This window comes from Chiloscyllium plagiosum, unplaced genomic scaffold (assembly GCF_037043375.1).
Source record: "Chiloscyllium plagiosum isolate Xiang-an unplaced genomic scaffold, Cpla_swu_hap1 HiC_scaffold_30, whole genome shotgun sequence".
Lineage (NCBI taxonomy): Eukaryota > Metazoa > Chordata > Chondrichthyes > Orectolobiformes > Hemiscylliidae > Chiloscyllium > Chiloscyllium plagiosum.
This window is the reverse complement of record NW_028270168.1, coordinates 30,070,361-30,142,449: the sequence shown is the minus strand read 5'-3', so window position 1 is coordinate 30,142,449 and position 72,089 is coordinate 30,070,361. Positions and strand designations below refer to the sequence as shown.

At 40.6% G+C, this 72,089-nt stretch overlaps 1 protein-coding gene across 1 annotated transcript; it reads right to left on the bottom strand.

The window, feature by feature from the left end:
* Positions 1–59,954: 59,954 nt before the first annotated feature.
* LOC122563384 (uncharacterized) lies at positions 59,955–71,691 on the bottom strand. Its single transcript, XM_087977016.1, has 6 exons — positions 71,682–71,691; positions 71,237–71,336; positions 69,926–70,032; positions 64,769–64,855; positions 63,359–63,509; positions 59,955–61,251 (listed from the first exon to the last, which is right to left on the bottom strand). Exons 1-6 carry the CDS (start codon positions 71,682–71,684, stop codon positions 61,082–61,084), a joined length of 618 nt encoding a protein of 205 aa, XP_087833142.1. The 5' UTR covers positions 71,685–71,691; the 3' UTR covers positions 59,955–61,081.
* Between the last annotated feature and the right edge of the window lie 398 nt (positions 71,692–72,089).

Genomic DNA, 72,089 nt, shown 5'->3' with positions numbered 1-72,089 from the left:
AGAGTGGTGGGGGCATGGAATGCGCTGCCCGTGGGAGTGGTAGAGTCGGAATCATTGGCGACCTTTAAGCGGCATTTGGATAGGTACATGGATGGGTACTTAATCTAGGTTAGAAGTTCGGCACAACATCGTGGGCCGAAGGGCCTGTTCTGTGCTGTATTGTTCTATGTTCAATAGCAGTATGACAGGATAAGTAATAGGGAAACTATTTGCTTTCAATTAGGAACTCATTAAGCCCCTGGAGACAATTGTTAATGTGCTGGGGAGGGCCAGAACACAATCCTCAAATTGGAAATCACCAAACCTGTACAATCTGATATACATTAGTGAGATATTTTTAAACTGGAAATATTTTTGCTCCAACGATTTTGCCTTGAAAGTAGACATGGTGACATTTATTATTTAGTCAATAATCTGAGCTAAGAAGCTTCAAAACCTGCAGAATTCCCGTCTCCCCTATTAGAAAGGCAGCAGCAGGGCCGGATATGGCTGCCTTTTGCCTTCAATAGGCAATTTGCCTCTTCCAATGAGTACCTTCTAGCTCCTTGTCATATGGTGCTACCAAAGAGCATTGAGCTTGCCTCCTGCCCAAGACTGCATCACATGAGCAACACAGATACCGCATGGGGTTGGGATATTTAATTACGTCAGTGAAATTTGAAACAACTCACCCACATCACCAGTAGGCAGCAAATATTTGAGATAATAGTGTTGCTTCTTTCCAGTTTCATCAACAATGTGCAGCTGGTCCAATGCATACTTTGCCTGAAATTTAAAACAAAATGGTTAGTATTTCATTAATACTGTGTCACACTTGTTATGGACCAGGCCAGACCCCCTCAAAACATTTTAAGAAGGTAGCGCAGACGCTAACTTTTTAATTTTGTTTCGGCTGATGTCCAGTGGATATTCCATGAGTGATGCAACTAGTCAAACCACTCAGCTTTAAATAAAACAGAATATTCTTAAATATTACGGATGAAATATGAACAAAAGAAAACAGAATTTAGAATAACTTATTTGATAAGCTAACTGCAACTTAACGAAGGAACTGTTCCAATCTCCCCAGCATTGCATAAACACAGTGCTTGGCAAAAGGTAAATTCAAACACAGGTTCTTACAGGCAGGAGTGATTTCTGAGAGAACGTTCAGGCAAGACCTCTGTTGAAGCATGGAACCTCTTTTCATTGTAGCCGTTTCTCTGCTGCCAACAGTTTACTGACTGCTTGCTAAAACAGACCAAACTAGAGAAAATCTGAACTGGGAGAACTGGTGACTCCCCTGCTATTTTTCTTTGTAAATATTTTTATTGGAAAGAAAAAGATTTTTGAGTTTTTTTACAAAATCAATACAAAAATAGTGTATCCACTTTACAGTATAATAACAGCACCAATATAAAATTAAGAAAACTAACTACTAATCTACTCTACAAACTACGAAAACACAAAATAAGATATAAAAAAGAAGACTCTACTTGTAAAAAAGACCACAGTATTGTACATTATTAACAACAAAAAAGGGGAAAAAAGGTAAATAAATAAATATGCATTCAAAATAAAATTATATCGAGTCATACTAAAAACCGTATTTATACAGGATTCTTCTTCTCATGGGCCCCCAAGCCAACAAACATCATCTTCATGGCTAAACAAAGGCCCTAAACATATGGCCAATACATTTGCATCGGTGTAGTTCAAAAAGATCCATCATGTTCTATTTTCTGGTGCATCATATTTCTAAGGAAGTCCAGGGGAATATATTTCATAACCATCCTATGCCAATTCGAAAGTCCTGTGGACTATCTGATACCCAACTTATTAAAATGTTTTTCCTCGCACAAAAGGAAAGGATAGTAAATAGTTTCTTCCTATATGCATCTAGAGAAGGAAAACTTGGAAAGCCCAAAAGGAGAGACACTGGTGCAACCCATCTTCGTTTCCAAACTCGTTGCCAAGGCATTCACTACATTGTCCCAAAATCTACGAATTTTATGGCATGTCCACAAACAATAAGTGAGAGTACCAACTTCTATTTTACATTTAGGGCACATTGGGGATGCTCCTGCCTTGAACTGTGCAAGCCGCTCTGATGCCATATGAGCCCTATGAAGTATTTTCAATTGAATAGCTTGAGTTCTATTACAGACAGAGATCTTCCTGGCATTTCCCCAGATATCGTCCTGCATCTCTAAGGAGATTTCTATCCCTAATTCTTGATTCCAGGTTTTATATAAGCGGTCCATGTCCTTCAATACCTTATTACCTAGCGAATGGTAGAGAATACTGACTGAGGGTGCAGCCATCGGCCAAACCACTCTCCTTTCCATATCTGATTTGTACAGATCAGTCATCAATGTGGTCTTTTTTTGTATGAAGCCTCGTACTTGAAAATATCGAAAGAAGTCCTTGCTCGGCAACCCAAACTTCTGACGCAACTGTTCGAAGGACATCATGACCTCCCCATTGAACAGATCTCCCAAAGAGGATATGCTTCTGGACTCCCAAATTTTAAATCCAGCGTCAGTCAAGCCTGACTGAAATCCCAACATTCCCACTATAGGAGTAGAAGGGGAGGTTTTTTGTAAATCACCCTCATTCTGTTGCATCATCTTCCAAGCTTTGATTGTATTTAATACAATTGAGTTTTTACAATGATCCAAAATAACTCTCATCTTATCCATAAATAATAGATTGTTGAGGGGGCATTTTGCTTGGGAAGCCTCAATATCCAACAAAATTGATTGTGGGTCACAAGAGACCCAATCAGTTGGTACCTCCTGAAATCCAGAAAATCTAGACCTCCCCTTACTTGTGGGAGCTGCAATTTATTTAATTTAATAAGGGGTTGTCTATGATTCCAAATAAAGGAGCCAAGCCAGCCATAAAGCTTACACAACGCCTGTTGTGACAATATCAAAGGAAGCATTCTCATGGGGTATAATAGACGAGGTAGAATATTCATCTTGACCAAAGCTATTCTTCCTAGCCAGGATATCGGGAGGTCTTCCCAGCATTTGGGTCCTGTCTTATTTTCTCTAACAAATGCATATAATTAGCTTTATATACCTGACCAAATACCGGGGTAATAAAAATACCTAAATAGAGAAACCCTCCCAGAGACCACCGAAAGGAGAAGCGGGATCCATCTGCAAAATTGGATATGCTGGTAAGACCTCCTAGCGGCATGGCCTCCGATTTCATAAAGTTAATTTTGTAGCCTGAGAACATACCAAATAAGTTAACCACTTGAATTAAGTGGGGTACAGATATCGATGGATCATTTAAGAAAAGGACATTGTCTGCATAAAGAGTAATTTTATGCTTACCTGATCCTACCTCCGGGTCAGTTTGGATAGCTTCCGCCAGCGATTCAATCACTAGTGTAAATAGTAGTGGTGAGAGAGGGCATCCTTGAGACAACCTCTCCCAACACTAAAACTATCCAATCTTATGCCGTTGGTAATCACTGCTGCTTTAGGGTCGTTATATAATACAGCGACCTACTTGGTAAAGACCTCTCCAATGCCAAACCGTTACATAGTATAAAAAAGATATGGTTAACATCAACTAGGAGAAAGTCCTGAAGAAGGGCTTAAGCCCGATACGTCGATTCTCCTGCTCCTTGGATGCTGCCTGACCTGCTGCGCTTTTCCAGCAACACATTTTTCAGCTCTAAAAAAGATATGGCCATTCTACCCGATTGAATGCCTTCTCTGCATCTAGGGAAATGACTAATCCTGGTATCACTTCCTGCTGGCAGACTTGTACCATGTTTAATATTCTTCTAATATTATTAGTAGATCTGAGACCCTTAATAAACCTTGTCGGATCCTCTTTTATAATAAATGGTAAAACCCTCTCCAGTCTTAATGCTAACATTTTTGAGAGAATTTTAAAGTCCACATTCAATAAGCATATAGGTCTGTATGAAGTACAGTCATCTGGGGCTTTTCCTTTCTTAAGAATGAAAGAGATATTTGCTTCTTTCAGGGAGGGCGGGAGGCGATCCTGACTATATGAATAATTATACATATCTATGAGTGTTCCGGCCAATTCGTCTATATATTCTTTATAGAACTCAGTCTGAAATCCATCTGGTCCAGGCGCTTTACTGCCTGGACTTCACCACCTCCTGGACTTCCTGTGTTGTCAGGGGGGCATTCAAAAGCGACACCTGCTCTGAGGTTAAGCCGAGATGACCAGTTTTTTAAACAAACTCATCTTCCTCACTCTATCCTCGCAGCTCTCTGACTTATACAACTTGAAGAAGAACTTTCTAAAGGCTGCACTGATCTTTTTAGGATCACAAGTCAGGGTACCAGCACCTTCACTAATAAACGTAATGGATTGGGGAGCCTTCTTCTTTCTAGCAAGGTATGCTAGATACCTGCCCAGCTTATCACCGTGTTCAAATAATCTCTGCTTCGCAAATAGTATCTCCCTCTTTGCTTGAGTAAGTGCGGTATTCAAAGTAGCCCTGAAGACTGTAATCCGCTGTGATTTAGTAACGGATGGCCTGTCAACATACGCTGTCTCAGCTGCCTTCAGGCGAGCCTCAAGCAGATGCTGTTGTTCTCCTTTTTGTTTTTTCTGAGTCGCAGAATATGAGATAACCAAGCCGCATGCATATGCCTTAGCAGTCTCCCACATCACCGATGGGTTACTGGACATACCTGAATTGATAACCCAGAAAGTTTTAAATTCCTGCAAGAAATATTCTGTGAACTTACTATCCCTCAATAGGAAAGGGTCCATACGCAAATGTCAGGAACCTATCTTGTCATCACTAGTCTTGACCTCCATATACACTGCTGCGTGGTCGGAAAAATTATATTCCCTATTTTACAAGACAATATTGAATTCAGAGAGGTCGAGGGGACAAAAAATCATATCGATTCTGGTATGACACTTGTGTGGGTTGGAATAAAAAGTAAAATCTCTACCCTCAGGATGAAAACACCTCCATACATCTACCAGTCCTAACTCCCTATTCAGATCAGCCAAATGCCTAGATCTCAGAGATATACCCACAGAGCTCCTAGGTATCCTGTCCATCTCAGGGTCAATAATACAATTAAAATCTCCTCCTATAATTATGTGACGCACCCCAATAGCCATCAACTTGGAGAGAGCATCTGTTACAAATTTAAAAGGATGTGTCGGAGGCAATATACATTCAAAATCCCATACTCCTCTCTATATATTAGGGCTTTAAGTAAAATATACCGTCTGGACTCATCTTTTATCTGGTTTAGCATTTGGAAGGGAAGATTCTTCCGGATAAGAATGGCCACCCCCCTACTTTTTGAACTGACCAAATTCTCCTTGCTGCAGTTTCGAATGCTCCTTATCAAGTAGATGTGCCTCCTGTAAAAGGGCTACATCAACACTCTCTTTTTTAAGACTTGATAATATCTTTATCCTTTTAATTGGCGTGTGGCTCCCTTTGATATTCCAGGTGCACCATTTAAACAAATGTCTAGTCATGATCGTTCAAGAAGTCCGAGAACCCCCAGAAGGAAGAACCCCCCTCAAAAAGCATTGAGTAGAGACCGTAAACAATTCACATAAATTTAAAAATACAACCTTTAAAACTAAATCAAAACAACTAAAAACTACTCTTAAAAAGACATAATTAAAAGGAGACTTTCCCCCTTATCCACAGGGGCATTCCTACCTTCCAATAATCCCACCATAATACCTCCCAGCTCAGCCATGTCCTCGGCCCAGACATTACAAAGGAAGATAAACAAATGCTAATGTCTTACAATACAAGAATTAGAAGTGGGCAACCAACCCACCCCTCCATATTATTATCTAGGCAGCAATATAAAATACAATATATAAAATTACAATCCCAGCAAATATTAAGAAAAAAAAACTCAGAAACATCTCCCAACAACCAGATAAACCAAGCAAATTATAGATAAGAGTTGAAAGAAAGAACCCCCCCTCAAGGAAGGAATATAAAATACAATATATAAAATTACAATCCCAGCAAATATTAAGAAAAAAAAACTCAGAAACATCTCCCAACAACCAGATAAACCAAGCAAATTATAGATAAGAGTTGAAAGAAAGAACCCCCCCTCAAGGAAGGATGGAAAAGAGAAAGGGGGAGAGAGGAGGAAAAAAAAGGGGGGTAAAATAAAGTCATTGTCCATATAGTTCAAGTCCATCAGTTTTTTTTGACAGCATCCAAAAATTCTTTTACTTTTTCTGGTGATCCAAAGTTATACACAGACCCTCCATGACTGAAGTGCAACGTTGCCAGGTATCACATGGAATACTGAATTTTTAAATCCCTCATCAAATGCCTTCCTCTTGCGTACCACAACCGAAGAAAATTCCTGGAACAGCATTATTTTGGATCCCTTGTATACCATAGCTTGGGGATCCTTCCCCAAAACTGTCGAGGCCTCCAGCAACATTTGTTTTTCCCTGTAGTGCTGGAGTCGTACTAGGACCGGGCAGGGGCGCTATCCGACCCGGGCCTGCGTACAGCAACCCAGTGGGCCCGCTCAACCCGCACCCAGCCTAACTCAGATTACAGCTTCAGCAGTTGTGGGAGCCATTGCTCCAAAAAGTCAACAAGCTCGCCTTCCTCCTCCCATTCGGGAAGGCTCAGCAACTGAATATTCTTCTGATGACCTCGATTTTCGTCGTTCCAGAGCCCAGACCTGACCCATGGAGGATTCAGCAGCAGTCTCAGAGGCCATGGCCCATTGCTCTGCCCCTCCAACATGCTGCCCGAGTTTCTCGATCTCTCAGTCATACTTCTGCAGCTTAACAAACTCCGAGATCAGGCTTGCCTCTGCAGGCAAGTCCCCCAGTGTGCCCGCTGATGCATCTATTGCTGTGGGGGGGGGAGGGGGTGGTCCCTGCCTGTTGCAAACTCTGTGGTCCTTTAAAAATGTATCAAACTACTGAAGTTCAATGCAGAATGACTGTAGCTGCTGGGAAAACTGAGGTGAGGGTAGGTACACCACTTTGCCCGGGTCCTGGGCAGAGCTCAGCAGACTCAGACCTACTGGGTCGCCGCCATCTTGAATCTCCCCGCCATTCTTTTTAAGTAGCCATTTCCAGACATATCAGAATCACTGCCTTTATGACCCCTCCTAAAAAAACCAGGGACAATATCACCTTGTTAAAGGGCAGCATCGTCACACCTCCTCCCTTAAAAAAAGGACTATCAATACACAAAGATGGCTGCATTTTAAAACCCCTTCGTCTTACACTGTTCGTACACTACAATACATGTACACTCCATTGACTATGACCATGCAAACATGCCCTACTACATTCTATTTCAATCTGTTTACTCCTGCCACTGAATGCCACTGTTTCTTACGCAACTCTCAACAATGCATCAGCAATCACGTTTTCTCGCCCTGCCACATGTACAATTTTCAAATAATGAGCGCCATCTAGCCAGTCTGGAATTTTTGTCCTTAAATTTCTCCAAAACTTTTAATGGGTTATGATTGGTATATATGATTGTCTCAGACTCATTACTGGCAACATAAATGTTGAACTGTTGTAACCCCAGCACCAAGCCCAAAGTCTCCTTCTCAACCATTGAATATTTCTGCTGATGAATGTTCAGTTTCATGGAGAAATATCCGATTGGTCTTTCTATCTTCTCGTCATCTTCCTGTGAGACAGACACATCACTGTCATCTATAGCCACGTTGAATGGCTTTGCATAATTAAGTGTGGCTAATACTGGGGCAATGGTTAACATAATCTTCAGGCTGTCAAATGTCATTTGACAGTCAGCCATCCACTGGAACTTCCTGTTTTTCTTTAAGAATTCAGTGAGTGGAGCAGCCACACTTCTGAAATTCGATATGAATTTCCGTTAAAACTCACTCAATCCCAGGAATCGTAGTACTGCTCTCTTTGTCAATGGTACGAGAAACTCCCAATAACCTTGGTTTTTACATTCCATTTTTACATTCCATCTGTCCATGTTTGATAACATGGTCCAGGAAGGTGACTTGGGATTTGGTAAATTCACTCTTAGCCAGGTTTATCGCCAAACCTGCCTCCCGAAGTCGATTGAATAATTCTGATAAATGTTGTAAACGTTCCTTCCATGTATGACTAAGTATCACCAGGTCATCAATATAAACTACATAATTGGGTAATCTGGAAATGACATTATTGATTAGTCTTTGAAATGTGGTTGGTGCATTTTTCATACCAAATGGCGTGACTTTTAATTGATACAGTCCATTCTGCGTGACAAAAGCTGAAATTGACTTCACTCTTTTGGACAAAAGTACCTGCCAGTATCCTCTGAGCAAGTTCAACTTAGAAATGCAAGTTGCTTGTCCCACCTTTACAATATAGTCTTCCCAATGTGGAATCACATATGCACCAACCTCTGTAACTGCACTGACACATATTGTGTACCATCTGGTTTTGGCACCAGTGCTATGGGTGAACTCCAGTCACTGTAACTCACTGATTATGTTGTCTTGGAGTATGCATTCAATCTCCTGTTGTGCCAACTTTAGAGGGTAATGCCTATAAGGATATTGCTTAATCAGAACAGCATCGCCTATATCTACATCATGCATAATTAGCTTGTTTTCTTGTGTGAAAGTAATAACCCTTTCAGGTCATTTCCGTTTTCCTCTGGAAGGTAACTCAATAATTTATTCAAATTTTTGACAACTTCTTCATTGTTCAATTTAATTTGAGGAATGTCAAATTCAGAATCCTCTGAACTTGGTTCTTCACTCTCCTTTCGCGTTCCTTCCCTGTCAAAATATCTTTTGAGCATATTCACATGACACACTCTGTGAGATTTCTTTCTGTCTGGAGTCCTTATCAAATAGGTCACCTCACTCAATCTCCTTTCGATTTGATAAGATCCACTAACCCTTGCTTTTAAAGGTCTACCTACCGCTGGAAGTAGCACTAACACCCTATCTCTGATAGCGAAATTGCAAGTTTTTGATTTCTTGTCTGTTTCCTGTTTCATTGTATGCTGTGATACTTTTAAATGATGCCTAGCCAACTCCCTCACTTTATTTAACTATTCCCTAAAATTTGACACATAGTCCAAATATGTGGTCTCTGAATTCTGACTTACCAATTTCTTCTTAATCAATTTTCATGTTCTTCTCACTTCATGCCCAAAAACTAATTCAAATGGGCTGAATTTGGTCAATTCATTTGCTACATTTCTGATGGCAAAATGTACAAACTGAACTCCTTTATCCCAATCATCTGGATAGTCTTGATTATAAGCCCTCAACATGGTTTTTAATGCCTGATGCCACCTTTCTAGCACTCCCTGCAATTCTGAATGGTATGCAATAGATTTGAATAGTTTTATACCAAGGCTGTCCATAACTTTCTTGAATAATTTTGACGTGAAGTTTGACCCTTGATCTGATTGTATCTCTGTGTGTAGTTCATACCTAGTCAATAATTTGAGTAACTCCTCTACAATCCTTTTAGCTGTGATATTGCATAATGGAATGGCCTCTGGAAATCTGATTCCCACTTTTTGTTTTAGGTAGGGGTCCTATACAATCAGTTAAGACTCTTGTAAAAGGTTAATCAAATGCAGGAATAGGCATTAAAGGAACGGATTTTATTACTGCCTGTGGATTTCCAATTACCTGTCATGTATGACATGTCTGGCAAAATTCAACTACATCCTTGTGCAGTCCAGGCCAGTAAAAATGATTTTGTATTTTAGCTTGAGTTTTTCTTACTCTAAAAGACCTCCTACTTATAGTTCATGTACTACCCGCAACAGCTCCTTGCTATAACCCATTGGCAATACGACTTGATGAACTTTTGCCGTCCACCTGCATGTGTGATGGTCTCCATTTCCTCAATAAGACATCATTTTTAAGATAGTCACATTCAGGGATACATTCGGACTCTTTTTCTGTGTATGCCTTTTGATACAATTGCTTTAGTTCCTCATCTTTCTGCTGTAACTCAGTCATTTCTCTGAATTAAAGATTTCTACTTTGTTATCTATTTGCTCCTGTTTTGTCTCAACCATTTGATCACCAGGGTCTCTGATAATTCCACTTCAACTTTCTTATCTGTACTCTTTGATCTCTCCTGTTTCAAGTGGTGACTTTGTGACCTCATTATCGCACAGTCAGGAAAAGTCCCACAATATATTTCCTGTAATACCCCAGTTGCTGGATTATCCACTGACTTTTTAACCATAGTAAGCAGCACTCTTAACTATGAGGCCAGCTACACCGTTAGCAAGGACAAATTGTATTCCTGGAGCTGAGAATTTGTCCAGTACTCCTACCATGACATCTCCACTCTTCACTGGACACTCTAACCTCACTTCATATAATTGAGCATTTCTTGGTTCACCATGAATTCCTGTTACTAGCATGTTTTCTGGCAATAGTCCTCCAGACGTACATATCTCCTCATCTTTCAACATCAAAGATTGAGAGGGCCCTGTATCTCTTAATAATGTAACCTCTTTACCTGCTGCTCCTGGCAAGTAAACTTTACCTTCGCAAGTATATAGTCGAAGAAGATCTGGCACTTTCTCCTTTACCAACTTCCAACCAGGTTGTACATTCTAGTGCAGCCTTTTAGCCTCCCCTGTGCATTCCGTTACCACTCCAACAAAATTCACTGGCTTATCCTGTTTTCCGACATCGGGCTTCCCAGTTCTTTTTCTAACCCACAAACACTGATTTCATAGAACATTACAGCGCAGTAGAGGCTCTTCGGCCTTCAATGTTGCGTCGCCCTGTGAAACCAATCTGAAGGCCATCTAACCTACACTATTCTATTCTCATCCATATGCCTATCCAGTAACCATTTAAATGCCCTAAAGTTGGCGAGTCTACTACTGTTGCAGGCAGTGCATTCCATGCCCCTACTACTCTCTTGAGTAAAGAAACTACCTCTGACATCTGTCCTATATCTATCACCTCTCAATTTGAAGCTATACCCCCTCGGGCTAGCCATCACGATCCTAGGGAAAAGGCTCTCATTGTCCACCTGATCTAACCCTCTAATTATCTTACATGTCTCAATTAAGTCACCTCTCAAACTTCGTCTCTCGAATGAAAGCTGCCTCAAGTCCCTCAGCTTTTCCTCGTAAGACCTTCCCTCCATACAAGGCAACAATTACTTTGTTTGATCCTTTCAAACTCAATGTATATTTGACCAGGGTCCCTCCTTAGATTGGAGGTAAAAACAATGACTGCAGATGCTGGAAACCAGATTCTGGATTAGTGGTGCTGGAAGAGCACAGCAGTTCAGGCAGCATCCACGAGCTTTTGCCCGAAACGTCGATTTCGCTGCTCCTTGGATGCTGCCTGAACTGCTGTGCTCTTCCAGTACCACTAATCCAGAATCTCTCCTTAGATTCCTTAAACATTGTCTGTAGGCTTCAGGCACAAGCTCATATGCACTTAAAATGGCTTTCTTCACCTCCTCATACGCCCCAGATATCTCCGCTGATAGTGATGCAAGTACTTCAGTAGCTCTACCTACAAGTTTTGTTTAGATCAACAAAACCCACACAGTCAATGGCCAATGCATTTGTTCAGCCACCTTCTCAAATGAGATGAAAAAGGCTTCTACATCCTTCTTACCAAATTTAGGCAATGCTTGAATATATTTAAGCAGATCCTCACCAGGCCTTTGGTGAGGTATGCTCATCCTCACGCTCTTCCTCACTAAGCTTACTTTCAGCCTTCATCTCCATCCTTTTCAGCTGACTTTCCTGATGAACGGCTTGTGCCCGAAACGTCGACTTTCCTGTTCCTCAGATGCTGCCTGACCTACTGTGCTTTTCCAGCACCACACTTTTTGACTCTGATCTCTAGCACCTGCAGTCCTCATTTTTTCCCGTCCAAGTGCCAATTTCTGAAGTTCAAACATTTCAAGAAGGTAGCCTAGACCCTAACTTTCCTAGTTGTTTTAAGCAGGTATAGAGTGGATAACCGATGAGTGATGCAGCTAACCCAACCACTCAGTTTTAAACAAAACAGAAGTTATTTATACATGAACAAAAGAAAACTGAATTTAGAATAACATAACTATTTGAAAACCCAACCAACATGAAAACACAACTTAATGATGCTGTTCCAAATACTTGCAACATCTCCATAAATATCCCCTTAGCAAAAAAAGGTAAAATCAAACAAGTTCTTACGGGAGAGATGTCAGAGGGAGAAAAGATCAGCATGGAGCTATTTCTTTTGCCAGCAGCTGTTTCTCTAGCTCCCCAGCTGAAACTAAACCAAATCAAAACCCTGAACTGGGAGAACTCCCATTTCATTAAAAAAAACTTAGAAGCTTTCTCAAGTAGATATTTCCAGTTATATTGGAACCTCTGCCGTTTAGAAGACTTTTTGGACAAAACCAAGGACAATACAATCCTGTTAAAAAAGCAGCATCATTACATATTATGTCATGGAATGGCCTCTGGAAATCTAGCCGACACATCCATTATTGTTAACAAATACTGATTCATACTTTTTGTTTTAGGTAGGAGTCTTACGCAATCAATTAAGACTCTTGTAAAAGGTTCCTCAAATACAGGAATCAGTATTAAAGATGCGTGTTTATATTACTGCCTACGGTTTTCAATTACTTGACATGTCTGGCAAAATTCAACTATATCCTTATGCAGTCCAGTACAGTAAAAATATTACTGTATTTTGACTTGAGTTTTTCTTTCCCCTAAATAACCTCCTATTGGTAGTTCATGTGCTACCCGCAACACTTCCTTTCTATAACCCATTGGTAACACAACCTGATGAATGTCTGCCCATTTCTCATTTGCCTGATTAGGTGATGGTCTCCATTTCCTCATGAAGACATCATTTTTAAGACAGTATCACTCAAGGATACACTCAGATTCTCCTTTCTTGAATGCCTTTTGATACAATTTCTTCAGTTTTTCATCATTGTGTTGTAATTCAGTTAACTTCTCTGAGCTAAAGATATCGACGTTGTCCTCCATCTGTTCCTGTCTTGTCGCAACCATTTGATCAAACATGGTCTCTGATAATTCTACTTCAACTTCCTTATCTGTATTCTTTGATTTCCCCTTCTGTTTCAGCTGGTGACTTTGTGACCTCTTTACCACACAGTTAGGAAAACTCCCAGGACATGCTTCCTATAATACCTTAGTTGTCTGATTATCCACCAGCTATTCAACCACAGTAGGCAGCACTCTCACCTATGACACAGCTATAGTGTTAGCAAGGACAAATTGTATTCCTGGAGCTGAGAGTTTCTCCAGTACTCTTACCACCATCTCTCCATCTTTCACTGGACACTCTAACCTCACTCTACATTGTTGAGCATTTCTTATCTCACTTCTTGATTTCATCTGGCCTACTTTATTGCAGTAATAACACTGGAACCTTTTTCTTCTCTTTCCTCTTCATGGGTTTCCTTTTTATCCTATGATGTTATCCTTATGATCTTCACCGAGATCTACCTTTCCCTTACCATATGAGGATTACTTTTTCCCCAATTTCTAAATCAATATTGGAAATCAAACTTTCATCAGCCATTTCAGCTACTAATCATGCCATTTTAACTCTATGCAGTTCTACATGTGTTCTCACCACTTCAAGAAGTGAAATTTTGAATTCCTCCAAAATAATTGTCTAACAGCATCATATGTTTGCCCTATTTTTAATGCCCATATCCACCTATCAAAAGTTTCTTTGTTTGATCCTTTCAAACTCAATGTATGATTGACCAGGGTCCCTTCTTAGATTCCTGAAATGTTGTTTGTAGGCTTAAAATGGTTTTCTTCACCTCCTCTTATGCCCCACATACCTCCTCTAACAGTGATGCAAATACCTCATGAGCTCTACCTACCAGCTTTGTTTGGATCAACAAAGCCCATCTTCTCAAATGAGATGAAAAAGACTTCCACATCTTTCTCACCAAATTTAAGCAATGCTTGGATATACTTAAAACAGGTCCCCACCAGTCTTTTGGCTACAATGGGTTTGCTCATCCTCACTAAGCTTACCTTCAGCCTTCACCTCCATCCTTTTAAGCCAACTTTCCTACCTAAGTGCCAATTTCTGAAGCTCAAACTTTCTCTCTTTCTCCCTTTCTTCTTTCTCCTTTACCTTTTGTGCTGCTAAAGCGATTCTGTCCTTTTCTTTTTGCACTGTTTTTAAATGTAATTCAAACTGTTTCATTTCTTTTTCTCTTTCTTTTGCCTCTAACTCAAGCGGCTTCATTTTCAATTGAATTTTAGCCATTTCCAAAGATCTTGATGGTGTTTCCAGCAAATTTATATGCCGAGCAATTGCTATAATTATCTTTCCTTTTCTAATGGATGAAGGTAACTCCAACTCTAGCTTGTCTGCCAATCCCCAGCCGCTTTGCCTTGTCCATCTTTGGTAAAGCTCCCCAAGTCATTCCTTCCACCCTCAGAAAACTCTTAGTGACTGAAAGCGCCATTACTACACCAAGCACTGCTTAAACCAACTGAATTCAAAACCTGGAACAAAAGACACTAACACCTACAACTCGTCACCTTCAGGTCCAACAACTCTAATCCCAAATTGGAACTATAGAATAAATTGGGTCAAGAGCCTCCAATCTGTTATGGACCAGGGTAGACAACTTCAAACCATTTTAAGAAGGTAGCTCAGACGCTAGCTTTTTTATTTTTTATTAGGCAGATGTAACATGCATATTCCAGGTGCGATGCAGCTGGTCAAACCACTCAGCTTTAAACAAAACAGAATTTATTTAAACATATGGATGAAATATGAACAAAAGAAAACAGAATTTAGAACAACTTAACTTATTTAATATCCCAACCAATTCTATCGCAACTTAACGATGGAACTGTTCCAAACCCCAACATCCCATAAACACACCCCTTGGCAAAAGGTAAATTCAAACACAGTTCTTACAGGCAGGAAAGGTTTCAGAGGGAACGTTCAGCCAAGACCTTTGTTAAAGCATGGAACCTCTTTTCATGTAGCTGCTTCTCTGCTACCAGCAGTTTTCTGACTGCTTGCTAAAACAGATCAAACTAGAAAAAAACCTGAACTGGGAGAACTGGCCACTCCCCTGCCATTCTTTTTAAGTAGCCATTTCCAGACATATCAGAACTTCTGCCTTTACGACCCCTCTTGAGAAAAAACAAGGACAACATAACCTTGTTAAAAGGGCAGCATCGTCACACAATGCTTTATAAATAAAATTTGTGTAGGTTAGCATTAGTAGTTACACTAATTTAATTCTATACATTGATTATGCTTTCCTCCAAAAAGCTTGGTTAAAAAAAAATTCCCTATGTGAAAGCTTTTAGCTTCTTCACTTTGGATCAGTTAGAAGTGGCCGCTCAGTCATAGCAGAGCGGAATACGGGAAAACAATGATTAGTTCAACACAATTCTGACTTGGAATATGGATGAAATTGGTGCAGATCAGTAAAAGGTACTCTTTCGAGAAACAATAGGCTGTTCTGAAGAACAACCACTAAACTTGAAATGTTAACTCTACCTTCTTCCCATAAATGCTGCCAAACCTACTGAGTGTCTCCAGCAATTGGTGTATTTGTTGTTGCAGGTTGATCTGCTAGTGAGATTCCTACTTATAGGGAAAGATGGAAAATCCAAGAGACCTTACTGTGCTCTATTACTGGGAATAATACTTTGTGATGCCAGATAAAGCAGCCAATCGAAAATTTCTTAAACCACAGCAATTGACAAGGCAGCCAGGCAAGTTATTAAATGGATGGATGGCAAAGTAGGCAAGTCAGCAATGCAGGATAAATACAGGAGATTCTAGAAGATTCTAAAAGCTCATGTAATCCAGGGTAACTTGGCAAGATGGATCCAAGTTGCCTTCGTGATTGGAGACAAAGGCTGGTAGTAGAAGGCTGCTTGTGTGACAAGAGCACAATGTGCAGTAGCATACCAGAGGGATCTGGTTTCTTTATTGTTTATGATATTCATAAATTATCATAGAATCCCTGCAGTGTGGAAACAGGCCATTTGGCCCAACAAGTCCACACCAACTCTCCAAAGAGTATCCCATCAGACCCATTCCCCTATTACTTTACATTTCTTCTAACTAATGCAGTTAACCTACACATCCCTGAACATTATGGGCAATTTAGTATGGTCAATTCACCTAACCTGCACATTCTTGGATGAAAAAAAATCATCTAAAAGAATTCACCTAACCTGCACATCTTTGGACTGTGGGAGGAAACAAGAACAATTCCACGCAGACACAGGGAGAATGTGCAAAGTCCACACAGACAGTCGCCCTAGGCTGAAATCAAGCCTGGGTCCCCGTCACTGTGAGGCAGCAGTGCTAACCACAGAACCACCTTGCCACCCTATAGGTGAGAATTATATAGAAGAGAAGCTGGGAGGGATGATAAATAAACTTGTGGATGGCACAAAGATTGGCCAGGTGGTTGGTCGTGAGGAGGAAAATGTTCGGTTATAGGAGGATATAAATGGTTTGGTCAGATGGGCAAATCTATAACAGATGAAATTTAACATGATAAATGTGAGGTAACGCACTTCAAAAAAAGAAACAGAGCAGGGGAATATTCATGAATTGCAAGACAGTAGGAAGCTCAGAGAAACAGAAGGTTCTTGGGTTGCTTGTTCATAGATCCCTGAATGTGGTTGAAATAACTCCACAAATGCTAGTATCTCATCACAAATCATCCTTTATTTATACATAGAGAGTCCTTGACATTGATCCAAGTCCCTCAGAGTCAGCTCTCAGGGTGAACAGGTTGTCTGACACTCCTGTTTTTATGTCAGCCAGGTCTCTCTTATAGCAGCTGTAAAGTTGGTCCAATCAGAGAACTCACATTCTATGAGGACCACCTGACTGATCTTGTTACAATCTCCTCCCTCACTATGTCCAAGGACATGGACCTTTTTTTTGTAGCTCCTCCTGGGGCATTTTAGCACCAGGTCAGGTTCCTCCAACTCTGCCTCTGATATGGGCGGTGCGGAATGCACAGTAGCTCGCCTCTTGCACCTGGAGCATCTCCGAATAAATTAATTCTTTTCTTCATGCTGCAATGGCATTGAGACGGCAACATTCACCATGTCCATCTCAGATTCCGAAATATTTTCAACACCTGACAGGGAGAACCCAAGGGTTTCGGAATAGTCAGAAAGGCTGTCAAGGAGCTGTTTTGCTCCCACGCCAATTGCAGGTTTGCAGCTTTCATACAGCCCATCTACCCAAATTTTATACGTCACTGAAAATGACCTGACATCAGTCATAAAAAAAACAGAAGTAGTGCAAAAGCTCAGCAGGTCTGGCTGCGTCTGTGAAGATAAATAAAAGTTAATATTTTGGGTCCGGTGACCTTTACTCAGAAGTGATAGTAGCTCGGAAGATGTCTGCTTATATGCAGAAGATAGGTTGGGGGGAGAGGTAAGGAGTAAACGGTGGGTGGGAATAGAGCCCAAAGAGAGAGAAGAACAGTTGAACAAAGGAACCGATAATAATCTGGCAGTAAGGGTGAATAGATTAGATTAGATTACATTAGTGTGGAAACGGGCCCTTTGGCCCAACCGACCCGCTGAAGCGCAACCCACCCATACCCCTACATTTACCCCTTACCTAACACTACGGGCAATTTAGCATGGCCAATTCACCTGACCTGCACATCTTTGGACTGTGGGAGGAAATCGGAGCACCCGGAGGAAACCCACGCAGACACGGGGAGAACATGCAAACTCCACATAGTCAGTCGCCTGAGGCGGGAAATGAACCCGGGTCTCCGGCGCTGTGAGGCAGCAGTGCTAACCACTGTGCCACCGTGCTGCCCATTAGCTGTTAATGGAGACTGTTAGTGGCTGACAATATGTTGTGTATAATGGCAGACTATGTGATAACAAGGCTTGGTGCATAGAGTTGTGAGTTAGAACATACAGTCATAGACTCATAGAGATGTACAGCACAGAAACAGACTCTTTCGTTCAACTTGTCCATGCCGACCAGATATCCTAAACTAATCTAGTGCCATTGCCACATTGTGAGCAGTGAGTGTGGTAGACTAGATTGTGAGAAGTACAGACAAAGCGCTGCTTCACCTGAAAGGTATGTGTGGCAGGTGTTACACCTTCGGCAGTTGCAAGGGAAAGTATTGTGCGGTTTGAAGGAGGAGGGTATTGGAAGTGAAGGAAGAGTGGACCGGGGAGTTCTGGAGGGAATGGTCACTGCAGAAGGCGGACAATGGAGGGGAGGGGAACATGTGTCTGATGGTGGCATTTTGCTAGAGGTGGAGAAATGGTGGCTGATGATCTTCTGGATGTGGATGCTGATGGGTGGTAGGTAAGGACAAGGGAACCCTATTGCTGTTGTGGGAGGGCAAAGGTGCGGGAGATGGGTCGGACCCAGTTGAGTGCCCTGTTGACAACAGTGCTGGGGAATCCTCAGTTGAGAAGAACGTGGACATTTCAGAGGCTCCCTTATTGAATTTTGCCTCATTGGAACATATGTGATGAAAATGGAGGAATTGGGAGAGTGGAATGGAGTCTTTACAGAAAACAGGGAGCAAGTATGTATAATCCAGGTAGCTGTGAGAGTCAGTGGGTTTATAGTGGATATTAGTGGCCAGTCTAACCACAGAAACAGAGACAGAGATGTTGAGGAAGGGAAGGGAGGATCAGAGATAAACCAGGTGAATGTGAGGGTAGGGTGGAAATTGGAAACAAAATCGATGAGCTTTTTATAATTCCACACGAGAGAGGGAAGCAGCACTGATGATATCATCGATATATCAGAGGATGAGTTTTGGTTGGGGGCCAGAATAGGACTGGAAGAAGGAATGTTCCATGTCCCCACAATAAGACCGGCATTACTGGGGCCCATGCAAGTACCCATGGCTACCCCTCTGACCTGAAGAAAACGAGAGGAGTTAAAAGAGAAATTGTTGAGGATAAGGATGTGATTAGCCAAGTGAAAAAGAGTGGTGGTGGGTGGGGATGGTTCAGGCCTTTGCAACAGGAAGAAGCAGAGAGCCCTGAGACCATCGGGGTGGGGGGATAAATATGTAAAGGGATTGCACATCCATGATAATGCTGGAGCCTAGAAATTCCAAAGCTGGAATAAAGCATTAGAGGATTCACGGATGTACATGGGCAGGGACTGGACCAGGGGAGAAAAGACTGAGTCAAGGTAGAAAAAGATGCGTTCTGTGGGACAGGAGCAGGCAGAAACAATGGGTCTGCCTGGGCAGTCCTGCTTGTGGATTTTCAGAAGGAGAAATTCCGTCAACCATGCCTCTTACCCATGCAGGGCCATTGCTGTGGCTCCTACACCAAGCTTCATCCCCTGAAGTAAACTGTCTCTCTCGCTTAAAGGAGTCTTGCGTCCAGCATTGGCATCCCTCATGCTGTTTCAAACTCTGTACCCCCACCAAGGTCTGGGAAGATCACATTTTTAAAAAAATATGTATTTTTATTGCAAAAATAGATTTTTAAATACTACAACAAATACCAGCAATACAATTCAAAACAATACAAAACAAAACAAGAAACAAAGTAAAAACCCAACCCACCCTTATGTAAAAATGTATAAATATATATAGAAAAATATAGAATTAAAAATCCTCAACTAACTATTAAACTTAAATAAATAATAACCAATAACAAACTAATAAATAGTAATAACTCAGCTCAGCCAAACAAGACACTCATGCGTTCACAGTTCCTCCTCCCTGGATACTGGACTCGTAAAACACAATCATTACGGCTGTACAAAAGCCCTTGTTAGTGTGGCAGATACATCGGTGTCCAGATATTCCAAAAAGGGCTACCATGTCTTATAAAAATTCTCAGTTTTGTGGTGTACCATACTTGCGAGAAAATCCAAGGAAATATGCTCCACAACAATCTTCCATCAACCCGACAGCCTTGGGGGTTTTCAGATACCGAACCTAGCAAGCTATTCTTTCTTGCACAAAAAGTGAGGATATTAAAAAGTTTTTTCTTATGCGCATCTACAGGGAATATAGTGGGCAGGCCTAGAAGAAGAGAAATTGGGTCCTTTTCCATCCTTACACCCAAAATCCTCTCCATTGCACCCGCCACAGCACTCCAGTATGTTTGAAGCCTACCATAAGACCAGAGACAATGGGTAAGAGTACCCGTTCAGACCTTGCACTTGGGACATGTTAAATTTTGACAAACTGTCTGGAGCCAAGTGGACCCTGTGAAGATTCTTTAATTGTAAAGCATGGGTCCTATTGCAAATTTATATTGCAAACATAAAGCACAGAAGGATCGGGTCACGACTTTCCCTTGTGTCCATGCCACCGGCACTCATAAATTACCGCTTGTCTGCATTGGGTGATATGCTAATCCCCGTTGCTTTAAGAACTGTGACAAGAGCTCGTCTCCCATGAGGTACAAAGCACATAATAAGGCATGGATGACATATCCACTTTTCTCATCCTGGTTCCATGAAGATTTTGTACCTGTCATCAGGTCACATTTGGCAAGCAAAGGACTCGAGCAACGTGCCCTTCTGCTTGTTGACAATGCGGGGGCACACACTGTGAAAGGCCGCCAGTTACAATCAGCAGACGGACCTATCAAGTGTTTGTTTTTACCACCCAACACCACTTCAAGGTTACAGCCGCTTGATCAGGGAATCATTGCAATTATGAAAAAATATTACCACCGTGACATGTTGCGTGCCGTCCTGGGTGAAAACAATTCTGACAAAGGACTGCAGGAAATCATTCAGGCAATCACAGTCAAGGACGCTCTATTCATGATTACTGAATCTTGGGACCGCATCAAGCCATCAACAATTGCAGACTGTTGGTACAATAGCTTGTGTATTGGGAGCCGTGCCAGTGAAGTGGACACCCATCCATAACAAAGCATTACCACTGACATCATCGAAAACTGCAGACAGCTGGGTTTAGGAGATGTTGCAGAGACAGAGATTGATGATTGGGTGAACTGTGACAACGAAATTGGAACAGAGACACTCACCGATGGTCAAACTGTCAAAGTAGTCACAGAGGAACAGCAGGAATGTACGAATGGTGTGAATAGAAAGGAAAATCTGATACCAGCACCACCTCCAGTCCCCGTTATTGAAGCTATTGACAGTTTGCGACTCTTCATGGAGTGGTACGAAGCACAAGATGAAGTTGATGCCATTAAATTGATGTATCTTCATCAAAGGTTACTGTTCGCAAAAGAAAGGTGACAGCACTTCCTCAAGCAACAGTGGCTGGATAATTTCTTCAGAAGTAATAACCAACCTCCACCTCAATGAATTCTCTTTATTGTACAGTTACAGAAAAAATGATCTGAGTTTTAAAATGTCATGAACTTTTAAGCGATATGCAGGGTTTGTACAGATTTTAGTGATCAAATGAAATAAAACTCTGTTAGCATGCTTTTTAACGCAATTATGGGCAGTGCAGCTTCCTTTTGTTTAACATCAAATAATCCGTTATCTGAATGAAAACCTGCCTGCCCAAGGACTTTGGATAATCGAGGTTCCCCTGTATTAGTATCCCTACGAATGGCCTCCTCTAATGGTTCAATCACTAACGTAAAAAGCAGTGGTGAAAGGGGACAGCCCTGCCGGTTGTCCCTAAAAATGTTAAAATTATTTAGTTGTACCTCATTGGTGATGACCGTAGCAAGAGGGCCACTGAGGAGAACTGTTCCCCATCTTATAAAGATTTCGCCCAAACCAAACCGCTCCAGAGTATAGAAAAGGTACTGCCACTCAACTCAGTCAAATGCCTTCTATGCAACCAGAGAAATCACCAATCCCTGTACTGAATGTTGTTGACAAGCTTAAATTACATTAAGCAGCCTCCTAACATTATTGGAGGATCTGTGGCCCTTTATGAATCCTGCCTGATCCTCTTTAACAATAGTGGGTAACACAGTCTCCAGCCTTAATGTGAGAGTCTTAGAGAGGATTTTAAAGTCCACATTTAAGAGTGAAATGGGCCTGTATGAAGTACAGTCTTCCGGGACCTTCCCTTTTTTAAAGTATAAGTGAAATATTGGCCTCGCTCAGAAATGGCGGGAGAAAATCATGGCTGTAGGAGTCATTAAACATATTGAGCATCGGGCCTGACAGTATACCTATAGAATTTGCTGGGAAGTCCATCATGACCACTCTGAAGCTGCCTCACAACTTACTGCACCTCTTGCTCTGATAAGGGGGCATTGAGAAAGGACTCTTGTTCGGGGATCACACCCAGGAGCTCCAGATCCTTAAAAAAAATTCTGTTTTGGCCCACACCTCCTTCACAATCCTCATATTGATATAACTTAGAGTAAAATCTCTGGAATGCCACATTAATCTTTTTGGAGTTATATGTTAAATTCCCAGACCCTTTCCTAATCGCATAATAGCTTGTGGGCCACTCCTTTTCCTGACGAGATATGCTAAGTATTTGCCTGGCCTGTCACCATGCTCATATAAACTCCTTTGCTATATGCGTGAGCATGAATTCAGTGCAGACCGCAGCGCAGTAATCCTCTGTAGTTTGACCAACAAGGGCATGTCAAGATAAGCCTTCTCGGCTGCCTTCAACCGCGCTTCGAGAAGACGTTGCTGTTCACCCTTCTGCGGCTTCCTACTGACAGAGTAGGAAATAATCAACCCTCTGGCATAAGCTTGGCAGTTTCCCAAAGAACAGATGGACTACTAACCGAGCCTGAGTTAATGTCTAGGAACACCTGAAATTCCCTAGAGAAATACTCCGCAAACTTATTATTCTTGAAGATAAAGGGATCCATTTGCCAATGCCTTGAACCCCCTGTCACCAACAGGTACACTGGAATGTGGTCAGAGATGGCAATATTACCATTCGCACAGATTCCACCAAGTCCAGGCTTGCCACAGGGGTCAGAAAAAGAAATCAATCCTGGTATGACATCTGTGCAGATTGGAAAAAACGTAAAATCCCTGCCTGTAGGATGGAGACACCTCCAGATGTCCAGCAACCCTAACTCCACACACAGATCCACCAGTCGTTTAGTTTGTACAAAGGATATTGAGAGGCCTTTGGGCAACCTGTCTACAGTGGGATTCATGAGACAGTTGAAATCTCCCCCTATAATGATATGCCGGGACTCAAGACTAATCAGTTTAGAAACGTATCTACCAAAAATTTGAGGGGATGAGCTGGAGGGCAATAAACATTTAAAACACCATATTCTTCTCCATTTATCAAGGCTTTAAAAATTACAAACCTCCCGTGGGTGTCTTTAACACACTCTAGTGACTTAAGTGGGAGATTCCTCCTAACTAATATATCCACTCCCCTACTTCTGGTATTAAATGATGAAAAGTAATCCCGATCAAAGTCATTCTGCTGTAGTTTCAAATGCTCCCTATCATCCAAGTATGTCTCCTGTAACAAAGCACTATCCAAGTATGTCTCCTATAACAAAGCAATATCCACCTTCTCCTTTCTAAGACTCAAAAGTACCTTCTTCCTCTTAATTGGTGAGTGACTTCCCTTGATATTCCAGGTACACCATTTAATCAACATAACCTTCTGCAGTAACATTCAAATTCCAGAGAGGAGGAATTTGAACCACAAATCGCTAAGCCTTAGTGCCACATGATCCAAAAAAAATACATAAACTAAAATCACTACATTTAACAAACCAACAAAACTATCAAAGATTAAAAACAACAAAAATGAAAAAAACAAACCAACATATAAAGCACCAACAGCGCTGAATAGGGGAACTCGCCCTCTGCCCAAAGGGGGCAACTACCCATCCCAAACTGCCCATAAGTAGGCATCTAGCCATCCTAACCATTTTCCCTCCTCCTAGCCACACCGCAAACACAAGCAGAAAAGAAAGCAAATGCACCATAGAATGGCAATATGAAGAAAGAAAAGAAAAAAAAATGTTTAAAGAAAAATAAAGGGGTCAATACCTCATACATCCTTTGGTAAAACTAAACTTAGAAATTGAAAGTACACATCTCAACCACCGTCAAACATTGTTTAAACTAAATTATTACCAATAGAAAAAAAAGGAAAAGGAAGCTCCAACCGGACTTCTTCTGTTTTTTTTAAGAAACGACAAAGACATACCCAAACAACACTACTATTTGTACATACTATTGTTCAGATTAGGTTAGTTTGTCCAAAAAGTCTCTTGCCTTCTCCAATGTGTCAAAGAGATGTACGGATCCATCTAAGGTGATCCAAAGCACCGCTGGATACTTCATAAAGTACTAAAACACAAGATCCCTCAGTCTTCTCTTGACACCGTCATAAGATTTTCTTTTCTAGATCACTGCTGCGGAGAAGTCCTGGAAGAACACGATCTTAGAGCCCTTGTAAATTAGGGCCTTTGGATCCTTCCCCTGGATTCTGGAAACTTCCACAATTCTCTCCTTTTCTCTACAGTGATAAAACCGCATCCGGAGAGGACGAGGATGTTGATCCAAACCTGATCTCTGTGCCGTGACCTGGTGTGCCCTCTTGATCTTGAAGCCTCTCAGGCCAGCCTCCAAGTTAAGGACTTTTGGCAGCCAGTCCTCAATAAATTCCGCAGGTCATTCACTTTCCTTACCCTCAGGCAGACTGATGATCTGAATATTTTTTCTCCTGCCTGTTCTCAAGCTCATCCACTTGGTTGAACAAAGTACGGACCTGCCTCTCCAGAGCTTGGATCCTATCCTTAGAGGAACTGGCATCAGCTTCCACCACTGTGACTCTGTTTCCAACCTCTTTTCCAGGTCTCCCAGCTGCTGTTCATGCTTCTGCAGCATAATAGAGATCGGGGCCAGCTTCTCCTCTGCTTACGCAGCATGTTGTGAGATTTTACAAACTCGTTCACCAGGGCCTGGTAAGTAATCGAGTCCAAGGATCCTGCAGCTTGGGCAATGGGCCCGGCCACAGACGCTCCTCCTCCCTTCTTTGGCATTTCTGGATGGCAAGAAAGGCAGGTAAATTAATTTTTCACAGTTTCCTGGGACTCCACAACCTTTCTAGAGTCCCAGGATATTGCGATGGTCTGGGATGGGCGGGTTAAAGGTTCTTCCCACTTGTGCTGCGGTGGGGAGCTCTGCAACGCAATCTTCTCAGATCTCTGCCATCTTAGATTCCCCCCAGGAAGATCAGATTTTACCTGATATGGAGTTTTCTCTCCATTATCAACTCTGCTGGAGCTATCCCTGCAGTTGCATGAAGAGTAATCCTATACCTGGGACAGTTTGATCTCTAGTGAAGCTGTTTATTTAAGTTTGGACTTAAAGTTTGGATTGGTCCTTCTGCCAGGCCATTAGATGGTGGATGGTATGAAGCTGTCCCTTATATGCTGAATACCAATTGACTTTAGGAAATACTCAAATTCCCTGCTGGTAAATGATGGCCCGTTATTTCTGAGCAACACTTCTGGGAGTCTGTGTATTGCAAAAGATGCATGCAGTTTTTCTATCATTATCCCCGTGTTTGACAAATGAACTCTATGCACATCCAACCACTATGAATGGGCATTCCACAGTGACTAAGAGCATTCAGCCCATTAAAGAACCTGTAGAGTCGAAGTGTAACCAAATCTAGTGTTTACCCAGCCCTTCCTCTTTATATGAAGGAGCTGCTGGTAGTATGTTTTGTCCTTGTTTGCACACTGGGCACTACCCCACCAAGGCAGATACGACTGCATCCAATCCTGGCCACCAGACATAACTTCTTGTCAACATCTTCATTTTGGACACCCCTGGATAACTCTGGTGGAGTTCCAGTATCTGGTGGCAACCTTTCCTCAGGACAACCTCTCATGCTCCCCATAATAATATACTACTCTCTACTGTGATCTGATTTCTCCAAGTCTAGTTGTGACCACCTTTTGGTTTACACCATCACCACCAGCTGTTTCAGTTTTGCGAGGATCTTTCTGCATTCAAAGTCTGATATTGCCAGCTGTGAATGGAAGTGTGTCCAGAAAATTTTTAAAAACCATTAGGAACTTTTCCAATGGTGATAGCAGGTATATCTGCCAGCAGGAGGCAGCTCAATTCATTTGCTACTTGGCCTCCCAGATCGTGTTCCAACTTGTAATTATATACACTTGGTATTACAGTCGACCATTAAACATGGCCTGAAGCTTTGGGCAGGACTGCCTTGTCCTCTTTAAGTAGATCTAGCAGGGGTTTGTCATCTGTTATTATTACAAATGCACATCTGTAAAGGTATTGGTGGAATTTCCTGACTCCAAATATGACTGCCAAACCTTCATTCTCTATCTGGGCATATTTATGCTCTGCATTAGGCAATGTCCTGGATGCATACACTACTAGGTGTCCTTCTCCATTGGGTCACCTATGAGCTAATACTACCCCAAAGCTGGACCAGGAGGCATCACATGTTAATACCATATGTTGCATAAGGTCATAGTGTACTGACACCTTAAAAGATGATAGCTGTTTCTTCACTTCCTTGAAAACTACAGCCTCCAATTGCTGACCATTTTTTAAGAGTTAATATAGAGGTACCAGGATGGAGGTCAGGTTATGTATGAACTTCCTGTAATAATTCACCAGCCCAAGGAAAGACTTAAGCACAAGTAAACAGATAAAGGAGCTGGTGGGCCATTGATCGCCCTCACTTTATCTTCCATTGGGTATACCCTGGTCTTGTCAACTCTGTAGCATACATAGGTCACTTGAGGTGCCTGTAACACACATTATCCCCTTCTAAGCTGTATGCCTGACTGGGAGAAACATCTAAGGACTATGTCCAAGCCTCTAAGTGCTTCTTATTGGTCTTCAGTGTTACTAGCATGTCATCTAGATAATGGGCAACATGGAGTAGACTTTGGAAAATGTTCTCCAATGTCTGCTAAAAGTTTGCACAGACTGACAATATTTCAAATCCCATTGTCATCACCACTGAGTAACTCCATAGAGGCAGGTGATCATCAAGTCACTCTTTATTTACATGTGGAGAGTCCTTGACACTGATACAGCTCCCTCAGAGCCAGCTTTCAGATTAACAGGATGTCTGATATTCCTGTTCTTTTGTCCTGTGGCCAGCCAGCTTGGACTCAGACCCAAAACTAAGGAGATTCTGAATCCCCCATTTATCCTTTGTTTCACACTACCACTATGAGACAGTAGTCCTTATATTTTCTACCAGCACCCGTGTTGTGTATATGTGTAAGAGCTCAGTGAAGACATCATTGTGCAAAAAATATTCAATATTTCTACCACCAGGAAAACACTCATGTGGCCAGTGAACCAGTAGCAAGCAAAGCCCAATAAGGATAATGCTTATGTGAAGAAACTTAAAGTAGAATTGGAGGGGGACACTGTTTTTTTTCCCCAGCACCCATATGTGTGTGCAGGTGTGAGACACAGTGAAAGACACAAGGTGCATGAATCTTTATTCAAATTTCCACCACCAGGAAGAAAAGAAACATCTGAGTGGCCAGTGACAAGCAGTGCCCTTCACATCAAAGAGCAATGCTGTGTGATCAAACAGTGAAGGGGAGGGCAGGGATTAAATCAAAATAGAGTTGGAGGGGGGAACTGCTGTTTTCTTTTCTTTTTTAATTTTTTTTTTAACCCCCACACTACTGCCTAATTGCGGTAGTGCTTATTTTTTTCCCAAGCACCCATGTTGTGTGTGCGCAGGTGTGAGACACAGCGATAGACACAAGGTGCACGAATCTTTATTCAAATTTCCACCACCAGGAAGAAAAGAAACACCTGAGGTGGCCAGTGATAAGCAGTGCCCTTCACATCAAAGGGAAATGCTGAGTGATCAAACAGTGAAGGGGAGGGCAGGGATTAAATCAAAATAGAGTTGGAGGGGGGCACTGCTGTTCTTATCTGTCAGCCAGGGCTCTCTGATTGGACCAGACTACAAGTCTCAATCAGGGAACTCAATTTCCATGAGGACCACCCGCTGACCTCGTTGTAATCACTACAGTGGCAGGACAGGTTTAATATGGTAGTTAAGTAGGCATACAGAATGCTTGCCTTTAACAGTTGTGGCATCGATTAATAAGACCAGGGACATCATGTTGGAGCTGTAAAGAACTTTGGTTAGACCACAGCTGGAGTATTGTGTGCAGTTCTGGTCATCACAGAGTAGGAAGGATGCGATTATACTAGAAGGTATTCAAAGGAGATTCACCAGGATGTTGCCTGGGATGCAACATTTCAGTTATGAAGAGAAGTTGGATAAGTTGAGGTTGTTTTTGTTGCAGCAAAGAAATTGACTGGATTTGATGGATAAATGTACGATTATGAGGGACATGGTTAGGATGAATAGAAAGCAGTTGTTTTCCTGAGTTTAAAGAGTCATGAAAAAGGGCATAATTTTAAAGTGGAAGTCACAAGGTTTAGAGGGAATTTGAGGAAAAAACTTTTCATTCAGAAGATGGTTTGGGGTCTGGAGTGCACTGCATGGAATGGTAATCAGGCAGAAAACCTCACAAGCTTTAAAAAGTGCTTGGATGAACACTTGACGTGTCATAACATTCAAGGCTAGGGGCCTAGAGCAGGAAAGTGGAACTTGTGCAAGTATTAGTATATTTTTGGTGGTGTTGACTTGATGGGCCAAACGGCCTTTCTGTACTGTATGATTCTATAAGATTTTAATCCCTCCTAAAGGTGTGGAAACTAATTCAAAAAAATGAACCATGTCCACAAAACATGTTTCACAGAACATAACCACAAGAGTTTTGAAGGTATGCCTAATCAAACATAATTACAACAATGCTAATCTCAAGAACTATGAAAGCACACAGATGAAATTGTCCCTGTTCAACTGTTTAGTATTTATATTGGTGAGAGAAATGACATCTTCAGCGATTTTGTAAAACATTGTGCATATCTATGGATATGTAGACAAGCATTACAATTCACTGATCTAGTAAAATCAGTACTATCTGAGGCCATAAGAAACCGTGGTCAATATGCTTGTAACCATAACTTCTCAAGGATTTCCCTTTTGCCAGTACGTAATATGCTAATACATCTTTCAGCTCAGGCTCAATAGCTTCTTATTTTATAATTATTCAAGATGGACTGCTCAGTATTGGAAAATATGCCTTTGTTTTCTTCAATTTTCTTTTCAATTTATTTTCTTTAGCAATCCCCATTTGCTAGTGGTGATTAGCCAGCAAATTAGCATACCCCTGATATCTAAAATAAGAGCCAATTTTCACACGTATCTAAGTTAAATTAATAAGTGCTACTATGCTATTCACTTTTGCAAAATTCTTTTACATGATATGGCTATCACTGCCACAGTGCACTTGCAGTGAAGACAGCAAACATTTAAAGCGGTGGATAAGGTGCTAATCATGCAGCTGCTTTGTACTGATGTGCCAAACTTATTGAGAGCAATTAATCATATAAGTAGAAAGTATTTCATCACACTCCTGACTTCTACCTTGTAAATCATGAAAGACTTTGGAGAGTCAAGAAGTGTTACTTGCCACAGAATTTCTAAATCTGACTTACTTTTAGAGTCACAGTTTTTATACGGCTGACCCAAATCAGTTTTTAGTCAAGATTAGAGGAGTGCTGGCAATGCTCAGCAGGTCAGGCAGCATCTAAGGAGCCTCCTTGGATGCTGCCTGACCTGCTGTGCATTTCCAGCATCACTCTAATCTTGACTCTAATCTTCAGCATCTGCAGTCCTCAGTTTCGCCAAATCAGTTTCTAATCAATGGATGTTGATGGTGGGAGATTCAGCAATAGTAATACCATTACACATTAAGGACAAAGTTTGGTTTTCTCTGATGGTGTTTGTTTAGTGTACATGAGACTTGTTACTTATCAACGTGAACTCGAACGTTGTCCAGGTCTTGTTGCATACACAGGTATGATTGCTTCAGTACATGTGGAGTCACAAATGGCATTGAACACTGCAATGATCAACAAATATCCCACTTGGAGCTTTCAAAAGTTGTTTGGAGTAGACTGTTTGCAGGTAAAGGGAAGACTAGCAAGTAGGAGGCTTTCAAGAGTTCAGAGGTATTATGTTCCCACTGGAGTGAAGGGTAAGGCTGGTGAGAGTAGAGAACAGTGGATAAATAAAGATAATAGAATCCCTACAGTGTGAAAGCAGGCCATTCAGCCCATCAAGTTCACCCTGACCATCCAAAGAGCATTCCATCCAGGCGCACCCCATCTACCTTATCCCTGTATTTCCCACACCATCTACTTCACACATCCCTGGACACTATGGGCAATTTATTATGGCCAATCCACCTAACCTGCACATATTTTGACAGCAGCAGGAAACTGGAGCAAAGCCAGACAGTCATGAGGAGAATGTGCAAACTCCATGTTGACCAAGGGTGGAATCAAAACCAAGTCCCTGGCACTGTGAGGCAGCAGTGCTAACCACTGAGCCACCATGCCACCCATATTAAGGCTCTGGTCAAGACTAAGAAAGAGACATATGTTAGATAAAGACAAATAGCACCAAGTGAATCTCTTGAAAAGTATAAGGATTGAAGGGGCATTCCTAAGAGGGAAAATCAAGAGAGCAAAAAGGGAATATAAGATAGCTGTGGCAGATTAAATTAAGGATAATCCAAAGAGATTCTACAAGTACATTAAGAGGACAAGTGCAACTAGGGAGAGAATAGGGTCCCTTAAAGATCAATAAAGTTGTCTATGTGTTAAACCTCAGAAGATGGGAGAGATAACTAAACAAATATTGTGCATTGGTTTTGATTGTGAGGAAAGATGTGGTGGCTCAGGGAAATAAATATTAATGTCTTGAAACATTACAGTAGAGCAGGTCTTAGAAAACACAAAGATAAATAAATCTCCAGCACCTGATCTAATATATCCCAGGACATTGTGGGAAGTTACAGAATAAATTGCAGAACCCTCAGCAGAGATATTTGGATACGCTACTACTACTGGTGAGGTGCCGGAGGACTGGAGGGTGGCTAATGTTATGCCATTATTCAAGAAAGGCTGTATGGAGAAGCCTGACATCATTGGTGGTAAATTGTTGGAGTGGATTCTCAAAGAAAGGATTTGCATGCATTTGGAGGGACAAGGAATGATTAGGAATGAGCAATATGGCTTTGTGCATAGGAAAATGTGTCTCACAAACTTTATTGAATTTTCTGAAGACGTAACCAAAAAGATTGATTAGTGGTAGAAGTTGTCCATGTGGACTTTACTAAAGCCTTTGACAAGGTTCCATATGATAGACTAATTAGAAAAGTTAGATCATTCAGGGATGTTTACAAATTGGAAAAAATAGTGGCTTGATAGCAGACAGAGGGTGATGGTGGAGTGCTGATTTTTGGAATGGAGGCCTGTGACCAGCGGTGTTCTGCAGGGATTGGTGCTGGGTCCACTGTTGTTTGTCATTTATATAGACAATCTGGATGAGAATTTAGGAGGCTTGGTAAGCAAGTTTGTGGGTACACCAATACTGGTGGTCTTGATGACAGTCAAGAAGGTTAACGAAGATAACAAAGGAATCTTGATCAATTGAGCCAATGAGCTGAGGAGTGGAAGATGGAGTTTACTTTGATTAAATGTGGTACTGCATTTTGGTAAAACAAGTAAGGGCAGGACTTATATATTTAATGGTAGGGTGGTTGGTATTGTGACGAACAGAGAGACCTAGGGGTTCAGGTACACAGTTGCAGGTAGACAGGGTGGTTAAGAAAGCATCTAGCATGTTTGCCTTCATTGCTCAGACTATTGAGTTTAGGAGTTGGCATATCATGTTGAGGGCAGTGGTGAGGCCGCTTTGCTGCACTACATACAGTTCTGGTCGCCCTGCCACAGCAAGGATATTATTCATTTGGACAGGATTCAGAAAAAATTTACCAGGATGTTGCCGTGACTGGAGGGTTTGAGTAACACGATAAGGCTGGATAGGCTGGTACTTTTTTCACTGGAGCTCAGGAGGTTGAGCGGTGACCTTACAGAGGTATATACAATCATGAGGGGCATGGATAAGGTTTATTCACCTGTCAAGATAAGGTTTACTCACCTCATACAGTCACAGAGTCATAGAGATGTACAGCATGGAAACAGACCCTTCGGTCCAACCCATCCATGCCGACCAGATATCCCAACCCAATCTAGTCCCACCGCCAGCACCTGGCCCATATCCCTCCAAACCCTTCCTATTCATATACCCATCCAAATGCCTCTTAAATGTTGCAATTGTACCAGCCTCCACCATTTCCTCTGGCAGCTCATTCCATACACGTACCACCCTCTGTGTGAAAAAGTTGCCCTTTCGGTCTCTTTTATATCTTTCCCCTCTCACCCTAAACCTATGCCCTATAGTTCTTGACTCCCCGACCCCAGGGAAAAGACTTTGTCTACTTATCCTATCCATGCCCTTAATAATTTTGTAAACCTCTAAAAGGTCACCCCTCAGCCTCCGACGCTCCAGGGAAAACAGCCCCAGCCTGTTCAGCCTCTGCCTGTAGCTCAGATCCTCCAACCCTGGCAACATCCTTGTAAATCTTTTCTGAACCCTTTCAAGTTTCACAACATCTTTCCCATAGGAAGGAGACCAGAATTGCACGCAATATTCCTATAGTGGCCTAACCAATGTCCTGTACTGCCGCAACATGACCTCTCAACGCCTGTACTCAATACTCTGACCAATAAAGGAAAGCATACCAAACGCAGCCTTCACTATCTTATCTACTTGCGACTCCACTTTCAAGGAGCTATGAACCTGCACTCCAAGGTCTCTTTGTTCAGCCACACTCCCTAGGACCTTTCCATTAAGTGTATAAGTCATGCTAAGATTTGCTTTCCCAAGACGCAGCACCTCGCATTTATCTGAATTAAACTCCATCTGCCACTTCTCAATCCACTGGCCCATCTGGTTCAGATCCTGTTGTAATCTGAGGTAACCCTCTTCGCTGTCCACTACACCTCCAATTTTGGTGTCATCTGCAAACTTACTAACTGTACCTCTTATGCTCACATCCAAATCATTTATGTAAATGACAAAAGGTAGAGGGCCCAGCGCCGATCCTTGTGGCACTCCACTGGTCACAGGCCTCCAGGCTGAAAAACAACGCCCCACCACCACCCTCTGTCTTCTACCTTTGAGCCAGTTCTGTATCCAAATGGCTAGTTCTCCCTGTATTCCATGAGATCTAACCTTGCTAATCAGTCTCCCATGGGGAACCTTGTCGAACGCCTTACTGAAGTTCATATAGAACACATCTACTGCTCTGCCCTCATCAATCTTCTTTGTTACTTCTTCAAAAAACTCAATCAAGTTTGTGAGACATGATTTCCCATGAACAAAGCCATGTTGACTATCCTGAATCAGTCCTTGCCTTTCCAAATATATGTACATCCTGTCCCTCAGGATTCCCTCCAACAACTTGCCCATCACTGAGGTCAGGCTCACCGGTCTATAGTTCCCTGGCTTGACTTTACCGCCGTTCTTAAACAGTGGCACCACGTTTGCCAACCTCCAGTCTTCCAGCACCTCACCTGTGACTATCGATGATACAAATATCTCAGCTAGAGGCCCAGCAATCACTTCTCTAGCTTCCCAGAGTTCTCGGGTACACCTGATCAGGTCCTGGGGATTTATCCACTTTTAACCGTTTCAAGACATCCAGCACTTCCTCCTCTGTAATATGGACATTTTGCAAGACGTCACCATCTATTTCCCTACAGTCTATATTTTCCATATCCTTTTCCACAGTAAATACTGATGCAAAATATTCATTTAGTATCTCCCCCATTTTCTGTGGCTCCACACAAAGGCCACCTTGCTGATCTTTGAGGGGCCCTATTCTCTCCCTAGTTACCCTTTTGTCCTTAATATATTCGTAAAAACCCTTTGGATTCTCCTTAATTCTATTTGCCAAAGCTATCTCATGTCCCTGTTTTGCCCTCCTGATTTCCCTCTTAAGCACACTCCTACTTTCTTTCTACTCTTCTAAGGATTCACTCGATCTATCCTGTCTATACCTGACATATGCTTCCTTCTTTATCTTCACCAAACCCTCAATTTCTTTAGTCATCCAGCTTTCCCATACCTACCAGCCTTCCCTTCCACCCTGACAGGAATATACTTTCTCTGGATTCTTGTTATCTCATTTCTGAAGGCCAAGTTTGAATGAATTAAGCTCAGAGACCTAAAATTCTCTTTAAAATAACAGCAAAAACAAGACCGAGGAAGATGATCCTACCAGTAACTGATTCCTGAGGGAGTCAGTCAAAAATAAATAAGAAGCAACATTGGTAAAATGACTATACCACTTAAGAAACCAATTAGACACTGATCATGCAATTTCTGAGCCAATCTGTATACTGGAACACCACAGATCATCCACAGAGTTAGTGGCTAGCAAGGGTTAATTTGCAGCAACTTCCAGCAGCCAGGCATGCAGCAAAACTAGTGGAGTGCCACAAGGATCGGTGGGCCCTCTATTTTTTGTCATTTACATAAATGATTTGGATGCGAGCATAAGAGGCACAGTTAGTAAGTTTGCAGATGACACCAAAATTGGAGGTGTAGTGGATAGCGAAGAGGGTTACCTCAGATTACAACAGGATCTTGATCAGATGGGCCAGTGGGTTGAGAAGTGGCAGATGGAGTTTAATTCAGATAAATGCGAGGTGCTGCGTCTTGGGAAAGCTAATCTTAGCAGCACTTATACACTTAATGGTAAGGTCTTAGGTAGTGTTGCTGAACAAAAAAACCTTGGAGTGCAGGTTCATAGCTCCTTGAAAGTGGAGTCGCAAGTAGATAAGATAGTGAAGAAGGCGTTTGGTATGCTTTCTTTTATTGGTCAGAGTACTGAGTACAGGAGTTGGGAGGTCATGTTGCAGCTGTACAGGACATTGGTTGGGCCACTATTGGAATATTGTGTGCAATTCTGGTCTCCTTCCTATGGGAAAGATGTTGTGAAACTTGAAAGGGTTCAGAAAAGATTTACAAAGATGTTGCCAGGGTTGGAGGATTTGAGCTATAGGGAGAGGCTGAACTGGCTGGGGCTGTTTTCCCTGGAGCATCAGAGGCTGAGGGGTGACCTTATAGAGGTTTATAAAATTACGAGGGGCATGGATCGGGTAAATATGCAAAGCCTTTTCCCTGGGGTCGGGGAGTCTAGAACTAGAGGGCATAGATTTAGACCTATGGGGCAGCTTTTTCACGCAGAGGGTGGTACATGTATGGAATGAGCTGCCAGAAGAAGTGGTGGAAGCTGGTACAATTGCAACATTTAAGAGGCAGTTGGATGGGTATATGAATAGGAAGGGTTTGGAGGGATATGGGCCGGGTGCTGGCAGGTGGGACTAGATTGGGTTGAGATATCTGGTTGGCATGGATAATTGGACCAAAGGGTCTGTTTCCATGCTGTACATCTCTATGACTCTAAAAAGATAGGCTTTGGTCATAGAAGGAAATGCACTACATCTTGCTAAAAGATGTGAACTGGTGTTTCAGAATGGACAAGACTGCTTACTAACTTTGCTGGTACACACATTTTTATGCTTAATGTGTGAATCTTGCAAAGGCAGACTTCTACCTGAGATGGTTAGTAGTTCATCAGAATTAACCATCCTTTTAATATCATTCTCCCAACTTGGGTTATAAATGTAATTGACTTCAGCTTTACAATTAAAACCCCAGATCTTACATGATAGAAGGAAGATCATTGATGAGCTGCTGAGGGTGTTTGGGGCTAGAATGATGCCCAAGAAACTCTCGCGGCAATGTACGCAGGCTGAGATGATTAGCATTAAACAAATGTAACCAGCTTCCTTTGTGCTTGATATGACTCAAACCACTGTAGATTCTTTTCTCTGATTTCCCATTGACTTAAAGTTTTGTTGGACTCTATGGCACAAAATGCGGTAAAATGTTGCCTTAGTGTCAAGAGCAGTCATTCTACCTCACCAGTAGCAAGTACTTTAATAAACATATGTATACATATATACATAAACACACACGCAGCAATCCTGAACCTATCCTTTTCTCCATGGATTTGATTTTCCTGGTGCCTCTTTCAAAAGCTGGATGGGAGAAGCTATTGACTACCTACAGGAGTATTGTTATTTTCCATCCTGGGTCATTAATATGGTCTGTGGATATTCTTGGCAAAAACATCTGCACTGACCAAACATTCCGTTTTAAATATGGATTGTGTTGAGTACAATTCTTTGAACTACAAATTTCCAAGATCATGGCCTTATGGATGCTGATGGTCTTGATTGTCTCTAAAGATTCTGGAGGTGGGAAAGTAGTATGTAGAATAAACTACAGTTTCAATTTATCTGACAGTCATCAGTTAACTTGACATTTTGGCACTCTTCACTTTATGCTGCCAGAATTTCTGCACACCCTCTCGCCCCCTTCAAGGAGGCACTGAATGAATGGACTAGGAAATCCACTGCCAAAGTGCTTGCTGGTGTGCAATGAGCTTGCAAATAATACAAGGCTACTACAAGTGCTGCACCAGATCCACATGCTTCCAGTGAAGGCCCAATAACTCAAGAAAGAGGGCAGAGATCCAATGAATTAAGTATTCAGACTATTTGTTTGATCTTTGTACCTAGGCAACTGATCTTCTTCAGGAATCAAGAATACCAACTCATTGGTACCAGTTACATCACTAGCATGTATGTAACTTCTAATTTGATGGGTAAATGCAGCTATTTTACTGAATTTTTCCATAGACAAATTATATGTTGTTGCAATAGGTTATATGAATCTTACCACAGTAGGCATTTTAATGATCATTTCCATGAGACATGAGAATCCAGAGTTGTCTTCCACTGTGGCACTAGCTCCAAACTTCAACAACATTATGGCTGTCCTACTATAACCTTGACCAGCAAGAAATAAATCTTAAATCAGTAATTTGCAAACAAATGATGGTCTTGTAAGAATTAATTTACAATTTACAGTGTGTTCCAAATACATGCATAACAATAACAATTTACACACCATTTCAAAACTGGAACATGTTCCCAGTTTGGATCCCTGTAAATAATTAGAGGCCTGTTTGAAAGCTGTTAATTAGAGACTTGTAGGATGCAGATGTGAAATCAAATCAAAATTCTGTTGGTTAATTCATGAAGGAAATCAATTCATAATTTTGTTTCAATAATGAGCAGGGATCAAGCCAAAACATGTTGACCATGTTTATGAAATTTGGCATTTCTAAATCAAGAGAAGGATAGCCAAATTTATCTATCTCTTTTTCTATTTCCCTCAACTAATCCCTCATTCTTTCACATCCCATTCACAAAATAGGGACAGATTTTTATGGAGCTGGGAAAACTACTCAGCTTTTAAAACTGTAATGCAGAATTTAGATGAGGAAACCTCATCCCGTGTATGACAGATCCCATTTTTACTGGTGAGGAAGGGGAATGGTTGTAAATCAGTCAGGTGACAAGCCCAAGGTCAACTGGTCTATTTGAATTCAAACAATGAGTTCAAACAGACCCTATTTTGACTGGTCCAAGGGCATTGAGAGTCGGATGGAGCAACAGTTGGCATTGAAAGCAGATGGAGCAAGAAATGACTGGTTTTGAAGGCTGAGGATTAGAGAACTTAATAAAAATGGAAATACATACTGGAGAAACAAGATTGTCTGACCAATCCATCTTCGTTTACATCCATCGTGTGGCTACCTATCCTCTGCTTACATTTTGGGAGGTCTGAGTCTGGCACTTGGTGGTGAAATTACCACTTGAATCTGTGGTTTTGTACATTTCAGTATACAAAGTGCAAACATTCACACCTGTAATGGTATACAATTTTTGCTGTTCCTGCATTGATGTGCATGTGGTCTGGAATGGTAGCAAATATTTTTCTTAATACTGTTAATACTTAACACGTACCATTAGTAAGAAGCATATTTAGTTTGACATTCACTGAGTGAGATAACAGCTGAATGAATATATCTGAGAATTTGGTGCCAAGTAGGAATTCATGGATGGAGAAAAAGAAGTACTTTAAATGGTCAGTGACAGGGAGCTGTGATTGCAAGTGAGGCAGGTAAGGGGACTAAGACAGTAGCAGCATAGAAGCCTCAGCTTTTGTAATTGCCCATTAGATTTGAGGATTTCTCAGTTTGTTTAGATGCAAGTGAGGACTGTAGGGTAGTTAATTGGCCATGGCACCATGATACAGCAAGAGTCTAGATTAGAGTGGTGCTGGAAAAGCAGAGAAGGTCAGACAGCATCCGAGGAGCAGGAAAATCGACATTTCGGGCAAAAGCCCACCATGATACAGCAAACCATTCAACTGGGGGAACTAAGAAGGATGTGGTCGTACTAAGGGACAGCATAACGAGAGGGATTGACACTGTTCTCTGCAACAAAGAGTGTATACAGAGATGGCTTTATTGTTTTTCCGAAGCCAGGGTTAAGATATCTGCTTTGGGCTGGAGAAGAACTTACACTAAACAACTGTCAGTAAGGAGCACATTCAGTGTGACATTCATCTCAGTGAGACAGCAGTTGAGTGAGTATATCTGTGAATTTGGTGCAAAATAGGAATTCATGCAAAGCGCAAAACAGGTACTTTAAGTAAGTTTTACTGCATAAAGCAAAGTGCACTGAATGAGGAGTTATATGAAAGATGGAAAGGAGGTAATCTTTTCTTTTGACTACTTTTTTTCAGCCTCCAGCATTTGATTTCCAATTTTGTGCAACAGAAGGAGCAGTTAAGTATTAACTAGTATTGATAGAAACTGTAAATGTTATCATTATTAGAAATACTGCATTGTTTCATCAGTATTGCAACGTTTACTGGCAGCGCTAATACATTGTGGAGACGTAGGTTGTGTTAATTAATTAATAATTACTAATTCACCAACACATATAGGTAAGACTGTTGATGTATTGTGATTGAAGACTGTGGGAGTTCCTGGGTACCAGTGAAATACAGAGTAAACACATCTACAATAAGGGCTTACAGAATCAGGAACTTAAGCACAGAATTATTGAGCTGGAGGCCAAGCTACAGTCATTGCAACACATCAAGAAGGCATAAACTTGCCTGGTCACTTTGTTGTGGTTCTGTTCGCCGAGCTGGGAATTTGTGTTGCATCCCCTATCTAGGTGACATCCTCAGTGCTTGGGAGCCTCATATGAAGCTCTTCTGTGATGTTTCCTCCGGCATTTATAGTGGTTTGTCTCTGCCGCTTCCGGTTGTCAGTTCCAGCTGTCCACTGCAGTGGCCGGTATATTGGGTCCAGGTCGATGTGTTTGTTGATAGAATCTGTGGATGAGTGCCATGCCTCTAGGAATTCCCTGGCTTCTCTCTGTTTGGTTTGTCCTATAATAGTAGTGTTGTTCCAGTCGAACTCATGTTGCTTGCCATCTGCGTGTCTGGCTACTAAGGATAGCTGGTCATGTTCGGTTCGTGGCTAGTTGGTGTTCACGGATACGGACATGATGGTACAGAGAACACCGAACGGAGAATTCACCACAAAGGTATACAGGAAAGCCACATACACAGACTAAGTCCTGAACTACGAAAGCAACCACCCCAACACACACAAAAGAAGTTGCATCAAGACACTGTTCAAAAGGGCCACAACACACTGCAGCATACCAGAACTGCAAAAAGAGGAAGAAGAACACCTCTGCAATGTATTCGCCAAAAACGGATACCCCCGCAATTTCATCGACAGATGCTGAAGGGAAAGACAATGGAATGAGGACATGCCACGACCCAAAGGACTAGCCACATTACCATACATCAAGAATATTTCTGAACTGACAGCCAGACTACTACGACCACTAGGACTCATAACAGCACACAAACCAACAGCCACTCTCAGATGACAACTCACCAGGACAAAGGACCCGATACCCAGCATGAGCAAAACCAACGTAGTGTACAAAATCCCATGCAAGGACTGCACAAACCACTACATAGGACAAACAGGAAGACAGCTAACAATCCGTATCCATGAACACCAACTAGCCACGAAACGACACGACCAGCTATCCTTAGTAGCCAGACATGCGGATGACAAGCAACATGAGTTCGACTGGAACAACACTACTATTATAGGACAAGCCAAACAGAGAACAGCCAGGGAATTCCTAGAGGCATGGCACTCATCCACAGATTCTATCAACAAACACATCGACCTGGACCCAATATACCGGCCACTGCAGCGGACAGCTAGAACTGACAACCGGAAGCAGCAGAGACAAACCACTATAAATGCCGGAGGAAACATCATAGAAGCGCTTCACAAGAGGCTCCCAAGCATTGAGGATGTCACCTAGAATAAGGACGAAACGTCTGCAACACAAATTCCCAGCTTGGCGAACAGAACCACAACAACGAGCACCCGAGCTACAAATCTTCCGGTTACTTTATTTCAAAAGGTGGTCATATACCCTTCTGAATCAGTCAATGGTCAGTAACAGGCAGGAGGCAGGAAAGGGGACCCAGACAGTAGGAGTATAGGATCCTCAGCATTTGTAATTGCCCATTAGGTTTGAGGATTTCTCAGCTAGTTTATTTGGGAGATAAGGTAGATAAACTAAATGGCCATGGCACCGTGATACAGCAAACTATTCAACTGGGTAGAGCAAGAAGGAATGTAAAGGTAGAAACGGATAGTATAATGATAGTATAATGAGTATAATGAGACCATTTTCTGCAACAAAGAGCATGAGCAGAGATGGCTTTATTATTTACCCGAAGCTAGGATTGGGATATTTGCGAAAAACCAAAAGAACTGAGGATGCTCTCAATCAGAAACAAAAGCAGAAGTTGCTGGAAAATCTCAGCAGGTCTGGCAGCATCTGTGAAGAGAAATCAAAGTTGCCAATTCTGAGGAAGAGTCACTGGACCCAAAGCATTAATTTTGATTTCTCATAACTTCTGTTTTGTATGAGATATTTGCTCTGGGCTAGAGAAGAACTTGTTGGGGAAAGGGAAGAATTCATCAGTTGTGATCCATGTTGTGATCCAATGAAATATGCAAAACTAGAAAAGCGGTTCAGCTGAGGGAGTAGTTGAAGTTAGGTGCTAAATTTAAAAATAGACCTTTGAAATTGCTGAGGTACAACTTAGTTTTGGATGAATAATATTAGAGAATTCCATGCAATGACTCAAAGACTGGTAGAGAATTGAGTTCTGGTTCATGGGCCACTGGCACTAGTACAAGAGAAAGTGTGATCTGTACAAGTGGGACCTGAATTCATGCTAGCATTCGTATTCTCATGAGCCACACAACTAGAGAAGTAGATAGAGCCCTAAGCTAAACAAGTGGGCAGAACAAAATATTAAAATGGAAAAGAAAGATCAAAGAATGACAGAAAGAGACAGAGAGAAAAAACTGAGAATATACCAGCAGTTAAGACTAGATGCTACAAAAGTAACTAAAAAAATTAAAAGATGTGCATCTGAATGTATATGAACAAAGCTGGTGAATTAATTGCGTACACTGAAGTTGAGAAAGCTAGTAGCCTTACACATCTGCTGTAGGATATCTGTTCTTAGTATCAATGGATCAGTGTAAATAAGGTGACAACATTTGTTCACTTGTGGAATGGGTGGCAGCATTTCCTTTTGACCCTGAGGGCCGGCAGCTATGCATATTTCACAGTTGGATGATGGATAACTGAATTTCTGATTTATATTGAAAACTCTTAACAAAACTCATACTTAATAGGAAAAGAACTTGTAGTTTAATAAGCTGAGTGGAATATGCAATTAAAAGAACAATCCTGATACATTTTCATATACATCACACTGAGCAGATTTGAATTTATGAAGCTCAGCCCCCTAATCTTGAATGTTCTGGAATGTGAATGTCTAATTAACCTTACAAGCTAGGAAACCACAAAGACTGAAACTGACATAGTAAGAAAGTGTTGGAAGATGTTCGTGAGAGAGAGAGAGAACATTATTCTGTAAATTACATTCACTGACCAAAAGGTTCAAGGGACACGGGGAGAGAGAGAGAAAGAGAGAGAGACAAGACGGAAGCTGGTGAAAAGGTTACCTCTTTGTAGTCTGATCTGAATGTACACTTGCTTGTCATGGATTGAATGTTTGTGTGTTGTTCCCTGGAGCTTGCGATCTGGGAATATTATGAATTTAATTTGCATTTTGGGAATTTTCGATGATTTTAAAAGAAAAAGCCATTTGTAGGACAATGATACTGCACATGTTAGCTGAGCGAGGTTACCTCATGACCAATTCCACGCAGTTTAGACTAGTCTCTCGTTATGATGTACCATTAAAAGGGGAAGTTATCTAGCCAAAGCAATTGGCTGTTTGGCCTGACTTGATCAGGGTTCCCACTTTGATGTGCATGTAGCTTAATTAGTCAAGCGCACTCAGACCTGTCAATGAGTTTCTCTTCCTCTGCAAACTTTTGCCATTATATTACGGCTTATCTGATAAGGATATGTGGTGTTTTTGCAATTTTAATACCAATTTCTGTCTAAAGACAGCTTGTTTGCAGCAATAAGGGGAATAGCCTGAGAAAGCTCTTAGGGGTAAGAGCTGGCGCCGCTATTCTGCTAATGGTTTTAAAACTTTAGTTCAAGCCTGGTTTGTAGATATCTATGTTATAGTGTAACATTGATGTCATTGGTAAATAAAGATAATAATTCAAAGTAAACTGTCTGTAAGAGTTTTATATTCCAGACTACCACAGAGTACGATCTCCAGGACGAACCAAGAGAGCCTTACAGGTCAAGTCCATCAGGGATTTCCTCAGCTGTCTCGCATAAGTACTTTAACAAAGTGAATACATATGATCTGATAGCCATCATGGAGACATAGCTGCAGGATGCAGAAAAATGGATTCTGAATATTGAGTGGTATATGACATATAAAAAGAGTACGAAGATAGGTAATGGTGAGGGTTAGCATTCCTGATCAAAGATCACATTGGTGCAACGGATAGAGGTGACCTTGGTTCAGGCGATCAGGTTGTACGATCTGTATGGTGGAGATGATAAATAGGGGAAAGAAGTCTATCATTGGAGAGACCTATAAGCCCCAAATTGTCATCGCAATGTAGGACAAATTGCACAAGAAGAAACTTTGGATGTTTTTAATAAAAGAACAGCAATAGTTATGGGTGATTTTAATTAATCAATATTTAAACAGTCAAATTGTAACAGTAGTCTGGATGAAGAGTTCCCAGAATGCTTTTCAGATAGTTTCTTAGATCAACACATTCTGGAATCAGCCACCGAGCAAACTAGACTTGATATTGCATAATGTGAGACAACTGACTAATGACCTCAGAGTAAAAGCACCTCTACATAGCAGCGATCATAATATGATTGAATTTTGCATCCAGTTTGAAAGGGAGAAGAGTGGGGTCTATGACGAATATTTTAAACTTCATAAAGGACAATTAGGTAGCATAAAAGCTGAGCTAGCTGACGTAACTGATAACTATAACATATCAAGCTAACAGATCAGAAGAGAAGCAGTTGGAGATGTTTGAAGGGATATTACAAAACATTCAGTATAAGTACAATCCTTTATAAGAAAGATACCACGGTGAAGATTTAATCCATGGTTAAATAGAAAAAAACTTAAAGTGGGCATCAAGCATCAGGGAAAAGCACATAATTGCACAAAGGTGAGTGGCAGTTTGGATGACTGGTCAGATTACAAACAAGAGAGAATGACAAAAAGGTTAATCAGGACTAAAAAATTAGAGAATGGGAGAAAGCTAGCTAGAAATGTAAAATTAGATCGAAAGGATTTCTGTGGGTATCTAAAAGGGGAAAAAAAGTCACGTGAATGTTGGTCCTCTAGCGGTTCAGAATGATAAGTCAATAATGTATAATCAAGAAATGGTGGATACAATGGATAAATATTTTGCTTGCGTCTTTGCGATACAGTGTACTAAATCATTCCAATAATACCAATAAATCCGCATGATTAAATAAGACAGGAACATGGTGCAATTGTACTCATTAGGAAAGTGGTACTGAGCAAACTGATGGAGCTGTGGGTTAATAAGACTCCAAATTCTGATGGACTTTATTTCAGGGTCTTAGACGAGGTGGCTAATGATATATTAGATGCATTGGTGTTAAGTTTTGAAAATCTATTGGACTCTGGAAAGGTTCCATTTGACTAGAAAATAGCAAATATAACTCCTCTATTGAAGAAGCCAGGGAAGCCGAAAAAAAGGAGACCATAGGCCAATTAGCTTTATGTTTACCTTGGGGAAGTTTTTAGAATCAGTAACTGATGTTATAACTTGGCAGTTGGAAAAACTCAAAGTAATCAGGAAGAGTCAATATTGTTTTGTGGAGGGGAAATTAACTGAGTTTTACAATTATTTAGAGGAGGAACATGCACAGTGGATAAGAGGATGAGGATGTAGATATACTGTACTTGAATTTCCACTAGGCATCTGAAAAGGTTGCATATAAAAAGTTTTTGCACGAAACAGAAGTTCATGGTGTAGGGTTAGCATACTGGCATGGATTGAAGACTGGTTAGCTGGCAGAAAACAGAGAGTGAAGGTCTTTTTTAGATTGGCAGGATGTGATCAGCAGAGTTCCACTGGGTATGTATGCTAGGCCCTCAACCTTTTTCAATTTGTTTGAATGACTTGAATGAGGGAATTGAAGGCAGGACAGTTAAATTTGTAGATGACAGAAAGATAGAATCACAGAAGTGTTTGGGTGTTGATACAGGACAGTGGGGGGGGGGCATTATGTCTGCTAGTGCTCTCTAAACATTTTAACTTAGTGCCAATCTTGTATTAACACTGCACATTAATTCTACTTAAATAATCATTCAATGTCCTCTTGAATGTCTCAGTTGAACCACAGTTGAAAGATGCGCAGGTTAGGTGGATCGGCCATACTAAATTGCCCATAGTGTTCAGGGATGTGTAGGTTAGGTGCATTAGCCACAGAAATGCAGGAGGATGGGTCTGATGTGGGCTTGTTGGGCAGAAGGGTCTGTTCCCACTTTGGGAATTATTTGAAAAAAAAGCTCTGCCTCCACACCACAAGGTATTTTATGAAAAAACCCTCCCTCCACCACACTTCAAGGTATTGCATCCCATACCCTAACTGCTCGCTACGTGAAATGTGTTTTGTTACCTTGCATTGCTTCTTTTGCAAAACACTTTAAAACTGTACCCTCTGCTTCTCAATCTGATTATGAGTTAGAACAGTTTCTGCTTATCCACTCTGTCCAGACTCCCTCAAGATTTTGTAAATGTTTATCAAACCTTCCTTTGGGGAAAAGAGTCCCAACTGAAGACAGGAAAATGTGTTATGAATGTGACATAACAAGGATGAAGATTGAAAGAGATTGGATATGTGAGTGGGTTAAACATTTGGCAGATGGAGTATAACATGGGAAAATTTGAATTTTTTAATTTGGCAGGAAGGATACAAAGCAGGACATCACTTAAACAGAATGACAGCAGAGTGTAACATGGGGAAATCTGAATTTGTTAATTTGGCAGGAAGGATAAAAAGTAGAGCATTATTTAAACAAAGAATGACAACAGAAGTTTGAAGTTCAGAGGGATCTATATGTGCTTGTGCATGAGTCGCAAAACATTAGTATACAGGTACATCACATACGCAGGAAGGTTAATGGAATGTTAGCTTTTTTTACAAGAGGAATTGAACATAAAAGTAAGGATGTTATGTTTCAGGTACATAATTTTGAAATTTGCGTCACAGGTAGACAGGGTGGTTGAGAAGCCGTTTAGAGTGCTTATCTTCATTGCTCAGAACTTTGAGTATAGGAATTGGGTTGTACAGGATGTTGGTGAGGCCTCTGCTAGAATACTGTGTGCAGTTCTGGCCGCCCTGCTATAGGATGAATATTATGAATTGGGAGGGTTCAAAAAAGATTTACCAGGATGTTGCCAGGAATGGAGGGTTTAGCTATAAAAATAGGCTGGATGGCTGGGATATTTTTCAATGGAGCGTAGGAGGTTGGGGTGGCCTCATAGAGGTTTATAAAATCATGCAGAACACAGATAAGGTAAATAGCAATAGTCTTTTCCCTAAGATGGGGAAATTCAAAACAAACTATTTTTAAGGTGAGAGTAGAAAGTTTTAAAAAGAACCTGACAGGCAACATTTTTACACAGAGAGTGGTTTATGTATGGAATGAACTGCCAGAGGAAGTGGTAGATGCAGATAGTTACAACATTTAAAAGACAATTGGATAAGTACATGACTAAGAAGGATTTGGAGGGATATGAGCCGAACACAGGCAAGTGAAACTAATTTACTTTAGGAACATGGTCTGTGTGACATAGATGGACCTAAAGGTCTGTTTCCAGGCTGTATGATTCTATGACTTTGAATACTGTCAACAGTTTTGGTCTCCTTATTTGAGGAAGGATGTAAATGAGTTGGAGCAAGTTCAGAGGAGTTTACTTGATTGATACATTGAATGAGTGGGTTGTCTAATAAAGATGATTTGACTGAAGTTCATAAGATCCTGGATGGTCTTGACAAGGTGGACACAAAAGGATCTTTGATCTTATGGGTGAATTCAGAACTTAGGGATAGTTTGAAAATGAGTGGCTATCCTTTTAGGTTAGAGATGAGGGGATTTTTTTTCTCATAGAGCACCGTGCAACTTTGGAACTTTCTGACTTAGAAGATGGTGCAGGCAGAATATTTTTAAAGCAGAGGTACATAAATCTTTGACAGACAAGGAAATCAGGGGTTACCATGTGTTGAAGGAAATGTGGATTTTAGAGCAGAACCAGGTCAGTCATTATCTTACTAAATGAACAGCTTGCACAGCTGAATGACCTACTTCTGCTCCTAATTTATGTATTTATATGTACATATATTTGTTTTTGATATTCACTGTAGGGAATATCTGATACTGGTATGGTTAAATAGTCTGGGTAACTTCACTTACTGAGCAGTTGGCTAGACATCTTGTGGATTTTATTTGGATGCATCTGTTACATGCTTTTGGTTGACTTGATTGCTGCACTTATCTAACATCTAGTTATGGCTACTCATGACATCGAATGATTTCAGACCTTTCTTTCTGCACTGCCACTTCCAATGCCCTCTGGAGCCACATGCCTTGCATACCTCATTAAAGCTGTGGAATATCTTGGTGCATGTATGAGGTTGCATTGCCCATGAGGCTTCACCTTTGATTCCCTTCAGCTTGCCTGTGTGAAAGACACTTATACATATGACTTTCTTCTTTGTCCACTTTACAGTAGAATCTACACATTATAACTTTTAGATTGGCCCAAGAGGTCCCTCTGGAACACTTCTATATCATGATCTTAATTATTCTATCAGCTAGTTCAGCTGCAATAAAAATTCAATCAGATCTCTTGTCTCTACATCTTGTCATGAATTATCAGTGGTCTCTGTCAGTTGTTATCTGCAACATAAGAACTTCAAATGGTGTTATCTCTAATTGAGCTATATTTGATCTTCGAGTGTTAGCTATATTTTTTCTGGATTTTTAAGGTCATCACTTGACATACTTTGAGTGTTCAGTGTGCCTTATTACTTTCTCTGCTCGCCTCACCCACTCTAACCTTACTGCATTCTGTTCTCTCAAGTCTCACCCTGACTTCATTATCAAACCTGCTGACAAACCTGATGCTGTTGTCATCTGGCGTGTTGAACTCTACCTTGCAAAGGTTGAGCGCCAACTCTTACTCCAGTCTGGAACATGATCCTACCACTGAACACAAAGCTTTTGTTTCCAGGACTGTCACTGACCTTATTTCACTTGGAGCTCACCCCTCCATAGCTTCCCACCTCATAGACCCTCAACTCTGCTTAGCCTGTTTCTACCTTATTCCTAAAAATCCAGAAATAGGACTGACAGACTCATTGTTTTAGCCTGTTCCTCCTCATTCAATTTATTTCATCATGTTTTGATTTATTCTCCCCTCATCCAGTCTCTTCTGACTGAAATTGATAGTCCCTTTTGACCCTGTACATCAATTCCACAATTTCAAGTTGTCTTCCCTTTACCATGGATATGCAGTTCCCAGTACACACCCATTCACAATCAGGATGTTCTATTGGCTCCTTGTTTCTGTAATGGACCGGACCAAATCCCTTCAAATATACAGAAAAAGCCTAGACTCTAACTTTTATCTTATTTAAAGGCAAGTGTAAGGTAATGTGTTCCAGATGGAATTCAATTGGTCACACTACTCAGCTCTAAGCAAAACACTCTTTATTCTTATACCCAGTTAAAATACAAACAAAAGAAAGGAGAATTGGTATAACTCTGATTCTACTGGAAAACTTAATAGAATAATAGATTAGTTAACGAGTACACAGTAATTGTTCCAATAAAGTAACATCCTATAAACTCATGGGAAAGGCAAATTCAGTAAAATTGATTATCTCACATGCAATGTTTCTCCAGTCCAGGTGAAAAGGACATCAAAGAAAGTTCTAGCAGAAAGAGAGAGAACTCAAGCTTTTTGCTGTAGCAGTGAGATGTACAGCAGCTTCCACAACCAACTTCAAAATTCCAAACATTGAAGCTAAACTAAAACACTGGCTGTCTGGGCACCTCTCTCCACTCATTCATGCTGCCGCTATTGTTTTCACTTAAATAAAAAACCAAAGCCTCACAAGCTGTTTACTTTATTGGCTTGCAAGAGACAACTCTATACCTCTGTCTCAAAACCTCTTTTAAAAAAAAAGGACAAAATACACCTCTCATAGCAATAGTATCTTCACACTTCTTCCCTGAAAAGAAGCCAGAATAATATTCATTCAGTACTATCCTGCTTCACCTGGTTGAGCTTGTTCCCATTTTGAATAATGAGTTCAGAAGAATCACACTGATTTCAAAATGTTAACTGTTTCACTACAGAGGCTGCTGTTGAGATTTTCTCGCTCTTCGTGCATTCATTTCAGATTCCAGTATTCTCAATACTTAGCTTTTATATGGAGGCTTTCATTACCATAGCAATGGTAATCTTAACTGTTTGTTTATCTGGTTCACGAAAATGACGTCCAGAAAAGAGAGCTCCACACATTGTCAGAATAAAATCATATCAGATAGGAGATCTATTGCCTTTTGTTTGGAGAAATACATTTGTACATTGCACACTTGAGGTTTGCCATAGTCATTAAAGTTGTTTTCAGTTTAGAATTAGTAGCCATTAAAATAAACTACACGAAACATGTTAGAAGCTGAAATTATGTAGATTTTCAGAGCTGGAAAAGAGTCAGCCATTATAAGAAACAAGGATGAATTAGAACAATTCTTGTTCTGCAACTTTGAATTACTGGTTGAATCTAGAATGTTTTTGTGATTTCAGAATGTCCTTAATGCTGTAGAAACAAAAGGCAAGATGAAACAGAACTGGAATTTCTTCTGGTAAAACTAGACACAGCTAAAGAATTAAATAAGAACTATGAACAAATAAGAGTAGCAACCTTGTTATCAAAGCTGAGGAAAATGTGCTACAGGCTGCATTGCATTTCACTGAGGAGTAGAAAAGTCAGGCTGAAAAACTTTTGAAGGCCTTGAATATACATTTTGAGCTCTTCGTCTTATTTGTTACTTATGTCACATATGCGTTCAAAATCACAGTAATACATCTAACTGATGCCTGTGAATTTGGATAACTGAAAAATAATCCTATCAAACAGGATTATTCGAAGCATATAAGATCCTCCTGTGAGAGCACATCTGTTAAAAGAGGAGAAATGTCCTCTCAAGAAAGCTACTGGCAAGTGCATAAGCTTACACCAGCTAGAGAGTAATCATGAGAGAATAGATGAGGCTTTGTGTTAAGGTGAAATACATTTCAGGCCAAACAAGAAGAAAGTATTTGCAAAAGGACCAGTAGGAAGATCCATGCCAGAGTACAGCATATAAATATTGTGGAGGACACCACACATAAGAAAGTGAAGCATGACTTGTGTGTGCAGCTGGATAGAAGTAAAATAAGTTATAAAAGTGGCTGTCGGAGACATGTTGGATGATGATACTAATGAATCATTTTACACTATTCAACAGTTGGCATGGTCAGGTCTAAAGCTAATAAAAAGTTTTTGACTGGGAGATCCAAGATGGTGGCGACCAGCAAGTCTGAGTCTGTCGTGCTCTGCCCAAGATTCAGGTAAAGGGGGCTGCCCTACTCCATCTGCCAAACCATTCAAAATAACTTTTATTCAATACAGTTAGTCATTTTGCGTCAAATTTGAGTAGTTCGGTGCTTTGTTAAAATGACTAAGGGAAAGAATGCCCGCAGCAGGCAGGAACCCCTCCCCAACATCCCCCCCGCCCCCCCCAGCTGCAGCAAAGATGTCCGCAGCCGCCCTGAGGGACTTACCTACAGTGGCGAGCCTTGTTGCTGTAATTACCAAGCTGGAAGAGAAGATCAACGTCTTCATAGAGGAGTCCAGAAGCAGGTGGGAGTCGCTCTCAGTCGTGCTGCAAAAGCATGACCGAGATATTGAAAAAATCGAACATCGCGTTGGAGGGGCAGAGCTAAAGGCCTCAACCTCTGGGGCTGCTACAGAATCGGCCGTGGGTCGGGTCCGGACTCTCGAACAGCGAGTCCGGGCCTTAGAAGATCACATCGACGACTTCGAGAATCAGGGTCGTCGAAAAAATATTCGTTTGCTGGGCCTTCCCAAACGGGAAGAGGAAGGCCAGCTTGCAGTGTTTTTGGAGCAGTGGCTCTCTCAGATGTTGAAGCTGGAGGCTGGATCAGGTCAGGTGCGGGTAGAGTGGGCCCACCGGGCTGCTATACACAGGCCCAGGTCGGACCAACGCCCTGCCCGGTCCTGTTCCGGCTTCAGTGTTACAGAGAGAAGCAAATGCTCCTGGAAGCCTCCAGAATGCTCAGGAAAGATCCCCAGGCCATGACATATAAGAGATCTAGGATTATGCTGTTTCAGGATTTTTCCCCAGCTTTAGTCCGCAAGAGGAGGGTGTTTGATGATACGAAGAAGTGTCTAGGGGACTTAAACATCCAGTACTCCTTGCGCTACCCAGCGACGCTGCGCTTTAACTACGAAGGATCAGTCTATAACTTCGGATCGCCGGAGAAGGCCAAGGAACTTTTGAACTCTCTTAAATAGATTATAAGAATTAAACCGTATGGTTAATGATGCTGTTTTGCTCCCCCTCGCCTGGTTTACCCTTCTTTTTTCCCTTATTTTCTTTATTGTTTAATATCATCTCCAGGGGGTAGGGAGGGGGGCTTATTTGTTCTCCACTATGCAATTTCCTTTTTTTTAATAGGCCGGGCGATTTAGTTGATTCAGGTGAGGGGGGTAACATTTGCTTTGTCCTATCTTATTTCTTTCTTTTAGAGCGGGGGTTTTTCCCCCCTTTTTTTGTGTTATTATAATTATTTATTACCTGCTGAGTCTGTAACTTTATAGTTTTATATGTTTATACATGGTATTATCGTGACTAAATGTATCTAGATGTTGGTATGGGTGGGGGGGTTAGGGTACTCACCGCTAACTTTAGCTTTATAGTACACTTGAATTTTTCTATTTTATTATGGGGTGCCTGGGTCGAGGGTGGGGCACTGGTTGGGATAGGAAACAATGGGTTTTCAGATAGGAAGTGATTCCCCCTGGAAGCAAGGGGGAAAATCTCCTTTTAAATATGTTTTTTTTATTTAGAAATAGTTGTTTACTATATTGGCGTGAGTGTATTAAAGAATCTCTATTTTTGTGAATTTTCTATAGTCTATGCTCGGGGTTCTTTGGATGGGGTTCTTCCTCCCGGGGGGTCTCGGACTTGCCTGGATGATTATGGTTAGTCATTTGATTAAATGGTACACCTGGAATGTCAAGGGGAGTAATTCGCCAATCAAAAGGAAGAAAATACTATCAAACTCAAAAAAGAAAAGGTTGATGTAGCTCTTCTACAGGAGACACATTTACTGGAAAAGAAGTACTTGAAATTATGACAGGGTGGATTTGATCAGGCCTTCTTTTCATCTTTCAGTTCAAAAAGTAGGGGAGTAGTCATTCTCATTCGGAAGAATCTCCCTTTCAAAATCTTAAGTCAGATAGAAGATGAATCTGGACGGTACATACTGATTAAAGCCCTTATAAATGGAGAGGAATATGGGATTTTGAATCTTTATTGTCCCCCGGAACATCCTTTCAAATTTATAATGGAAACATTTTCCAAACTGATGGCTTTCAGGGCTCGTTACACAATTATAGGAGGAGATTTTAATTGCATTATGGACCCGGAGATAGACAGGATACCCAAGAATACTGCGAGTATATCTCCCAGATCCAGGTAATTAGCAGATTTGAATAAAGAGCCAGGATTAGTAGATGTGTGGAGGTGCCTCCACCCGCAAGGCAGAGATTTCTCTTTTTATTCTAATCCACATAAGTGTCTCATTAGAATTGATATGTTTTTTGCCCCCTCGACCTTTTTGAATTCCATATTATCCTGCAAAATAGGTAATATAGTAATTTCTGATCACGCTGCAGTGTATATGGAAATCAAGACTAGGAAAAATGAGACGCCTCCCCCCCCTCCCCGGACATTGGCGTATGGATTCTTTCTTAATGAAGGATAGTAAATTCGCAAAATATTTCTCTCAAGAATTCAAAACCTTTTTGGAAATTAATTCAGGTATGGCTAGTAACCCATCGGTGATGTGAGAGACCATTCAGGCTTATGCATGGGGTCTGATCATTTCATACTCGGCGACCCAGAAAAAACAAAAGGGAGAACAACAGCGTCTACTCGAGGCTTGCTTAAAGGCAGCTGAGACTGCATACGTTGATAGGCCCTCTGTTGCTAAATTACAAAGGATTACAGCCCTTAGGACAGGCCTGAATACCACGTTTACCCAAACAGCAAAGAGGGAAATATTATTTGCAAAGCAAAGATTATATGAATATGGCGATAAGCCTGGCAGATACCTAGCGTTTCTCACAAGGAAAGAAAAGGCCCCTCAAGCTATCATGTCCATCAGGGAAAGTGCTGGTACTTTAACTCACAATCATAAAAGGATCAACACAATCTTCAGAAAGTTTTACTCTGATTTGTATAAACCGCAGGATTGTGAAGATAGAGCCAAGAAGATGGAGTCCTTTTTTAAAAGCCTGGCCTTTCCAGACTTAACCCCGGAACAGGTGTCGATCCTGAATGCTCCCCTAACAACCCAGGAAGTACTTGATGCAATCAGGCAGTTTAAGAGCGGTAACGCACCTGGTCCAGATGGATTTCAGGTTGAATTCTACAAAGAGTTTACAGGAGTACTAGTTGGTCCACTTATGGACATGTACAACTACTCATATAGTCAGGGCTGCCTCCCGCCTTCGGTGAGAGAAGCGAATATTTCTCTCATTCTCAAAAAAGGAAAGGACCCAGAAGATTGCGCATCATACAGACCAATGACTTTGCTAAATGTAGATTTTAAAATTCTTTCTAAAACGTTAGCAATGAGGCTGGAGAGGGTATTGCCATATATCATAAAAGAGGACCAGACAGGGTTTATCAAGGGCCGTAGATCATCTAATAATATTAGAAGGGTTTTGAATGTGATTCAAGTCTGTCATCAGGAAAGAATAACGGGAATAGTAGTCTCGTTGGACGCGGAGAAGGCATTTGACAGGGTTGAATGGTCATAGCTATTCTATACACTGGAAAGGTTTGGCGTTGGAAAGGTATTTGCTAAGTGGGTCTCAACATTGTATAATGACCCCAAAGCAGTCGTGATCACCAATGGTTTAGGCTCAGATAGCTTCAGTGTGGGTAGGGGCTGCCGTCAGGGATGTCCTCTGTCACGGTTACTATTTATGCTAATAATTGAGCCACTAGCGGAAGCTATACGGGCTGATTCTAATATAACGGCCCCGAGGTTTGACACGGGTAAACATAAAATTACCCTTTATGCAGATGATGTTCTCCTTTTTCTTAGTAATCCTTTGATGTTTGTGCCCCACCTGATCCAAGATATTAATTTATTTAGTGCATTCTCAGGTTACAAAATTAATTTCTCAAAATCAGAGGCCATGCCGATGGGTGGTCTCGCTAGTATGTCCCACTTATTGGAGAGATCTCATTTTCCGTTTCGGTGGTCTCTGGAGGGTTTTTTATACTTCAGTATTTTTATCACCCCAATATTTGGTCAGCTGTACAAGGTCAATTTTGTGCATCTACTGGGAAGGATAAGGCAGGACCTTCAACGCTGGGGGGATCTTCCAATTTCTTGGTTAGGTAGAATAGCTTTAATTAAAATGAATGTCTTGCCCCATCTCTTATACCCTATGAGAATGCTTCGGTGATGCTGCCGAGGTCGGCATTGCGCAAATTATATAGTTGGCTTGGTTCTTTCATCTGGAATCAAAGTCGGCCCCTCATTCCAGACTTTAAGAAGTATCAGCTGAGTTCTCTATTAAGCTACATAGCCGATTGGGTCTCGTCTGACCCCAATCAATCTGGCTGGACATCGAGGCTTCTCAAGCAAAGGGTCCTCTTATGAACCACTTATTTTTAGATGAGATGCAAGTCATTATGGACCATTGTAAAAACCCTATAGTATTAAACACAATTAAAGCCTGGAAGATAATGCGGCAAAATGAGGGTAATTCACATAAAACCTCCCCTTGTGCTCCGAAAGTGGGGCATGGGGTTTTCAACCAGGGCTCACAGATGCCACATTTAAATCCTGGAGGTCCAGGGGTATTTCCTGTTTAGGGGATCTGTTTGATGAGGGGGTCATGATGTCTTTTGAACAGCTGCACCAGAGATTTGGACTACCTAATGGAGACCTCTTTCGATACTTCCAAATTCGAGATTACATACTGAAGAAGACTACATTATTAGATAGCCTTTATAAATCAGATAGGGAATGAAGAGTGTTGTGGCCAATGGGTTTGCCCTCGGTCAGCACTCTCTATCATTTATTACATAATGAAGTTTCAGAAGACATGGGACAATTGCTTAGAACATGGGATCAGGAATTGGGGTTGGAAATATCCACAGAAATGTGGGATGACATCTGAGAAAATTCCAGAAAAATCTCCATCTGTAATAGAACCCAAGCCATTCAGTTAAAGATACTCCATAGGACTCATATAGCACTGGAACGATTGGCAAAATTTAGGGCAGGAGCATCTCCAATGTGTCCCAAATGTAAAATAGAGGTGGGCACTCTCACATACTGCTTATGGACATGTCATAAGATCCGCAAATACTAGGTCAGAGTAGCAAATGCTTTGACAGAAATCCTGGAAGCGGAAATTAGAGTAGATCCAGTATCTCTTCTCCTGGGCTTTTCGAGCTTGTCTTCCCTGGATGTGCACAGGAGGAAATTATTTTCCATTCTCTCCTTTTGTGCAAGGAAAAATATCTTAGTAAACTGGGTAGCTGAGGGCCCTCCAGGACTTTCGAATTGGTATAGGTTGGTCGTGGAATGTATTCCCCTTGACTTCCTTACAAATATGGTGCACCATAAAACTGAATTATTCTATAAAATATGGCATCCATTCCTGAAATATATAGATACAATTACTTCGGCCATTTTGTCAAGGGCTTTCATGTGGTAGCGGTTCTGGCTGGTCTGGGGGTTCTTGGGGAGAGGAATCTCGCATGAATACGGGTTTTATTATGACTTGATGTTAATTCGTTCCAAGCATGTACTTCACTATTTAATTATTATGTTATCTTTTTTTTCTCTTGAGTAATGTAAGATATTTTATTATATGCTCTGGTTAGTTATAGGTTAGATTAGTAGGTAGCTGAGTTTTGTTTTCTCCTTTTTTTCTCTTTTTTTTGTCTGTTAGGTTTTGGTTATTATTTATTTAATATTTAATTGTATATTAATGTTTGTATTTGTGAGTATTATTTTGTAAGTTTGTAAAAATATGTTAAATTTTCAATAAAAATATCTATTAAAAAAAAGTTTTTGACTGTTAGAATTGTGACTGCAGAAGGAGATCAGGTATACATGAAATGCAGCCGTTTGCAAAGCAACTCAAATGGTGACCTGAAAATGAAGCCCTTAAAGGTAAAGTTGAAGATATATATTGAAGCAATATTCATTCCAAAAAGATAAATGGAGCCGAGAGCTGAATGTAATGAAGAAAATGAAAATCTACAGATTCAGATGGTAAATGTTGTGCAAAATCCACTAATCTCAAAAGCAAGTCTAAAACTTGCACAGGTTACCCTAAACAGACCAGAAAAGATTTGTACTGTTTTACAGGCTACCAAGCCATTGGCTGCTGAACAAATCCCAGAAAATTGCAAAAATGCTTCCATAGCTGTCTTCCTGGTATATATCATCTCAAAGCAATAGAAATGTGAGACTCAGCACCTGTTGAGAAGCATTTTAGCTGTTCTCAACTCCAGCCTGAAAGACAAGATAAAGGAACCAGTGACCCCACTGACCTAGGCAGTCCTGAAATGGGATAGAAAAATGTGAAAGCCAAGAAACCATTCCTTGACGAGCTGGCAGATAATGATAACCAAGTGAAAGCAGGAAAGACATCCATCACAGAACATCGGGAGAAAAATTGTGATGAGAAAAAAGAATGGAACAAAGAAGAAAAGATGCAATTGAAAACGTCTGAAATCAAGTTCATAGGTTATGTACTGATAACACAAATATTCTGTCTGGATCCTGGCAAAAGGAGAGATATAACAGAGATGCAGCAACCAACAAAAATGAAAGTGCAATGGTTTGTTAGGTTTATAAACTACCTAATAAAATTCTGGCCTGATTTCTCACCATAGTGTGACTCTCTACAATGGCTCACTATTAAGGTTGTGCCATGGAGTTTGGGTACAGTCGCAGAAGCAGTTGTCACACAAATCAATAAACTAGCAAGAATAGGTCTAAATGCTCTAGATGTCATCAACCAACAAAGAAATACAAATATCTTGATCTGATCAGGAACTTGTCAGAGGAACATCAGATCCAATGCAACACCCTTACCCCAAAAATGAATGCATGAACATAGGAATTAAGGCCAGAATTAAATCATTCAACCCTTCATGCCTTTCAATAAGATTATGGCTCTTTTGTTTCTGTTCCATATTCCACATTTCCATGCAATAATCTTCAGTTCCCTTACCGAACAAAAATATATCTACCTCCACTTTTAAAATAATAAATGACAATGCCTCCATGACTTCTGACATAGAGTTTCAAAATGGTACAATGATGTGAGAAAAAAAATTCCCCTCGCCTCTGTCCTAAAAGGACAACCTCTGAATAGTGTTAAGTATTCTAGTTCTGGACTCACCCACATCAGTAAATGTCACTTCCATGCACACCTTCTCAAGATATTTCATAACCTTAAAATTCAATCAAACCACCCCTCACTCTTCAAAACTCTAGTGAAAAAAAAGTTCAATCTATGCTCATAAGGTAACCTATTCATTTCAGGTACCAGTTTAGTAAATCTCCTCTGAAACACCTCCAAAGTATATACATCTTTCCATACATAAGGAAACCAAACTGTACAGTATTTGAGATGTGTTGTCCATAATGCCCTGTATAACTGAAGTGTAACATCCTTACTTTTCAGTTCAATTTCTTTTAATAATAAAGGATAACATTCTATTTGTTTTTTTAACCACTTGTAAGTATTGCATACTAACTTTCTGTGACTCATGCATTAGAACACTAAGATCCCTGTGCACCTCAGAATTCTGGGGTCCTCTTCCATTTAAATAATACTTTTTAAAAAATCTGTCCTACCAAAGTAAACAACTTCGCATTTTCTCATATTACTCCATCTGCTAGATTTTTGCCCACTCTCAGCCTACTACATCATTATTATGTCATCTTCACAACATATTTTGCTTCTTATCTGTATATTTAGTCATCATGCCTTAATCCCCTCTTCTAAGTCATTGATGCAATTGTAAAACGTTGAGAGCCCAGAACAGGTGCTTACAGGATCCCGCTCATCATATCCTGCCACTTCTCTTATGACAAGTTCCTGGAAAAGATCCACCTATACATATGCTCTGTTTTCTGTCTGTTAGCAAATCTTCTACCCACGTTAGTATGTTATCTCCAACACCATGAGCTCCTATGTTGAACTAAACTTTTTATGCACAACCCTGTCAAATGCCATTTGGACATCTGACTCCAATATATCAAAGGTGCACCTTTATCCATGGTCCATGCTACTCCTTCAAAGAATTCCAATATGTTAGTAAAACACAATTTCTCTTTCATAAAACCCTGCTGACTTATACCAATTCTGTTGAGTTTTCCCTAGTGCCAATTATAACCCCCTTAATAATCAATTTTCACATCTTCTCACAAAAAGTGTCAAGCAAAACTGGCCTCCAATTTCCATTTTTCTGCCTCCATTCCTTCTTGAATAGAGGGGTCAGATTTGCTATTTTCTAATCTAATAGAATCTTTCCAGAGTCTAATAAATTTTGGAGAACTCACAACAATATAACTAATACATCATTACCACCTTGTTTACGACCCTAGGATGAGGTCCAGTAGGATTCAGAATCGTTATCAACCCACAGCTCCAGATGTTTGCTCAGTACCACTTCGCTAGTGATTATAATTTCACCATGTTCTTCACTTCCTTAAAACTCCAAAATTATAGGTATTACTGGAATTTTTTAACCTCTATCGGGAAGACATAATCAACATTACATTTGCCATTTCTTTATTATCTACTTTTAACTCCCCATCCTCACACTCTAGAGGACCAACATTCATTTTATTTACTTTTGCTATCTGATTTTACATTTCTAGCTAGTTATTTCTCATGCTGTAATTTATTAGTCCTGATTTCATTTTTTTGTCATTCTCTGCCATTCTTTGTATCCTGACCAGTCATCTGATATGTCAGTCACCTTTGTGCAACTGCAGGTTTTTCCTTACATCTGTTGCTCTCCTTAACTTTTTTAGTTAACCACAGATGGTGGGTGTTCTCCTTGGAAGTTTTCTTTCTACAAGGAATGCACTAACTTTGAGTATTTGGAAATTATTTTTTAGTGACTGCTGCTGCTTCTCTAATGATCTATCTCCGAACTTAATATTCAAATTCAATTCAGTTAACTCAGCTTTCATTCCTATACAGATGTCCTTATTTATATTAAAAATACCAGTTCCTTACTCACTCATTACCCTATCAAACTCAATGCAAAGTTCAATCGTTGTATGATTGCTGCTTCCTAAAGATGCCTTTACTTTGAGGTCATTAATTAATGCTGTCACATTACACAATACCAAATGTAGTACAGCTTACTCTCTCATCAGTTCCAAATTGTGTTGTTTGAGGTGACTATCAATGAATTTCTAAAACAGAACTTAATTTGGCTCCATGAGTTATGCAGTATCATAAGTGGCCAAAGGCTTAGCTGGTCATAGGTTGTTTTTGACTGCAATGGCTCCATGAATTATGCAGTATCATAAGTGGCCAAAGACTTAGCTGGTCATTGGTTGTTTTCAACTGCAATGGTGGGGCTACCTTCCGCTTTGCCAGAATTAATGAAGCTCCAGAAAACACTGAACTTTGTCATGAAACTGGGCTGCAGACATCAAAGCAAAAATCAAACAGATAAAAAAGACTTTTTCAGCCTTCTTCCAGTTGTTAGTAGCTGTTATTGCATGGGCTTTTCTTCCCTGGTCAACGTTCAGTGTAAGTTGATACCTGACCGTCTGTAGAAGGTAGAAATGATGGTCATCTTCTGCCAAAAGCAAGTCTGACCCATACACAGACAGGACTCATTAGCTTTTAAAAGGAATTTGAAGTACAACAGTAAAGAAGTCCTGCTGCAATTATATAAGCTTTTGAACCACATCTTGGAACATAGTGGACAGTTTTGGTCTTCTAACCTAAAGAATGATACAGGTAGTTCTCCTATAATGCTGTAGTTGCATTCCAGCGGAACCTTGCTTAATATAAATAATGGATTCTAATGGGAAAAGTAGGGTTAGTGACAGACCAGCAAACAAAATCACTCATGATCGCTCAATAATCACCGAAAAGTTTCACACAAAGAATAGCACAGTCTGCATGGAAGTTGAAATAATATTTATTAACAAAACTATAATAAATTTCACACAGTACATTTAAAAAAATGTAAGAAAGCTGTTCTCTGTACAGTATCATTCACAGAATGCTGCTCTGTTGGCAGCTGAAATCAGTACATGCACAGAACGGCACAAAGACTGAGTGATATCGCGCATGCGCAGAACTGCACAGAGACTTCAGTGCTGACAATACGCATGCACAGAAATGGCAATAAAACCAGCGCATATGGAGAATGGAGCAGCGATTTCACCGCGCACATCAGTGCATGCGCAGAACAAAGCGCACAAACTGATCCCTGCTGGAATCATGCTATTGCCAACAAAGGTAAGCATTCTCCAAAATACCATTCCCTAATTCTTCAGTGATGTTATAGCGCTGCCGAAATGCATGTTATCCCAGAAATACCTGCACACCTGCCTTAAAGGGTATGTAATAAAGGTAGACTTGACTGATTTCTGCGACGATGGCATTAACTTGAGAAGAGACTGAATATACTAAGCCTATATATTTCAGAGTCAAGAGTGTGGTGCTAGAAATGCATAGCAGGTCAGGCAGCATCCAAGGAGCATGAGAATCAACATTTCAGGCAAAAGCCCAATTCCTGATGAAGGGCTTTTGGCTTTTCGAGCACCACACTCTTGACTCTGATCTCCAGCATCTGCTGTCCTCACTTTCTCCTATATATTTCAGAGTTTAGAAGTATGAGAAGTGATCACATTGGAACATCAATTCTTAAGGACTTAGAAGGGTATGTATTGGGAAGATGTTTCCCCTTATTTCAAGGTCTCGAATCAGGAGTCATAGTCAGAATCAGCAGTTGTGCATTTAGGAGGTGAAAAATGTCTTCACTCAAAATATTGTAAATCTTTGGAATCTTCTTCTCCAGATAAATGTGAACATTCAGTTACTGAGTACAAGCAACACAAAGATCAATAGTTCTATAGATTTAGGGCAACAGGAATATTGAGATTGTGCAGTGAGTTGAATAGATTTTAGTGAATAGGTGAATATGCTCCTACAGACTGAATCTACTCATCCTCTTATTTCTTCAAACATTCAATTTCAGTGTTCAACAATGAAGAAACAAAAATACAAATAAAAACACAATTCATCATTATTCACTGACCATTTGCTGCAGCAAGGAAAAGTGGTGTTCTCTTTCTGGCATCCTTTCTGTGAATACTTGCATGGTGTTCATATAAGCATACAACAGCTTCTAAAGCATCATGTTTTGCTGCACAGTGCATTGGTGTCAGCATATCTCCGTCTGAAACTTGATCTACATTTGCTGGAAAAAAATTTAATTATTACATTTCAATTATTAATTTTTTGACTGACAAAAGTAACTATATGTATTTTATAAAGGCTATTATTAGATTAGATTACTTACAGTGTGGAAACAGGCCCTTCAGCCCAACAAGTCCACACCGACCCGCTGAAGCGCAACCCACCCAGACCCATTCCCCTACATTTACCCCTTCACCTAACACTACGGGCAATTTAGCATGGCCAATTCACCGAACCTGCACACTTTAGACTGTGGGAGGAAACCGGAGCACTCGGAGGAAACCCATACAGACACGGGGAGAATGTGCAAACTCCACACAGTCAGTTGCCTGAAGCAAGAATTGAACCCGGGTCTCCAGCGCTGTGAGGCAGCAGTGTTAACCACTGTCCCACTGTGCCACCCACCAGATCTTATGAACATCCATCAGCATTTCTGATTAGATTACATTAGATTCCCTACAGTATGGAAATCCCTTTGGCCCAACATGTCCACACCGACCCTCCAAAGAGTAACCCATGTAGACCTGTTCCCCTACTCTAAATTTACCCCTGACTAATACACCTATCACTATGGGCTATTTAGCATGGCCAATTCACCTGACCTGCATATCTTTGGATTGTGGGAGGAAACCGGAGCACCCGCAGGAATCCCACGTAGATACGGGGAGAATGTGCAAACTCCATACACACAGTCACCCGAGGCGGGAATCGAACCCGGGTCTGTGGTGCTGTGAGGCAGCAGTGCTAACCACTGAGCCACCATGCCGCCCTGTATTGAGTTAAATAGCACCATTTTCAGTAAAACAAAGACAGAGGGCAATTCCTGACTTACACCCAATTCCAATATTTTTGCAATAACTATAACTCTCCCACAGTGCTAGCCACTCAGTAGCACAGTAACACTGAAGCCAAAGTAGCATGCTGCTCACTATCCTTCAGAACTGCACATTCCAAGAATCACCAAGTTCTATGGTACAGCTTATGCATCCATCTTCAATGAAAATCAGGCCGTAAGATATTGCACATGTTATTTCCACAACAGACATTTCTTTATGAAGAGATTGGTGACTTTATTATAAAACATTACAAGGGAAATCAAAGTTAGATAAATGTCAATTCTTGCTCATGAACTTCAATAGTATGGTTATTAAAACACACAATGAAGTATAAGAAGCTTTGAAACTATGTTGATTACCATTTCCCTGCCCATAATGATCTTTGCACTGCATGCCAGCCGTCAGAACTGTGCCAAAACTTTTCTCTAACCAGACTGACAGTCTATTAGCATATTATTTAGGATGAGCAACAGTCCTAACAGCGATTCAGTGAACATTTTAGTGACATACTGGAGAACACAAAATGTTACTTTCATTCTGGCTCAAATGAATTAACACCAAAATATAATATAAACTATAGTTACAAAGCATGTCTGAAGAATTGATATAAGACATTCTTTTTGTAACATTCTGCAAATTTATTAGAGTTTTTAAACAATTTATTCATTCACGGATGTCACTGACACGGACTGCATTTGTTGCCTTTCTTTAATTTCCGCTGAACTGAGTACCATATGAGGCCATTTCAGAGTGCAGTTAAGAATCATCCACATTGCTGTGTGTCTATTTTTACATGCAGGTCAAATCAGGTAAGGATGACAGTTTACCATCCCTGAAAGACATTAGTGAACCAGATGGTTTCATAACAATCAATGAGAGTTGACATGGTCACCATCACTGAGTTTATTTTAGTTTTCAGATTTGTCAACAGAGTTCAAATTCCATCAGTGGCCATGGAGGAATTTGAACCATGTATTCAGAACACTGGCTTGAGCTGCTTAATTAGTAGTCTAGTAGCCTTATCACTATGCCACCATCTCCCTTTAAAATACCCATTTGGAAGCTGAATTTATGTTTTAATAATTATTTATTTAACTTTGTAAAATATTAACAATCTAATAACTTTTTATGAAGTATTTGTGCCAGATGATTTTCAACAAACAAAAACATTGCAAGGAAATGTTGTTACTAAAGTGCAAAATATATGTATTTGTAGACATTGAATGTTTTCATTAAAATATTATTTTCAAATAAATCCATATCTCTTGATACCTTTTTCCTGGATAAGAAACTTGATCATTTCCACATTGTTTGCAGCAGCTGCCACATGTAGGGCAGTTCTTCCAAAAACATCAGTCTGGTTCACATCAGCGCCTTGCTCCACAAGAAATATTGCAATATCCACGTGCCAGTTTCGAGCCACCTACACCAATTAAATAAATACGGCACGTTAAGGCTCAATGTCAATTATCAATTTGTTTTTTACTTATTCATGTATAAACCCAAGGTTTATTAATTTAGTTATGAAAAGTTTGACAAGATTACCAGCAGCCTGCAAAATAACAATATATATAATGACAGGTAGATTTTGCTTATCTTGTGCAATCTATTAAAGAGATTATTCATATTCATTAGTTGTGTTACGAATTATGGAATAGGAGAATGGGACTCAAGACATCACAATTTGGAGATTATAAATACTTCAACTTAGATGAATGTTAAGACTGCAGAAGTGACAAGGAATGGATGTAAGTTTCAGGATGGTACAAGTGAGATAAGGATGTAGGGGAGTGTCAGAGAAATTATGAAATTATGAGACATTTGAGGCACTAAGGTTGTGCACCATTGAATTCAATCTGATTGTGTAGTTATAATAGGGATGTTGTCAATTATTAGAGTCAATAGCTTTTGGTAAGAAACAATTAAGATGACCTTGGTCTTAGTCATGTTAAATTTCAGAAAGAAATAACTAAGCTACAACTTGATAATGTGGAGATTAAAATGGCACACTAACAATGTAGAATTGAAGATTATCAGCTTGCAAGATGTTCATCTCATGTTCCTAAAGGACAGCGTGAAATGAAAGATTAAAAGGATGGTAAGTGTAGAACTCTGAGAAATTCCCAAGGAGATGTGAAGGAAAATAGAGAATCTGTTGTAGAAAATGAGCTGGCTGCATTATTGGAACCAAACAAACAGATTAGCTATTGAGTAGAACAGATTTTATGACTAAACTGAACAACAAAGAAAAAGAAAATGTCATTGACTCGGTTGAAGAATGTCAGTAACATCAATCAAGGTGGTAGATGAACTCTGTGCAAGAGGGAAAATGCACTTAAGAAATAAGACAGAAAATGAAGGCAAAGCTAAGACTGAAAGGAAATTTCAACAATGTGCTAAGGAACATGAAAAAACAAAAATATAATCCATAGAATGAAAGGATCAATGATTTAATACATTTCCATGACTCCTTTACAAAAATAGAGGTGAAATAAAAAATAGTTTAAAAGTTTTCAACTGAAGTCTGGATTTCATGCAGCTGTGTTGTCAGATTTATTAAATGATATTTTGGTTAAACTATTCTGTTAGTTATTACTCAAGGAATAGCCTCAGGTCAGTTTTAAAATTAGGTATTCCAAAATACAATGCACTAATAAATACACAAGATTAAATATACTTTACCTCGTGCAGAACAGTGCATCCATTCACATCCTTGAAATTTATGTTAGCACCTTGTTGTAGAAGTGTCTCTAAAAAAGCTAGATCAATCTAACAAAAATGGGCAGGTCAAGATAAAAAAAATTCAAATTTAGTCAATAACTGAGAAAAAGCAAGGAAGTAAATATTCATCTTTGCTATGTTATTTGGTTCCCACATGCAACAATGACAAAATGGGATTAGAGACATATATTATATCTTTATCCCACAGTGAAAAACAGCCCAATGATAGGATGGTGCCCATAAACTGATTTATTAATCAGTGGCATAAATTCACACGCCTACCCACTCTGCCTAAAAAATCCCATTCAACAAGTGGAGGTATACAATTAATCCTCCGACTTGAAATAATCTTGTACTGAAATCATTATTCACAAATACGATAAATATAATATTGTTAGTGATTTTTGAAAAGATTTGTAGCTCAGGTTGAGGTTCTCGATGTATGTTTGCTCGCTGAGCTGGAAGGTTTGTTTTCAGATGTTTCGTCACCATACTAGGTAGTAACATCGTTGGTGAGCCTCCAGTGAAGCACTTGTGTATGTTCTGCTTTCTATTTATGTGTTTAGATTTCTTTGGGTGGGTGATGTCATTTTCGGTTCTTTTTCTCAGACAATGGTAGAAAGAGTCCAAATCAATGAGTTTATTAATGGAGTTCCAGTTGAAATGCATTGCTTCAAGTAATTCTCATGTGTGTCTCTTTGGCTTGTTCTAGAATGGATGTGTTGTCCCAGTCAAAGTGGTGACCTTCTTCGTCTGTATGTAAGGATACTAGTGACAGTGGGTCATGTCTTTTTGTGGCTAGTTGATGTTCATGTGTCTTGGTGGCTAGTATTCTACCTGTTTGTCTGATGTAGTGTTTGTTACAATCCTTGCAAGGTATTTTGTAAAATGATATTTGATTTGCTTGTTGTTTGCGTGGGGTCTTTTAAGGTCATTAGCTGCTGTTTTAGTGTGTTAGTAGGTTTGTGGGCTACCATGATGCCAAGAGGTTTGAGTAGTCTGGAAGTCATTTCAGAGATGTCCTTGATGTTGGGTAAAGTAGCTAGGATTTCTGGGCACGTCGTGTCTGCTTGTTTGGGTTTATGGCTGAGGAACCGGTGGACTGTGTTTATTTGGTACCCGCTCTTCTTGATTACGCTGTATAGGTATTTCTCTTCTGCTCTTCGTAGGTCCTTGGTGCTGCAGTGTGCAGTGGCTCGCTGAAATAATGTCCTAATGCAGCTTCATTTGTGGGTGTTGGGATGATTGCTTCTGTAGTTAAGTATTTGGTTCATGTGTGTTGTTTTCCTGTAGATGCAGGTTTGAAGTTCCCCATTGAGTGTTCGTGCTACTGTGACATCTAGGAATGGCAGTTTGTTGTTGTTCTCCTCCTCTTTTGTGAATTTTATGCCAGTGAGGATATTATTGATGATGTTGTAGGTTTCCTCTAATTTGTTTTGTTTGATGACAAAGGTGTCATCCACGTAGCTGACCCAAAGTTTGGGTTGGATGGTTGGGAGAGCTGTTTTTACAAGTCTCTGCATTACTGCTTCTGCTAGAAACCCTGATATTGGTGATCCTATGGGTGTTTCATTGATTTATTTGTTGGTCTTGTTATTGGATATGAAGTGGGTGGTAAGGCACAGGTTCACTAGCTTGATGACGTTATCTTTGCTGATGAAGTTGGCGCTGTCTGCTGTCTGTGTCTTCCGTTCTTCTAGTAGTGTAGTCAGTGTTTCTTTGGCCAGGTTAATATTAATGGATGTGAACAGCGCTGTTACATCAAAGGAGACCATTATTTCATCCTCTTCTATCTTGGTGTCTTTGATGGTGTTCAGGAATTATTGGATGGAGTGAACAGAGTGGTGTGAGTCTTCTATTAAGTGTTTTAGTCTTTGGTGGAGTTCCGAGGCTAGTCTGCACATTGGTCTTCCAAGTAGTGAGACTATGGGTCTGAGGGGGGCTCCTGGTTTGTGTACTTTAGGTAATCCGTAGAAGCGTGGTGTGTTGGATCCATCTGGTTTCACCTTTTAAAAGTCTATCTGGTTAATTCTCCTGATTTCTGAGGTTTTTTGAGTAAAGCAGTGATTCGGTTCACGAGTGTGGGGTCGGGTCAATCACCACCTGTTGGTAAGTGTCAGTAACTGCAAGCTTTCTCATAGTAGTCTGTTCTGTTTAAAATGATGGTCTTGCATCCTTTGTCTGCCGATAGGATTACAATGTTTTTGTCTTTTTTGAGTCATTCTAGTGCTTTCCTTTCTTGTGTATTGAGTGCATCTCCTTCCTTTTTCCTGCTTAGTGTTGGTGCGACTGTCTGTCTAATGGTCTGTTGGGTTTCTTCTGTGAATCCGTTGTATTTCAGATTCTAATGCTGCTAGAAAGCCCATTTGTCCGCATCTCTATAGTTGTAGTTTAATCCTCTTACTAGGACGGCTTTTTCTGTATGTTTGAGGTTGGTCTGAAAAGTTTTTATCCAAGTCTCTGTGTTGTCTGTATTGTTCTTTTGTGTGAGCTTGTCTTGATTTTTCCTGGAGGGCTAGTTTTTTCATTTTCTGTGTTGGCTGCTGTTTGATGTTTATGGCTCATTGTAGTATGTCTATCCATTCATGGTCTGTCGCATTAGTGAGTAAAGTTTTTTGGCGCAGACTTCCAAAAAGTGAAACCAAATGGATCCAACACACCATCCTTCTATGGATTACCCAAAGTACACAAACGAGGAGCCCCTCTCAGAACCATAGTCTCACTACCTGGAACACCAACGTATAGACAAGCCAAGGAACTCCACCAAAGACTAAAACACTTAATAGAAAACCCACGCCATTCCATTCACTCCACCCAAGAACTCCTGAATATCACCAAATGACACCAAGATAGAAGAGGATGAAACAATGGTCTCCTTTGACATAACAGCCCTGTTCACATCCATTAGTATCAACCTGGCCAAAGAAACACTGACTACACTACTAGAAGAACTGAAGAAACGAACACCAGACAGCGCCAACTTCATCAGCAAAGATAACATTGTCAATTTGGTGGACCTGTGCCTTCACTTTCAATAACAAGACCAACAAATAAATCAACGGAAAACCCACAGGATCACCAATATCAGGGTTTCTATCAGAAGCAGTAATGTAGAGGCTGAAAACAAAGCTATCTCAGCCATCCAATCCAAACTTTGGGTCTGCTACGTGGATGACACCTTTGTCATCACCAAATTAGAGGAAACTTACAACACCATCAATAATACCCTCACTGGCATAAAATTCACAAAAGAAGAGAAGAACAACAACAAACTGTCATTCCTAGATGTCACAGTAGCACGAACACTCAATGAGGAACTTCAAACCTGCATCTACAGGAAAATAACACACATGAACCAAATACTTAACTACAGAAGCAATCATCCCAACACCGACAAATGAAGTTACATTAGGACATTATTTCAACGAGCCACTGCACACTGCAGCACCAAGGAACTACGAAGAGCAGAAGAGAAATACCTATACAGCATATTCAAGAAGAATGGGTACCCAATAAACACAGTCCACCGATTCCTCAGCCATAAACCCAAACAAGCAGACACAACGTACCCAGAAACCCTAGCCACTTTACCCGACATCAAGGACATCTCTGAAATGACTTCCAGACTACTCAAATCTCTTGGCATCATGGTAGCCCACAAACCTACCAACACACTAAACAGCAGCTAATGACCTTAAAAGACCCCACGCAAACAACAAGCAAATCAAATATCATTTTACAAAATACCTTGCAAGGATTGTAACAAACACTACATCAGACAAACAGGTAGAATACTAGCCACCAAGACACATGAACATCAACTAGCCACAAAAAGACATGACCCACTGTCACTAGTATCCTTACATACAGACGAAGAAGGTTACCACTTTGACTGGGACAACACATCCATCCTAGGACAAGTCAAACAGAGACGCACGTGAGAATTCATTGAAGCATGGCATTCCAATTGGAATTCTATCAATAAACTCATCGATTTGGACTCCATCTACCATCCTCTGAGAAAAAGAACCGAAAATGACATCACCCACCCAAAGAAATCTAAACACATAAATAGAAAGCGGAACATACCACTAGTGCTTCATCGGAGGCTCACTGATGATGTTATCTAGTATGGTGACAAATGCCTGAAAATAAACCTTCCAGCTCATAATAATAATATCTGACTATATACACTAAACAAAATCTAGGCACAAATTATTGATCCCCTAATGTTAAAATATACATTTAATCAGTTGTTAACTTATCACAGAACTGTCTGAGTAGTCAAAAGTAAATGCAGCTTTCACATCAAGTGAGCTACAGCTGAGGCAAGATGGGGACAGTATCACATAAAACAGCAAGAAGCGCAAGTTACACTAGATTAGGACAAGGCCGTTGGTATTGGCTAGGGGAAAGAGAAAACAACAAAAGGTTTAAGGGTAGGATAGGTAAAACTAAGTGGTGGTGTCGTGGCAATGTCATTAAACTCGGAATTCAGAACTCTAGGCTACTGTTTTAGGGTTATGAGTTTGAATCCCACCGTGGCAGATGGTGAAATATAAATTCAACAAAATAACCTGGTGTAAGAGTTAGCTTAATGGTGATCACATAATCATTATTGTAAAAGTCATCTTATTTCAGAAATGTACTTTAGGAAATAGTCATACTTACCTGATCTGCCTGCTTGTGACACCAAGCATGCAGCCTCTCCTCTGGGCAATAAATGCTTTTTCTATCCAGCAACACCACGAACAACTAAAAAAAATTAGCTTTAAACTTTCTGGAGATGGAAAATAATTAAAAGAAGCTAAAGGGAGGCTGTATAGTTTAAATTAATAATATAATGGAGTGAAAATGGGTTAGAATACAGGAGAGGAAAGAATGAAGTGGAATAGGAGGGGTTCCCACTCTACTTTTCTTTACAGATTCTTCTACCTAACAATAGTATTGCTTTTACTACTTTGCTCCTCACTACTTATTAGGTTCCCTTTTTAACTGTTGAAAATCCTCTGCTATTTGCAGCTGCTACAGTAACCAGAGTAAAGCCAGTGAAGTTTATAATTTTTTTGCTAGGTTTGAAGAAAAAAGATGTATTCAGACTAAGTATTTAGCTGTTACCTCATATTTAGTTTTAGGATTGATGAACTGTTCAAAGAACATTTTGCTGATCACTTCTGCACGTGCTGACTCTTGAAATTCGTTAGTTATTACAGTTGTAAATGTTTCTGAAATACAGATCCAGGATCAGAGAAGATAACCGTAAGAATATTGGAAAACCCCTGGTGTTTTGTAACCAATTAATGACAGCTAACTCAAAGTCTATAACTGACTGCACACTTCATTAATTTCATTGCTTTATTGAAGTATATCTTTAATGCCATTATTTTGTTCTCCCAGGTAAAAGCAGTTTAGAGGTGACTTAGTGGGTAATTATGGTTTGGGTTTTCATTGACTGAAAGTCTTATTAGCCAAAAGGTGTAATCAATGTCAATTGGTCAAAAAAACTTGAATAACAGTCCAGTAAAGTTTATTCTCACACTTTTCACTGAATTCCATGAGATCTAACTTTACTAATCAGCCTAAATGCAGAACCTTATCAAAGGCTTTACTAAGGTCCATGGAGACAATATTTCCTGCTTTGCCTGCATCCTGCCACCGTAGGCAATCACTCAGCTGTAAGGACAGACTGCTTAGTAAGCCTTGAATGAAATCAATCGCTTCTCATTCATCAGTCATGCCGTCCCAGGAATCAATTTAGTAAACCTTTGTTGTACTTATTACATCACATTAGAACAATTTGTATTGTTCATCAAATGAAATCTTAACTGACAACTAATACAGGAAAAGACTCAGATCATCCATACGTTGCTACCACATGAAGGACACAACTCACCTGACTCTACAGGAATTGCCTGGGAAGTTGATATTTCTGATGAGCTGCTGTCTGAAAACCCTCCAAGGAGTCCCCAGCTCTAGCTGGAGTTACAGACTTTGGATCATTGTGGTTCGTTTACTTGAATAGTTAGCCAGGAAAAGTTAGAGAAATTAAAACTTAGTTGTAATTCCTGGTTGTTAAACTCACTAACTACCCACCAGTGAGCTGCCAGACCTCCCAAAGATATAGGAGTTCCCCCACCTGGGATGCTTTTTACCAGGAAATGGGCACCCAACTTCCCAATCTGGGACCCAACACCGACGGCACCTTTATGTTCCTTTCTTTGTGGATTCCTGAACGGCGCTACTTCAGCTGAGAAGGGTCCTGACCCCAGAGGTTTGAGTTAGGAACTTATTCATAGGTATGTGATTGAGTTTGAACTGTGTTAGCAACGGGGAGTTCAACCGACTCAGATCAGAAAATTGAGTCACTATGTCTGAGCTTATGGAATATTAAATGATATTGGCAGTATACACTGATCAACTGAAACTAACCGAGACGCGAAAGACTAAGATTTGATCGTGTGCGTACAAGGATGCTCCTTCGTGGACTTTGTGATAGCCACCATCGTCCATCAAAGCGAGATAAACGTTCCTAAAGGGAACAGTAAGAAGAACATTTGACCACAAATAATAAATAATTAACGTTGAAAAGTAGCTGGAGTGGAGGGTGAGGAAGAGGAACGGAGGGATTTGAGGGGAAGGGGAAGAGAGGGATGCAGGGAAGAGTGAGGAGAGGAGAGGCAGGAAGAGAAAAGTGGAGGGGGAGCGGGAATAGAGACGTGAGGAAGGGTGAAGGTACATGTAGCGAAGAGGGGGATAGGGTGAATTGGAAGGGCAGTGTGTGGGGGAAGAATAGAGGAAGTCAAAGGTATGAGGGTTATTATTAGTCCGGGGGAGGGTGGAGGAATGAGACCGGTCAGAAGAAATCCCCTGTCACCATCGGTGAGCTTGTTTAAGCTTCTCGGCGCCTCCTTGTTCACTCGCAGGGCACGTGGCCACCACACCAACGGCTGCCCCTCCGCGCGGTGGTAGCATGTGACCCTTCCGCGCGAGCTTCATCCTCGCTGCTTCAGAGAGGTGTGTCAACGAGTTTGGTTGGATTACTCCTGCCCTGTATTCTAAATGCTCTTCGCAGAACTAATCGTCCAAGTAATTTAGATGGTGAAAACCTTATTGCTTCTGTAACTGTTTTGTTTCATAATTCCATGATTTGAACATTTTAATCCAGGCTTTTATTGTTTAAGGCTGATGTCGTTTGCTGTGGTGAAAGCTCTGTTACTTGCAGGAGTGAATTACTTATGCTTTCTCAAAACTTAAATAGGTTTTATTTGGGATCAGTACCTGG

What these genes read in the sequence shown, in the direction of transcription:
- LOC122563384 (XM_087977016.1), bottom strand. An exon ending in ATCCTAAAACTAAATATGAG is followed by an intron (nt 64,856 to 69,925) that starts GTAACAGCTAAA and finishes CATTTTTGTTAG; the next exon opens with ATTGATCTAGCTTTTTTAGA. An exon ending in GATGCACTGTTCTGCACGAG is followed by an intron (nt 63,510 to 64,768) that starts GTAAAGTATATT and finishes TAATTGGTGTAG; the next exon opens with GTGGCTCGAAACTGGCACGT.